Genomic DNA, 72,089 nt, shown 5'->3' on the forward strand with positions numbered 1-72,089 from the left:
AACTGTCCCTAAGAAAAAATAAAAAAAATGTTATATATATATATTTTTTGTATTAACTAGAAAAAAAAACTGGCGCTCTCTAAAATGTAGGAGCGGGATGGAACTGACCGTATCACTGCGTAAAACTGTCACTGTATGTGGCACGGCAACAGTAAATGGTGGCGATCTGTGTGGCTCGTATGGAAACTGACACGGCTCAATGTTCTCTCACTGGGCAGAGAGGGCGGCGATCTGGGGGTATTTAGGCTATTTCCTAAAGTAATATGGCGCAGTAATTTCACTGGGGTAATGGGTGGGCGATTTGGGGGCTATTCTCTAATTACTGGGACAGGACAGATCTGGGAGGATCTGGGGAGATCTAGAAGAGATCTTTATTCACTTTTCTTTAACTTTTACTTTCTGACAGGGCTTCACACACACCGACTCTCACAAGCTCTCTGACAGAAATGAGCTCGTCAGAGCCGGTGATAAGAATCCTGCGTCTTTTGTTTTCATATGCTGTGATTGGTTATTCAGTTTTGAATGACTAATCACAGCCATTGATGTCACAGGATCACTCTGATTGGCCCTGTGCCGGCGAGCGTCTGTTGTCACTCGCCGCCGCGATCTGCCTGTTGTCGCCAGGTTATGTGACATGGTGACAGGTTAATGTCGTCACGTAACTGTACGTGAGAAGGCGGGAAAACACCGCAGATTTTCACATAGTTACGTGATTGGACGGGAAGGGGTTAAAGAGCCATAATAGTTTTATCTTCACGCCGATGCAGCTGTATGAGGGCTTGCTTTTATTGGTACCATTTTGGAGTACATGTGAATTTTTTATCACTTTATCGCATTTTTTTGAAGGCAGAATGAACAGAAAACAGCAATTTTGGCAATGGTTTTCATTTATCTTTTTACGTCGTTCACCGTGCGGGTTAAGTAACAATCGCTTTATAGATGGGGCCGTTACGGACACGGCAATACCAAATATGTGTAATGGTTGTTTTTTTTAAAAAAAAAGAAAATTTTCGTTTTTTCTTATTGATCTAAGGGAAAAAGTGGGTTTTTCATTTTTTATTTGGGACTTTTATTTATTAACTTTAACTATTTGTTAACTTTATTTTTAGCCCCACTAGGGGACTTCACTACGCGATCTTCTGATCGCTTTTATAATACACTGCAATACTTCTGTATTGCAGCGTATTATTGCCTGTCAGTGTAAAACTGACAGGCACCTGCTAGGTCATGCCTCAGGCATGGCTTAGCAGGCATCCACCACAGGCAGACCAGGGGGCCTTTGTTAGGCCCCCGGCAGCCATAGGCACCCTGCGATTGCAGGGTGCCGATGGGGTGAGAGAGGGAGCACCCTCCCTCCAAAACCACTTGGATGCGGTGCTCGCAATTGAGCGCAGCATCTAAGGGACTAAACGGGGGAGGTGGATGTTGAAATCGTTTGCAGGCTTCAGAGCTGAAATAATGTAGCATTCTTTGCTGAATCAGTATCTTCAGAGCATACCTGGCGAATTGGATAATGGGAGCTGTATTCTTTTCACTGGGACTGCACAGAAAAACTAACTTTCCCACTGCTTCATAGGAGCTTATTAAAGCGGTTTTTGCTGACAGCTTCCAATAAGGCCTCGTTTACACAAGCGTAATATACGTCCGTGCGACGCGCGTGCTTTTCACGCGTGTCGTACGGACCTATGTAAGTCTATGGGGGCATGCAGACAGTCCGTGAGTTTTGCGCAGCGTGAGTCCGCTGGAAAAAACTCACGACATGTCCTATATTTGTGCGTATTTCGCGCATCATGCACCCATTGAAGTCAATGGGTGCGTGAAAATCACGCAGGTCACACGGAAGCTCTTCCGTGCGAACAGCGTGATTCCCGCAACAGCTGTCAAACTCTGAATGTAAACAGAAAAGCACCACGTGCTTTTCTGTTTACAAACATCCAAACGGAGTGTCATAATGATGGCGGATGCACGAAAATCTCGAAGCCGCGCATCATACGCTGACACACGGTGCTGTTAAGTGCCTTTTGTGCACGCAAAACGCCGCGTTTTTTTGTGTGCGCAAAACGCACACGCTCGTGTAAACCAGGCCTAACATACAGAAAATCCAAATGGCTACCTGCCAATAACCTGCTCACATACATAATATACACACACATTAGTCCATCTCAATGAATTAGAATATCAAAAGGATTATTTATTTCAGTAATTCAATTCAAAAAGTGAAACTCGTATATTATATAGATTCATTGCACACAGAGTGATCTATTTCCAGCATTTTTTTCTTTAAATGTTGATTTTTATGGCTAACCGTTAATGAAAACCCAAAATTTAGTCTCTCAGAAAATTAGAATATTATATAAGCCCAATTTAAAAAATGATTTTTAATACCGAAATGTTGGCCTACTGAAAAGTATGTCCAGTATATGCCCTCAATACTTGGTCAGGGCTCCTTTTGCATGAATTACTGCATCAATGCGGCGTGGCATGGGGGCGATCAGCCTGTGGCACTGCTGAGGTATTATCAATGCGGCGTGGCATGGAGGCGATCAGCCTGTGGCACTGCTGAGCTGTTATCAATGCGGCGTGGCATGGAGGCGATCAGCCTGTGGCACTGCTGAGGTGTTATAAATGCGGCGTGGCATGGAGGCGATCAGCCTGTGACACTGCTGAGGTGTTATCAATGCTGCGTGGCATGGAGGCGATCAGCTTGTGGCACTGCTGAGGTGTTATCAATGCGGCGTGGCATGGAGGCGATCAGCTTGTAGCACTGATGAGGTGTTATCAATGCGGCGTGGCATGGAGGTGATCAGCCTGTGACACTGCTGAGGTGTTATCAATGCTGCGTGGCATGGAGGCGATCAGCTTGTAGCACTGATGAGGTGTTATCAATGCGGCGTGGCATGGAGGCGATCAGCTTGTAGCACTGCTGAGGTGGTATGGAAGCCCAGGTTGCTTTGATAGCGGCCCTCAGCTCGTCTGCATTGTTGGGTCTGGTGTCTCATCTTCCTCTTAACAATATCCCATTGATTCTCTGGGGTTTAGGTCAGGCGAGTTTGCTGGCCAGTCAAGCGCAGTGATACTGTGGTTATTACACCAGGTATTGGTACTTTTGGCCGTGTGGGCAGGTGCCAAGTCCTGCTGGAAAATGAAATCAGCATCTCCATAAAGCTTGTCAGCAGAGGGAAGCATGAAGTGCTCGAAAATTTCCTGGTAGACGGCTGCGCTGACTCTGGACTTGATATAACACAGTGGACCAACACTGCTGCTCAATAGTCCAAAGTCCTGTTTTCAGTCAATTTTGCATTTCATTTGGAAATCTCGGTCCCAGAGTCTGGAGGAAGAGTGGAGAGACATCAATCCACGTTGCTTGCGGTCCAGTGTGAAGTTTCCGCAGTCAGCGATGGTTTGGGGAGTCATGTCATCTGCTGGGGTTGGTCCACTGTGTTATATCAAGTCCAGAGTCAATCTCATACGTCAGGTGCAAAAAAGTATTGGCAATACAAAAAATAAAAAAAAGGGAAACAATAGCTGCGTTGCTTTCTATCCCACCGTTTAACACAGACGTAGAAATCTTTAGGAAAAACAAACTTCTTCAAAGTTCATTTCTGGGAAAGAGCAGTTAACACTTTTCTTGTAAAATCCTCAGGAACTTTCCAATGTTTCAAAACATTTCCAATCCACATGAATCAGTTTCCTGATGGAAGGCAAGAGATACAGACCCACAGCCAAAAAGCAGAGGGCTTACATTACACATAGCAACCAATCAGAACCCAGCTGTAGGATTAAAAAAAACAAAAAACCAACATCTGACTGGTCAGAACTAGTATTCAGCCTCACACAGTTAAGTCTTAATGCAGGTTTTTACATGCAGTCTTAGGCTGGGTTCACACGAGCACATTAACGTCCGTAATGGACGGACGTATTTCGGCCGGAAGTCCCGGACCGAACTCAGTGCAGGGAGCCGGGCTCCTAGCATCGTAGTTATGTACGACGCTAGGAGTCCCTGCCTCTCCGTGGAACTACTGTCCCGTACTGAAAACATGATTACAGTACGGGACAGTTGTCCTGCAGAGAGGCAGGGACTCCTAGCGTCGTACATAACTATGATGCTAGGAGCCCGGCTCCCTGCACTGAGTTCGGTCCGGGACTTCCGGCCGAAATACATCCGTCCATTACGGACGTTAATGTGCTCGTGTGAACCCAGCCTAAGTCTAATACAGGATTACAAAAACATGGCTGCTTTCTTCCAGGAACAGTGCCACACCTGTCCATGGGCTGTGTCTGGTATTGCAGAATGGGGCGGAGATCAAATACTGCACACAACCTGTAGCAAGCCAAGTTCTTCAATTGTTATACATCACCTTTAGGCTAGATTCACATGCAGAAATCTTCTGGCAATTTAAACTGCATCAAAAACCGTAAAACCACTAGCTATTAAAATGTACCGTGATTTTTTATAGCATTTTTCATTTAGGGTCATTTTGTACAAGCTTTCTTTCTGCTGTTTTTGAAGTCCTATAGAGAAGCCCATGGGGGGAAAAAAAACCCCCACAAAAGAGCATGCTGCATTCGGAAAAACACCATTGACCACAAAATTGCCTTAAAAACTTCACAAACCAAAGAGCCCTTCGTTCTGGAAATCTCATGAATGTGATCTTCTCACATATATCAATGACAGATCAGAAGATCCTTTTGACTTATAATGTGGTGACAGAGCCTCTTTAAGTGCCCTTTCTCCTATATAAGAAAATCGGCGCTATAATGTAGGTGACAGTAATGTTTTTTATTTAGAAAAACAATCTTAAACCACTTTGAGCGATTTTTTGCTTTATGCTAATGAGTTTCTTAATGCCCAAGTGGGCGGGTTTTACTTTAGACCAAGTGGGCGTTGTACAGAGGAGTGCATGACGCTGACCAATCAGTGACCAATCAGCGTCATACACTTCTCCCCATTCATTTACACTGCACTAGCGATATAGTTATATTGTTATGTGCAGCTACATACACAAACACTAACATTACTGTAGTGTCCTGATAATGACTATACAGTACATCACTACCAGCCAGGACGTGATGTTTATTCAGAATCCTGACATGTCTGTAGCGTCTGAGATTTACAGCAAGGCAAACGTAATCTCACGAGATTACGATGTAACCTGTCATTTCAAACAAGATTACGTTTGCCTTGCTGGAATCTCACAGAAAAGATTCAGAAGTGTCAGGATTCTGAGTACACATGACGTCCAGGCTGGAGGTAATGTATATTCATTATCAGGACACTACAGTAATGTTAGTGTTTGTGTATGTAGCTGCACATAACAATATAACTATATCGCTAGTGCAGTGTAAATGAATGGAGAGAAGTGTATGACGCTGATTGGTCACTGATTGGTCAGCGTGATACACTCCTCTGTACAACGCCCACTTGGGCATTAAGAAACTCATTAGCATAAAGCTAAAAATCTCTAAGTGGTTTAAAGTAGATAGTTTTTCTAAATAAAAAGCATTACTGTCACCTACATTACAGCGCCGATCTCCTTATATAGGAGATAGGGCACTTATAATCTGGTGGCAGCGCCTCTTTAAGTAACATAACATCTTTTTCTATTTCTAAGAAACCAGAAGCATAAATAATGTGGAGCATTGTCCTATTGTGCTGGATTAGGAGGGCTACCATGCTCGGCTTCTTTAGTACAGAGAACCATACCTGTTAGGCCGAATTCAGACGACCCCAGTATACATCTGTGTGCCGGCCGTTAAAACAACAGCACTCAAACATGTATTTCAATGTGGCTGTTCACAAGGCAGTTGTTTCAACAGACCGTGTGAAGGGTCCTTTGAAAAATAGAACATGTCCTATTTTCTTCCGTTTTCACGAAACCCTCGATAGGGGATCTATGGGGATCCGTGATACCGGGACACGCACAGGTGCAACTCTGACGTGAAAAAAAACAGCCAATTTTGACGTCAGAGTTTGCACTCGTTTGTGAGAATCTGGCCTTACTGTAGACATCTACCTGTAAACATCTAACCTGTCTGTTACCCTTTTCAGCTCAATAGAAGGCATGGGAAATTGTATTCTTATCAGACCTTCTAGGGGGTGGAAATGGGCAACCAAGATTATTAGAAGTGTGAAAACCGTGGTTCTGTAATAAAAAATAATGGAGCACAAAAGAATCAGAGTATATTAGTATAAAGTTTCAAAATTATTTTGGATTATTTCTTAGAAACAAGTTGTAACGGTTGGTGCACAATCTACAGCGGCAAAACCTCAAGGGTTAATAGCAGAAAAGAGCCATTAGATCCTGGCATAGGTCGGCCATGACACCTATGTTTCTTGCATACAGGAAGCCAGTCCGTTGTGAAATAACAGTTTAAGATCTAGTATTTAGACATGATAAATAAATTCTACCTTTTTATTTCATTTCAAGTAAAGGTCAGTGCAAAATACTCTTTTCTATGGAAATTATCGAAGTATTACAAACGAAGTATAAAGTGAAGTCATTTCTATCCCAACAATTGCAGCTCATTTTATGTGTGGCCATATACATTGTGATCCAGTGGTGGCTTGTCGCTCTCCTGTAGGATACGGCCATTAAGTGGACCCTACGCACACAGTGATGTGGCTCAACAGTAACCCTGTGGACAAAAGAATAGAACTTACAATGATATAAAATACAAAAGGTTAGAACATTTATAGAAAGCCTCAAAAGTAGATCCTTTAGATTGTACCTTAAAAGGGGGTATTCTAGCCTACAACATTTTTCACCTATTCACTGTTTAGGTGACAAATGCTAGATCAGTTAAGGTCCGACCAATGGAGCCATGTGTGGTACTGCTCCGTTCAATATCTATGGCACTGACAAACACATGGGCAGATTTTTTGTGCGGAATACGCAGAAGTTTGCATTAAAATCGCATAAGTATGTTTGCAGAGTTTTTCTGTGAATTTTTGCGCAATAAACGTAATTGTGAACATAGCCTATAGAGTATTAAGCCAATATAACCCCTTTATTTTACCCAAAATCTGTGTTGGGAGATTTGTCAGGGATCTCCGGCGCTCTTGCCGGCAATGGTAGCGCAGGATGGAACCCTGACGGACCCAAGACAATAGGATGCAGTTTGGATCCGTCGTGAGACAGATCCGGAACAGCGGCACTGCTTGTATTCAGACAGCAGTACATTTTGCATCAGTGTTTGGAAGCCAAAACCAGAAGTGGGTCCAATATACGGAAAGCGGTACAAATCTGTCCATTGTACTTTTCTCCATCTATGTTCCACACCTGGTTTTGGCTTCCAAATACTTATGAGAAATATTGAATGAAATACTGCCATGTAAAAATGGCCTTAATGGAAGCCGTGCCACCATTGAGAACAGGGCCTTAGTCTCATACATACCTCAGGTAAGAAAGGTTCACCCTACAGCACTAGTCAAATCTTGGTAACCGGGAGAATCCCTCTAAGCATTATAAACAAGAAGGGAACCTTAAAGCGGCTCGGTCACCAGTTTATTAATTCCCTATCTCCTAACTAATCGAATAGGCGCTATGATGCTGATAACTACAGTGTGATTTGTTTTCAAAAACATTTGTTATTTGCAAAGTTATGAGCATTTTTGTAAATATGGTAATGTGGCTCTAATAGCCAAATGGGAGGTGACTTTTTCACTCTGGGTGGTCTAATGTTTTCTGTATGACGCTGTCCAATCAGCATACAGCTTCTCCCCCTTCCCTGCCCAGTAACCCAGCCTGATCATATAGTATACAGCTTCCATTCCCAACTGTGTATTCAACTGGTGATCTCTCCGGTTGTGCCACAGCTAGAACTGTGATCCCAGTGCCACATGAAAGATCAGAATCTCATCTTTCATATGACACTAGAACCACTGTAGTCCACAGCCTGGGATATGGCAGTTTTAAGTGATCCCCCTTCCCTCCAGTCTCACCCTCTCACACTGTGTGAAGCAGATTCATACTGATAGGACAGTGTCAGAGGCTGTGAGACGGCTCCACCTCAGGAGAATCATTGGTGCTGACACCCAGTTCTCAAGTATAGCCTCATTTGCATATTTAGAAAAACAGCTCAACTTAAACTTTTTGGGACACAATTTTCACTAGCATTATCAGTGTGACAGCGCCTATTAGATTAGCTAGGAGATGGGACATTACTAAACTAGGGCCAGATCCTCTTTAAAAGCTCAGTTTTTATCAAACAAAGATTCAGTTTTCAAAATAGATTGCAAAGATCTATTTCCAAAGGATACACCAATGCGCACACACGGCCAGCGACAACCATATGACCAAGTCATAGTACAGATAATGCAAGTGTAACCCATTGAAATGCCAATGCCGAATAAGTACTTCCTGGCCGCAGATGTACTTTACAACCCATCTTAATAAAAACGTATTTTGTTTATTTTTTAACTTTGGAGGACAAACTCCAAAAATATTAATTATTTGTAGTTACACAAATACACAGACATTCAGGAAAGTTATCAATGTTTAAAATAAAGTAAAATCGTCTTCGCGAAGGCATGTCCCGCTTCGCAGGATCGCCAGACCTTACCAATCCATTTGGGCAGAGCCGTGATAAAGTGACTGTGCTGATTAGCTCTGTCTGAGAGAAGCAGTGCTCAGTTACTGCTGTTAAATCATTACAAGTTCCATAACCAGAATAGATGGAGTAAAAAACCAAAAACGTATTTAGAAAAAAAAAAAAAAAAAAAATGGTCATGGAGGAAGCAGGCGCGGAAACCAAAATGAGAATGTGAATGCAACGTTCATCTTCTCCAAGGCTCCTTTAGTTCCTTTGAGTATTTACTTCAGAAGTCATTGTGGAATAGCTGAGCCGAAGACAAGGAGCTTGTTATATAATCAAAGACAATTAAAAAAAATCCTCCATCAGTCACTAGAGATTAGTGGGTCAGAAGTCACTGAGGATGCTAATATCAGCAAACTCTTTCCTGTAACGGTACGAGTAGAGGCCCAGCAGGAAGGACCACTTCATGGACATGAAACTCCATACACAGGACAAGTAGAAGCTCTTTGGATCAGTGAAAGCTGGAAAAAAAAAAAAAGAGAAAGTAAAGATGACATTAATCATTAAACATCCTCAAAGCTGCCGCCTATACAATTAGTAATAACAGCTCCAATTAATTTTGCGCAAAGACAAAATAAAATCCACATTATGGTCAGAAACGATCAACATCACAGTATATAATTTATATTTTCGGTATTTTCCTCCCACTATGCCTCGGTGTAGCACAGATTGCACATTGTTCTCATTCAGGGAGGTGCAGTCTCGTGTGCAGGGTCACCTGATGCTGGGTATTGCACTTTGTACGCCCTGTCAAAAGGAACGAGGGAAGACCATGCAAGACTGACGCATATGGCCTATTCCTGTTGACATATGTAAGGCCTCATGCACACGACCGTATTTTTGTCCACCCGTACATACTGGCGTAAATACGGGTAATTGGTCACACGTATTCGACCCGTATTGCACCCGTATTTACGGGTCCGGTGTCACCCGTATTCCACCCGTACTTACGGGCACGTTTTTGGCTGCAAAATTGCACTGCACTAATCGGCAGCCCCTTCTCTCCCTCAGTGCAGGATAAAGAGAAGGGGCAGCCGTTTCCGTAATAAAAGTAAAAGAAATTCATACTTACCCGGCCGTTGTCTTGGTAACGTGTCCCTCTCTTGACATCCAGTCCGACCTCCCTGGATGACGCGGCAGTCCATGTGATTGGCCTGCGATGGGCTGTAACGTCATCCCAGGAGGCCGGACTGGAGGAAGAAGCAGGGAGTTCTGGGTAAGTATGAACGTCTTTTTATATTTTTTTTTACAGCTTTATCGGGAGGTACCCGTGGCCAATAGAAGTCTATGGGCCCGTAATTAAGGGAGTTTTTACGGTCGTGTGCATGGGGCCTTAGCAGTTGTATACATGTTTGTTACCACATTAACCCCTTAAAGAGGCTCTGTCACCACATTATAAGTGCCCTATCTCCTACATAATGTGATCGGCGCTGTAATGTAGATAACAAATGGTTTTTATTTTAAAAAAACGATCATTTTTGAGCAAGCTATGAACACTTTTATATTTATGCAAATTCGTTTCTTAATGCCCAACTGGGCGTTTAACTTTTGACCAAGTGGGCATTGTAAAGAGAAAAGTGTTTAACGCTCACCAAACAGCGTCATACACTTCTCCTCATTCCAGCCCAGCTTCTTTCACTGCACAGCATGATCTCGCGAGATCACACTGTGCTGTCATTTACTCATACATTAATTTTACCGAAGTGTCTTAAGAGTGAATAGACATCACCTCCAGCCAGGATGCGATGTCTATTCACACTCCCAACACTTTGGTAACGTTTCTGTGGTACGGTGGTAATATTTAGTCACTGTATTTATTATTTAGGGGTAGGGTAATCTATGTATACAGATTGCATATTCTGGTACAGCATAGTCTGCCCTGTATTTCCTAATAGAGCACATGAGTGTTGGAAAACACAGTCCACACAACAGAACACCAGGACCTGGCTGTGCGCTGGGCAGCAATGCTGTGTAAATGTCACAGCGCCATGTACATTTATCAATCATGCCACCAGTAACAATTATGTTTACCGGATCAGAATTGATGAATAACAAACAATAGTTTTATTGATTAACACTGACCAACTATAACTCCAATTGCTGAAACGAGCGAATCAGGATAATTGGCGAGTGAAAAATGGGCCTTTAATAGGGGCGTATTTAAGCTTAGTGCCTAGGGCAGCGTGAGCTGTAAATATGGCCCTGCCTGGGATACCCATGTGCCGCTGGGCAGACAATATGGAAGGAATGGGACAATTTCCAAAGTATTGCATTCTTTTTAAATGTGGAGTTAGTTTGCCTTGCGCTTTACTTTGAGCACATATATACTAGTGACCTTGTTTTGCTGGCCACCTGATCTGCTCGTATCATCCACGTACTCAGATAAATATCTGGACATTGCCTTGTTTACATGTAGAGGTATTTTGCAAGGATGGAGTAGGAGATAAAAGCAGTCAGTCGTGCAAATAAAGCCCTGCGAATCCCAATAACCGGTATTCCATACCAATCCCCATACGCTGCGGCGACTGAATTACAAAGCTTTATGCAGGCCAGATAATGAGTTTGATTAAGACCAGCCACACATCATAGCAGAGGTCGCAATAACGTCTCTACAGGCATTTTAACGCTTTAAAATTAGCCTCAAGCGTATTTCTACACATTAGACTGAATGCTGAGATAATGAGAGGGAGACACCCGCCACGGCACTGTGCTGTGCTTGGAAGTTCCAGCCAATGAAAGAGCCCTTTACGTGCAACCGCTTGCCTTAGCTTAGGTTATGAGTAGAGAAGAAGCGCATTGACTGTTGTGAGCAGGTCGGGGGAATGAACTTCTCGGTGCCACAAGCATCTTTTCCTCTGTGCAGCAGCCTCCAGTTAATAGGCTGAGAGCGTCACTGTGCGATTCCTCTCTTGTGGTCCCTGGCAGACGGCTGGGGCAGGGGCCCAAATAGCTGAGGGAGCAGAGGAAAGTCAGGAGGATCATCACCATCAGTATTTGGTGAGAGACCGAATCATTTCCTCTACTGTCACATACATACATACATACATGTAGTGTCATGGATATATGTATGTATATACACACATATACATACTGCATTTGTGTGCATTTAATATAGGGTATATACATATACACGAATATGTTGCTATGGGCAACTACGTCATGTTTGCCTTGCACTTCTCAAAACGCCCGAATTACGTCTGAAAATAGGTCGTGTGCACATACCCTTATAGTACGGTTTCCCTGCAGAAGTAAGGAGCTTATAACATCACATACACCTATGTAATATTAAACTGAATTGCCGCAAATTATTTACTCCTCCTTGGCTAAAAATACTCATTTAAAAGACTAGGAGGACCCTCTGGCTGTGGGAACGGATTAAATGGGTTTGAGTGCTGGCAGCAGCTGGGATTACGTTGTGCATCTCACCTTATACCTGGGACTGATATTAAGCCGTTTTCCAAATTTCTTCTAATCATTAGAGGCAAGATATTCTTTAATTGCAGACATCACTTCAAAGCCCATACAAGTCTCCACTAATTCGGCAATGGTAATGATCGGCCGCTCTCTCTCCTCCTCAGGTGTAATCTCACTTTTGTATCGCCATCTATTGGATACGTTTTTGTGAAAATTCCCAAATTTAAGGGAAAAATGGGAGGGAGACTTGGGACTAGAGGTTATCCCCAGGTTGTCCCTTAGCTACCCAGTTCATAGAGTATACCGCACCCCAGATTTTTTTTTTTTCTTTAAAAATCGGAGCTCGAGACTCACCGCTCCGTAAACGCTGCAGTGAGCAGAGCTGATCTTATACATAGGATGTGGCGATGTACAAAACTCTTCCATTATTGGACAGAGGTTCTAAACCTTATCAATGCAAGTCATCATATTTTCCTGCCGCAAAATCCTCTCTCATGTGTCCTGGGATAAGTAAAAGATGTCCCATTCACTGAAGGCCCTAAGCTAGCTGTTAGTCTATGGCGATGCTATACATGGTCAGGAAACTGATTGCCCATTAGATGAATCGCCACCATCGGTCTCAGAGTTTATTTCTGAAATAAATTGGCTGAACACCCCTGAGAAGTGGATTTATATTTAAAGGGGCACGGTTTGCAAATTTGAGGATATGTGGGCTGGATGGTTGGACACACCAGGACTGGCTCCGCATTCACTATCAGGATACACATTATTATGAATGTTAATATGGTCTACATTTTGGGATTGCGGAGTTATCCTCATCTGCGTATAATTTGCAGTATACGTTTGGAAGAACAGGATAATCAGTTCTCCCGCTATCTAGTTCTCAGGATGCTTTTTGCTTTTCTCTTATTAAACTGTGTGATAATTTATTAGAAATGTTAATGTTATATTAGAGCTGGGCGATTTTGCCCAAAAATAAAATCTAGAATTTTTTCAACACTTTGGGCGATTTTCGATTTGAATCTAGAGTTTCTCATTTTTTTTCCGCTAGCGCCGAGCGGGTACTCTAGGACGAGATTAGATTAGTGTCTGAAGTGTGAGCAGGACACTGTGCATTACCGGCGGGGCAGTTAGGGAGCAGGATAAGTCTCCATCAATGGTGGGCGTTCTGATGACCAAAAGTAATACACCCAGTAATATAGCGACTAAATAAGAGAAGAAAACTTATTTTAAATGACTTTTTTTAAATACTATAATATTACAAGTACAGCAGTAAAATAGACCGTTATAAACACCAATTATAGGCATCCATGAAATAATCCCTCATTACACCACTGTCCCTGAAGATAGCGCCACAGACGCCCCCCTGTAGATAGCGCCACACAGACGCCCCCCCCCCCCCCTGTAGATAGCGCCACACAGCCACCCTTCTAGGTAGCACCCCCCAGTCCCTTGTAAGTAGCACCGCACAGCCTCCCCCCTCCCTTGTAGTTCGTGCAAACAGAGCAGAGAGCTGTAGCCTACCGCTACAACTCTCCGCTCTGCCTGACACGACTCCCCATCAGGACTCAGGAGGTGGTTATGCGGTGAAGATCGGATCACTTTTGTCTGGGGTCTGTGACGGCACAGGACTAGACCAGTTCAGTCACCTGACCTCACATCAGGTGACTGGATTGGTCCACTCCTGGCACCGACCTCACTTGACAGCGGACAGCCTGCATGCCGTCCTTGATACTCTGCGCTATCTCCTCCCTCTCTCATCTTCCAGGAGTTCTCATTGGGTGGCCGCTCCGTGAAGGTGAGAGAGGGAAGAGATTGAGGTACTTCCGCCCGTGGCACTGACAGTGCGCAGGCTTTAAAGTTCAGTGAGCGGGGGGAGTCGTGGAAGGTGCACCTTATAGTGAACGCTGGTCACACGATAGTAAAGAAAAAAAATGTCCATTAAAAACTGATCAAATATCAGTTTTTCATGTGCATTTTGCATCAGCGTCTCCAAAATCTCATCCATTTCCAGTCCGTCTGTCCGTTTTTCATGGCTGTTGGAAAAAAATAAAAAGAGATTTCATTTGTCAGGGTTTTTGTATTAACCCCTTAATGACGGCCGGGAGTCACGTTGTCTAGCGTCACGGATGCGGTGGGCTGGTGCGATTGGCTGTTACGTAGTATGCTGCCGAGGCCAGTGGGAGGAGTATACAGTTCATAGTTACTGAGAGTTCCGTAGTGAAGCATGCCGCTGACATCTATGCGTGCATGCTTCCGTGTTGTGCAGTAGAATATCTGCTGCTGAAGAAATATCGCTGGCATCCTGGCCAGACTGACAGACCCCTGATAAGTATCGAAACGCGTAGGGTCGGGTGAAGTGAGGGAATCTTGCGTAGGGGGCAGTGGCATTGTTGTGTACCCATACATTGTGTGATCTGGGTGCGGTTGACGCAGGCTCCGGTGTGTATTAGGGCCATTACTACTGTTATACCAATGTTCAAACGCTGATTCCATATTTTGATGTCGTTGATATATATCCAGTCATAAAGGGTTTGCAAACGAATCAGGACTTGGAGTATCTTGTTTAATACGTTTTTAAATACACGGTTGGGCTTTCCACAGTGGTGATTGTACCCCTGTTTTTAGATAGCTATGAAATAAAAATTATACATTTTACTCATTTATCACTTCAGTGAATTTGCAACTTTTCCTATTTGTGGGAGCACAATATATACCGTTCAAATACAGTGAATTATTGGGAAATAGAAAAAAACCTGAAATTTCGCCACTCTTTTTCGCGTCTTAAATCTACGCCGTTTACCGTGTGATATAAATAACACAATAACTTTATTCAGAGGGTTGTTACGATTGCAACGATACCAAATGTGTATAGTTTTTGTATGTTTTACTACTTTTACACAGTAAAAACGCTTTTTTTTCAAAATTATTTGTTTTTGTGTCTCCATATATGAAGAGCCGTAACGTTTTTATTTTTTCGCCGATGCAGTTGTATGAGGGCTTTTTTTTTGTGGGAAGACTTGTAGTTTTTATTGGTACCATTTTGGAGTAGATGCGACTTTTTGATCACTTTTTTTTAAAGTCAGTATTCACAGAAAACAGCAATTTTTCCATAGTTTTTTATTACATTTTTTACGGCGTTCACCGTGCGGGTTAAATAATGTAATAGATTTATAGTCGGGGTCGTTACGGACGCGGCGATACCAAATATGTGTAACTTTTTAACTTTATTTTGTTTTTTTAATAGTAAAGCATTTTGTAAGGGGAAAAGCTGGGTTTTTCATTTTTTCTCACATTCTTTTTTTAAATTAACTTTATTAAACTTTTTTACTAGTCCCACTAGGGGACTATAATATGCAATTCTGCGATCGCATTTATAATACACTGCAATACTTTTGTAGAAACACGATGGGCCGGTCACTAACGGGTTAATCCCCTGAAAACAGCAGTAAACATGTAGATTGTGCCATAATGTCCCTGTAGATAGTTCCCACATAGTGCCACAGTGCCCACATATAGTGACAGTGCCACAGTGCCCACATATAGTATGTGCCCACATAGTGCCGCCAATATAGTGCCACATACCACATACCCTTACAGATAGCACCCCCACATCTAGATCGCAAACTGCAAGGGGGGGTGGTGGCGCGATCTGCAAGGGGGGGTGGCATCGCTATATACAAGGAGTCTCTGCTTCCCCGAGAAACTGCAGTTCCGTACGGTATCAGGTTGTTCAGAACAGCAGTTCCGTGGGGAAGAAGAGGCAGAACAGGGCGGACCAGGCAGTGACGTGGCGGAGCTTCCTCCTGCAGCACGCTGCCACTAAAGACTAGATTCAACAAACACAGAATCGTGGGAGTCCTTGGGGGCGAATTAATTTGATTAATCGCCCAGCCCTACGCTATATGTTCACTGATTTTGCCACATCTTAAAAGGTACTTTCTGCATGACTCCACTGTATCACGGTGATATGAGGTTGTGGTGGGTTGGGAGGCATACGGAATCCTTTGTTCGTACAAGTTGGAAAAATTGTAATAAAAATTTACTTTATTAAAAAAAAAAAAAAAAAACAGTATTTTCACTCTGCTGTAAATGATTTAGGGCGCCCTCTGCATAGCAGAGTTTTCACTACAACCCAACATACATGGTCAGATGGTAGCATCAACCGCTAGATGTAAGCCTTGTATATTACAATGGAGTTTGGATACTTACAGTGATGATTAGATATGGCTATAGCAAGGAATGTGATGAATGCTATCACAGAAAGGATAAAGAAGAAAATCCCAATACAGAGGAAGAAGCGCAGTCCCTTCAGCCATGTTCTCCAGAAGTCCTGGACATACATGATGTGTGTGATGAGAGCCCACAGCGCCAACACACCTACAAGAACAAAGAAAAAGACTCTAGATTACACGGTCATATAATGAGAAAGTGAATTCAAACCTTTGAAGACTTTACGTTTATATACATTGTTTTAGTAAAAAGAATAGTGCAACTTTGTAATTGTTTTTTTTTTTTTTGAGCTATAGCTTCTATGTGCGGCATTGAACGGGAGCGTCAGTGTTGGAGCGGTAGGTCTTTGAAAGGGTGGGAATCTGTTAGCTTATAGTTTTATACCTTCCCTATAGGACTTCAAAATTGTAAAACTGCCGATTAACCTCTCTAAAGTTCCAAGTTAGGAAATTAGATGTGATCGATCACAGGTGGACCCTGCATGTCACTGAAGCAGTCAGCCCCGCTGACCAGCTGACGGATTCGGCTTTTAGCACAAGATACCACTTCTATGTATACATTATACATAGAAACGGTATCTCAAAGTAAACATAAAATATTTTTTTTTATAAAAAACAAAAACTACAAAGTTGCACAAAACACTAGAATACATTTTTTTTTTCTTTTACCAAAACAAAGTCTTCAAAAGGCTGCGAAAACCTTTGATTTTTTTCCCCCATTATGTAATGTATGTGTTTTTGCATAATAATTATTTTTCTAATATAGTTTTACGTAAAACTTGGTTTTGTTTTAGCGCTGCAGTTTCTACTTATGCACTATACATGGAAGCTCCATAACGCCGCTGTAAGCCAAATCCATCAGACATCCAGACCGACATCTTGGCTGACAGCAGATCCTGTGTGCCTCCGACACCTCATCCGACCCGAACACCATTCAAATCTTCGTTGATAAAAAAAAAAATATATGAATCAAAAAAGTTTTTCCTAGCCTTTAAGGGGGTTTCCCCACAAAAACATTTATAGCACATTGATAGAGTGTACCATAAAAGTGTGATCAGTGGGGATCCTACTTTTCCTGTATACCTCTAACTGTGAGAGGGATCGTGTATGTGGCCACCCCTCCTGTCTAGTGAGAAAACCCTTTTAAAGGGGTTAATCAGAAGTTTTAAAATTTTGAAATCGGGCTTGGAAGTTATAAAACAATAAACTAAGATACTCACCCTTTCAAACTCCTCCCGCTCCAGCACTGACATACTAGTTGGTCGCCGCTTCGGTCAAATGCTGTTCATCGGTCACGTGCCGCTGCAGCCATTCGCTGGTCTCAACGCTAATACTGCCATGAACGGCACTTGACTGCTGCCGCAGCTTCCTTGTTCGGAACGGCGTCGTACAGGTGTGTCATCGCTGGAGCAGGGGTCGTCTGAAAGTGTGAGTACCTGTTTATTATCTTATCAGGAAGACTTGAAGTGAATAGGGACTGTAGACCGCTGTGGCATTGTTCTTGTAAAAAAAAAAAAAAAAAAAAAAAAAAAAAAAAAAAAAGCAGCCATGTTTTTCTAATCCTGCACAACCCCTTTAATGCCTTTAGCACTACAATTAGTGAAGTGTCAGCTGTAACATACAGCCGACACCTGCAGAGTATGGAGCAGGTGCAGCCTGGGAGCTCGCTCCATACTCCCCCCTATGACGTACAGTCAATAAATGGATAGTGACACCAGGGGCTTCTCCAGTAGCGGAATCCTCAGTACAGAGCGATCTGACACCGGGGATTCCGCTCCTAGAGAGATGGACAGTGACGTCAGGGGCTCTGTCGAAAAGTGGAAAACCCCCGGCCAGTGCGATCTGACACAGGGGATTCTGCTCCTACAGTGGGGGGTGCAATGCCATCTACAGCGGGGAAGGGGCTGCTATCTGCAGGGGGGGGGGGGTGACACTATCTGCAGCGGGGATGGAAAGACGGCGGGGGCTCCCTCTAGGGGGGGAATCATCAGCCAGAGCGCTGGCTGGGGTTTCCGATGCTGGAGGGAGCTTAGGTGGCGCTATCTAGAGGGCTTTGCGCTGCCTACAGGGGGTTGTGGGTGTTACTATCTACAGTGGGGGTGCATTCCAGGGCTCTCAAAGCACCGACCGCCATGAGAGTGCAGCGCTGCTCACACTGAAGCAGCGCTGCACTCATTAAACCCGTTCCAGGCGGTCAACGTTTATACACGTGCTAACTGCACGGGGCATTGGCAGTTAGAACATATATAGCCGTATGGCAGTCGTGAAGGGGTTAAAAAGAAACCCTACACACAGAACACAATTTTACACAAAAAAAAAAAAAATACACAGGATGCCTGTCTCCATTTTTAATACAGAACACCAGTAGTTTAGTCTTTGTAAACCGGTTTGTGAACAGAGAAACAAGAGTGACATAATATGCAGGTGACTGTGCACTTTCACAATTCACATAGAATAGTCAAAACCGATGACTTGGCAGAGAAGTGTCACAAGTCTTCCCGAGTCAAAAAAAAATAGATGTAGCAGAGCTGAATTTGTCATTTAACCTTGTTTTTGTGTACCATTAATTTTGGTTTAAAATTATTCCGATTCATCTGCACGTTAAAAGCATACCAGACAGTTCAGAAGACCCCACATACAGACAGATCTCTTGCCAAGTAGAATCGTTTGTTTCCCTTTTTAATATCACAGGTGATACAAGATCATAACGCCTCAACCGGCTCCTGAACGCTTTGAGGTCAGTGTATTCTCTGGTCGAAATGAGACCATTCATAGGCCTAGGCAATCAGCGCATTTAGTTTTTTTCAGTTTTTTCCCGGTTTCAACTGTATCTGCGTCCATAGGATGCAGATACATTTGAATCCTATGGTAGAGCAGTGAGCCATCAGTTCTACACTATTAACACGGGTCACTCACGGCTCAGAGCAGACAAGCGCGACAACGTCACTGCCTTATCGCACCTGTCTGCACTGAGCCACACAGACCAGAGGAATCTCCGAACGGTGTTAGGTATTTATTTTATTATTTTTATTAGGCACTATTGGGGCTGTGTGGGTTGCCGCTGTGGGGCCATTCTACTGCGGCGGGGGGCAGCTATGGGGGAGTTATACTTTGTGGAGGCAGCTGTGGGGCACTATATTCATGAAGCAGTGTCAGGGGGTATATTACATACAGAAGTATACAGCAGGCACAGGGGATATATATTAATTCAATGGTGTGGAATTCAAATAGGTGGCGTGCAAAACGGGGTGTGGTCTAAATAATAGTTGTAATAACTAATCGTAATCAAGGTTACATGTTCAATTTGACATTTTGATTTAGGTCATAACCGCCTAACCCTAACCACACTTGTCACAACACGTCATCGCTGGAGGCCGTCTTAAACCACTGACCGGTGAGAATAACAGATTATCTGGTCACAATAACATGCGTCAAAGGGCCAATATACAGTATTAGGCCTTATTTACACGAGCGTAGCTCACGTCCGTGATAGGCGCGTGAAAATCACGCACGTCACACGGACCTATGTAACTCAATGGGGCCGTTCAGACAGTCCGTGATTTCGCCTTAGGCCTGATTCACACGAACGTGTCCTTTTTGCACGTATAAAAACAGTAGCGTTTTTCCTGCGTTGCAGTTCCGTGTGCCATCAGTTTTTTAGGCCAGTGTTGGGCACTTTTAAAAAAAAATTCTCTGCATTTCTTTAGCAACTGGTGCGTGAATCACGGACAGCACACGGAAGACAAAAATGCATCAGAATCGGTCATGCGGTAAGTTTCACGCAACGGACACTCGCTGCGTGAAAACTCACGCATGTCTGAATAGCCCCATAGAGTTGCATAGGTCCGTGTGCGGTCGGTTGTTTTCACGCACAACCCACGAACGTATACAACGTTCGTGTGAATCAGGTCTTAGGCAGCAAGTGAACAGTCAGATCTTGAAGATGATATTTTGGAAGCAGGAAAAATGGGCCAGCAGAAGGCTAAATTCACAGTGGGACAGAAATGCAGCAAAGTTTCTATGCAGAAAATCTGCAGCGGATTACAGTCCCGGACACAAGGATGAGATTTCAACAAATTCCAAGCAGAAATCCGTGGCATGCGCCTCCTTTTCTGGGTGTACACTGTGGCTTTCATCCTTTTCAATGTAGAAGGGGTGAAATCCGCCGCAGAATCCACATGTAACATGTGCAAATCTTGCTTCAGCAAAACCACAGCATCTTCATCCCGGGGTGAATCTAGTCTAAGGTTCTGAGTGACTGACAATGGCCAAATTGAGATGGCTAGACGACTAGTCAGAGGATCCCCAAAATGCCAGACCTTGTGGGGTGTTGGCTGTATGCAGTAGTTCGTACCTACCAAAAGTGGTAAAAGGAAGGAGTGAACCGGTAAACTGGCAACAGGGTCATGGGCGTCAAAGGCTCTTGCTGGGCATGGGGAGCGAAGGCACAGAAGAACTGCTGTAGCACAAATTGCTCAAAAATGTAAAGGGGTTTTACCATAATAAATATTAATCACCTATCCACAGAATAGGTGATAAATATCTGATCGGAGGGGTCAGACTGTAGGGACATCCACCGATCCCGAGAACGCGCTTACCTTGCTGTCCCTGTTTGCCCCATATGAATGGAGCAATACTGTGCCAGTCACATGGGGCTCACAGGGACGGCAAAATAAGCCCATTCTCGTGTTGGGTGGGGTTCCCAGCAGTCGCCGCCCCCCGATAAGATATTTATCAGTCTTGTGATTCAGGACCCGCTATCAGTGAACCAGTCAGTCCCGCGGACCTGACAGATACAGGATTCAGCGAACGATACAGCGGCTCTGTGTACAGGATACAGTGAAGCTGTATTTCAAAAAGTAAAAATTATTTTTTATAAAAACTAAATTATAAAAGTTGCACCAAATAAATAAAATAAAAAAAAATCAGGTCTGGCAAGTGGGCACACATATTTGACAAATTCTTATTTTCCGGTACCACTCTCTTTGCTTTGACTCCGTCCGTGTGGTTTTCCGCCCTGGTCCTTGAGTAACAGGTTTCGTGCTTCAATAAAAGTATTGTTCACACTCCTGTTCAGCGTGTAATATAAAAGTACGTTTAGAATTACCTAAACTCGCTATTTATGCATAAAAGATTTGTTACAAGTCATAGTAATATGTCCGTGCAGAAATAGCGAGTTTTTAACACCACATATCCCAATGTATTGTTAATCTGAATTACTGCAAATTTCGTACTCCTCCTCGGCTTAAAATACTCCTCAAAAATGCCAAGAGGAGTATTTTAATGTAGTGCAACTGGTTAGATCTCAACGGTTCTCAGAATATAATGGAAAGATCTGTATGTATCACTGGAGTGAACAAGTAAGGGCCTGTTCACATCACCATTCACTTTCCGTTGAGGGGTTCCGTCTGAGGTTTCCGTCGTGGAACCCTGCAACGGAAAGTCAAACGGAAACCAAGTCAAGTCGACTGCGCTATTGATTCCGTCGGAAAAACGGAAACCTGCTGCAACCTCTGACAGAAACCTCAGACGGAACCCCGGTACAGAAAGCTCAACGCTGATGTGAACAGGCCCTTATTTCATGTGTTGAAATTGGAATTAGACACCATGTGGATGAAAGCCTGAAACAAAAATTTTGCATACTTCGTACTTTGACCATGCTGACGCTAGTTAAAAAAGGGAACTCGCAAAATACATCTGTAGTAGTATTTTTTAAGTAAAACTTTACAGCGTGATTCAGCAGTTTTCTAGAAAGTCTGAAAGTGCAATGTCATGGTGAAACTATTTACATTCCATGTGAACATATTTTATCGGATTTCACTTCCTAAAGGCTCTAGAAACCTTTTTATTATTACAGTCAACTGATTTAGGAGTACAAATTATTTTTCCAATAGATATTTATAAAAAACGGTAAGGCTATGTTCACACGCAGTGACCAAAAACGTCTGAAAATACGGAGCTGTTTTCAGGCAAAAACAGCTCCTGATTTTGAGACGTTTTTGTAGCAACTCGCGTTTTTTACGGCCGTTTTTCAATGGAGTCAATGAAAAACGCCTCCAAAAAAGTCCCAAGTAGTGTCCTGCACTTCTTTTGACGAGCCGTCATTATATGAGCCGTATTTTGACAGTGACGCGTAAAATAAAGGCTCGTGGGAACAGAACATCGTAATTCCCATTGAAAGCAATGGGCAGATGTTTGTAGGCGTAATGGAGCCGTTTTTTTCAGGCGTAATTCAAGGCGTAAAACGCCAGAATTACATCTGAACATACCCTTAGGTTTTGTTTGTGCAGCCGACATTGTAGTATGCTCAGTCCCGTTCCCACTCAATACCGTCAGTGTAGTGCACTGACGGCTCGCTCTTCAGCCCGTCTGTCTCCTCTCCTGGGAGCTCATTAGAGCAGAATTAAACAATGTTTAATTCCCTTTACCCTCCTAAATCAATGGGTTATGTGTTCAATTAATGAACATGCCGAATCCTCAAGAGTGAAATACACTCTTTAACCCCTTGCCGCTGTGACCATTTTACCGTTCTTGTTTTTCTCTCTCCACATTCCAAAAGTCATAACCAGTCATAAAAGTCCGTCAGGGCAGCGGGACTGACTGGTTTAGAGTCAGCGGGTCGATCGAGCGGTTAACGATCACATCGAAGTTCATAACTTAGATGTGATCGATAACAGGTGGTTCCTGTGTGTCAGAGATGGATTCAGGTCTCTGCGCAAGATACAGTATACAGGATATAAAGCAGCTCTATTAAAATTATTTTTTAATAAAAAATAATTAGAAAGTTGCATCAAAACACAATATTTTAATTTTTTTTTTAAATAAAAATGTGTACGTTTTCAAAATGGTGTACATGGCCTTTAACGGCTCAAGCATTAAGGAAACAGTCGTAGGCCCCCATGCACACGACCGTAGACTTCGTCCGTAATTATGGACCAATTCTTTTCTATGGCCGACGGACACACGTTCCTGTATATTTACGGAAAGGTGCCCGTGCCGTTGAAAGGCTCCGCCAAAGATGGGACATGTCCTATTTTTTGCTTTTTATGGACCGTGATCCCATACTTCAAACGTGGGTGGCTGTAATCACAGATTGTAATTACGGGCACGGTCATGTGCATGGGGCCCTAGACGTGGCAAATTAAACTTGACAACATTGTCCAGTATGAACCCAGCCTTCGAGGCAATCAAGCGCTCCTTCCCGAGTCAAAAGATCCCCTTTGCCATAAAGCAAAAGTTATTTTATGGGACCTTGAAAATCATTTTATGGGTCTTAGAACTCTGTTGTGCCATTCCTGGTATTCCTCCTATAAACGAATGAATAAATTGACAACTGGGCGTTTCCATCCCTCTTTTCAAAGGAGCGTCTCCCTACACAGTAATCCCATTAGTACCGATTGGAAAGATACTAGAAAATGTGTTAGTTTATGGAGAATATAATTATTTACTAACATGAGAGCTGACAGGACCCCTTTAACCCCTTGAAGTCCAAGCCATTTTTTGGTTTTTAATTTCTGTTTCACATTTTTCCATCAATGGAGTGGTGTGAAGCTTGTTTTTTTTTTTTTGCAGGAGGAGTTGTGGATTCAATTGGCACCATTTAAAGTACCACATTATGTACTGGGAAACGAAAAAAATAAAAAAAATCTTGTGGGGGTAGAATTGGGAAAAACTGAGATTCCTCCATTATTTTATTTTTTTTGGGGGGGGGGGTGTTTTTACATCTTTCACTGCGTGGCAAAAAGGTCAAATTAACTTTATTCTACTGGTCAATACGATTACGGCAATACCAAACTTATATAGGTTGTTTTTTTATGGTTTTACTCCTTTTACAAAGAAAAAACTATTTGTGTTGCCACATTCTGAAAGCCATAACTTTTTTTATTTTTTCATTGATTGAGCGGTGTGAGGGCTTAGTTTTTGTGGTACGAGCTGTGGTTTTTATTGGTACGTATGACTTTTTGATTACTTATAAAAAATTAAAAAAAAAACAGCGATTCTGGCGTTTTTATATTTTACAGCATTCACCGTGCGAGTTAAATAATACTATAATGTAATAATTCTGACTTTTACAGACACAGCGTTACCAATTTTGTTTATTTTTTAACATTACTCTACAACAAAAAAAAAGGGAAAATGTACAATATATATATATGATTTTTTCATGACCCGTTTTTTTTTTTTTGTTCTTTTTTAAACTTATTATTCCACGCTTCATACTTCTTCCCCTGCACCACGACGTACCGGCATTTTGGTGTCAAAGGGGTTTTCCCACAAAACACATGTATCCCCTATCCACAAAATATGGGATACATATGTGATCACTGGGAGTCCGACCACTGGGACCCCCAGCGATGAGGAGAACGGGGGACCAGAAGCCCCCCAAAGTGATCCATAAGGATGGAGTGCTGTTGCGAATGCTCGATCGGTGCTCCATTCATTTCTATGGAGCTGCCGGAGACCGCGTTTATGACGTGGATTACACGATCGTTTTCCAGGAGATCCTCAAAGAGCTTGCAATTCTCAAAGTAAGTTTTACAAGAAGTTCTTCTCCCTCCCAGGCTCAGGAATGCCGTCATTTGGAAAGCATTATGTGTGGGAGGCAAGAAATATTAGGCAATAAGTTACGGTAAGTGAGATCTTCACATGCAGAATCTGAAGCAAGAAATTACATTATCAGATTCACATTCCGATATTTAGCAATCACTAGAGTGGAGCTTTTTGGGGTCCGTCTGAGCCCATCGCCCTTGTATCACAGCAGCCGCCTGCACAATCTTCACTGCGGAGATGATAAACCAAAAGTGAACAGAGATGCAGTAATGGTCTTATTCTCTTCCATCTGCCGGCTCTTTCTAAACCCAGCGATACACATGAGATAGCCATTTCTGCCGACTCTACCATAAACTGAGAGATGTCTGGCAGCGGTTTATTTCCCTCTACATATTGAAATAAACAAGCAAGCCCAGCCGAGCTCTTCTCCTGTGGGAACAAAGGCGCGGGCATGCGGACGTCCAACAAGCCTGATCCCATTTCTTCCCCAACATCTGCCGCTTGGGGAGAGGTCAGAAGACCCCAGTCACATAATGGTTGTCCTATCCCGCCGGTGGGTTTGGCAACTAATCTTATGTGCATGGTCACTTTAACTCACTGCCTGTGGTGGCACAGCAGGGGAACTGGACATTTGAGGTCAGGTTCCTCTGCAGATTACAGCTGACCACTGAAGGTACCAGCAGCAGTACCCATCAGCTTATATTTAAAGGGGCTCTACTAGGCTATTTTCAGAAGACACATGGTTGCCCCCATTATAGTCAATTGCTGAGCATGCAGCCTCCAAATAAGCAGAGCAGAGCCGACAGGAGTAAGGCGCTTTCCTGGTGCTGCTGCCACTTCATACTAGCAAAATCGGCTGTGAACGGGGGTGAACTGCAATACCCGAGACATACCATAGACAAGAGTGGCGCCGTATCTGAACAAAAATAAAATTAAAGGGAACCTGTCACCAGCATTTCACCTATTGAACTTTACTTATCCCTCACTGGCCGCTGTTATCAAAAGTTCATTGCCGTTACCCCCTCTCCTACACTCCTCCTCCGACTGTAAATAACGCTCTGCAAACATTTTGCACCTTTTATCGTAATAATCCGGTGTCCCTTTGTGCGCACACACCAGAAGAGGACATTAATACACAAGCGCGGGATTGTGTGTGCTGGGGAAGGCGAGGAGCTGTCAATCAAAAGTAAGGAGACGGGGCAAACTCGGAACGACTTGAGGAATGAAGATCTGACTCTTTTAAAATGAAGATCTGACTCTTTTCTGCTCATTAGCATACGGTGTGGGAACACTAAAAAGCTGAATAGTAAAGCTACAGAGCCGACTAAGAAGACAATTATAGGTTATATAGAAATGATTTTTCACCCACTACCACCAGGTATTGCTGGTTTAATAGGTGAAATGCTGGTGACAGGTTCCCTTTAACTGAACAAAAAAGCAGCTTCCTGTTCAACCCTTTTAGGATATGGCTGACATTTCTGGGGCGGTAAGAAAATGTGTCATAATAACAGCGAAGAGTTGCTACAACGTAGAAACCATACTGTACAGCAATGGCTAAACTAGGACTGCACGGTTTACAGCAGCGGCTGGTAGCAAGGCCGAAACCGCATAATGTGTCAGTTGCATAATTTTAGAACGTCTTTAATCCCTTGGCGACATCGGACGTAGTTACGTAATATGTGCGCCATCACAATGGCGTAGGCTTAGTAGCTGAGCCCACACTATATGTGGCAGGTGCCATCTGTTTCAGACATCAGACACCTGCCTGCTACGGCCGGGATCAAAGATAACTACAATCCTGGGCGTTTAACCCCCTAGCTGACAGTGTCAATAGTGACAGCAGTATCCGAGTATTTAGACAGATAAAGGGGGTGTCTGGGTGGCCACACAGACACATATAGTATAGACACTTGTGACAGAGTATCACAAAAAAAAATTTTTTTTCCCCAAAGCTGGTCATCTCAGGATATGTTGAGATAGGAGGAAAGGTAAGGAAAGGCATAGCAGTACGGGTCAGCACACAGGTTGCATAAATACTGCGGTTTTTCTGCAACAGAATTTGTTGCGGAAAATCCGCAGCAAATACAGTAACAGCAGAGTGGATGAGATAGAACAAATCTCATCCCCACGCTGCGGAAATACGGAGCGGAAAAAAACGCTCAGAAATGGACCGGTGGTGTGGCGTTTTATTCCGCAGCATGTCAATTGTATTTGGGTAAACGCTGTTTATATGTTGAGGGTTTTCCCCATTGAACTCAATGGGGAGTTAAAACCCGCAACAAATAGCAGTTGTTGCATTTTTTTTGCGGCGGGTCCACAGCGATTCCGCCGCAAAAAAAACACAACTCAGGAAAAAAAAAATCTTATACTTACCCACAAGTCTGTGTTTCTCCCTCATAAAAGTCATCCCAGGAGGCCGGCCTGGATGACATCATGGGGCTGAAGTTTTTCACAGCGGACATTCCGGCTGAAAAACTGCACCACGGTTTGGTGCGGTTTTTCACCTGGAATTCCCTGCGGCGCACAGGACGGCTACGTGGCGTCTTTACGCAGCGTTTCCGCCCCATGTGAACTCAGCCTACATCTCCACGTTGCCTCTGCAGTGCCACATTCATCCTCTCAGATGAGGAGGGATGTTGTGCCACAAAGAAGAGGAAATGTTGCATCAACATCGCTTGCTTAGGCCTCATGCACACGACCGTAAAAACACCCGTTATTGCGGGTCGTTATTACGACCCGCAATAACGGGCTCATAGGCTTCTGTTAGCCACGGGTACCTTCCCGTTTGCTCACGGGAAGGTACCCGTGCCGTTAAAAAAGATAGAACATGCCCTATTTCATGCCGTAATAACGGCACGGGCATCCCATAGAAGTCTATGGGGCTCCCGTAATCATGGGTGGCTGCGTGTGTTCACCCGTGATTACGGGAGCGTTGCGAGGTGAGGCGAGGTCAGGGAACTACCCGGTCTGCAGGCCACAGCCCAGTGGCGTAACTACCGCCGGGACTACAATGAAAACTATGGCAGAGCGGGGAGGTATCTCCCCGCTCTGCCATAAACAAGACATGTATCCCCTATCCTGTAAAAAATAAAAATAAAAGACGTTCATACTTACCGACAACTTCCTGCTTCCTCCAGTCCGGTCTCCCGCCCGTTGCCTTGGTGACGCGTCCCTCTCGACATCCGGGCCGACGTCCTGGATGACGTTTCAGGCCATGTGACCGCTGCAGCCAATCACAGGTCAATCACAGGCTGCAGCGGTCACATGGACTGCCGCGTCATCCAGGGATGTCGGGCTGGATGTGAAGAGAGGGACGCGTCACCAAGACAACGGCCGGGTAAGTATGAATTTCTTTAACTTTTATTACAGAAAAGGCTGTCCCTTCTCTCTATCCTGCACTGATAGAGAGAAGGGGCTGCCGATTAGTGCAGTGCTATTTTGCTGCCAAAAACGTGCTCGTAAATACGGGTGGAATACGTGTGACACCGGACCCATATTTACGAGCACGGGTTCGTAAATACTGGTGCAAAACGGGTGGAATACGTGTGACACCGGACCCGTATTTACGCCAGTATTTACGGGTGGGAAAAAATACGGTCGTGTGCATGAGGCCTTAGGTGGCGTTCTGTCCATTAGGGCTTCTCTTTCCACCATTCCCAAGATGAAGCTCCCGCATAGTAGAACCTTGGGGTTCAGAGGAACCAGATTGGAGCACCACTGTGTTAAGCTAAATGCACATGACCGTGCAGCATTTACGGTCAGTAAATACTACACGAAGGGGCCAAGGAGTGTCATCCGCAAACGTAGAACATGCTCACAGTAATAAGTATAGGAACACGGTCTGTAAATGCGAAAATAGGTCACGTCCTATTTTTTGTGGCTTATTTCTACAGCCTGGACACACAACCGTAAATACACAGGAAGGTCTCCGTGGCCGAGAGAAATTAATGGGTCAACATTGTATTACGGATCCGTAATTGCGGATAAAAACTACGGTGGTGCGCACGAGGCCTCAGCCAATTCTTTATTTTTGACTGGAGCCCACCTTCTAACTTTAAGACAACCGAGTCCTCAGAGAAAAATCACGGGGGTATCTTAGATGCCTAAACCTCCCGCTTTCTGTTAGTCCGAGGAGCAGATGTTTGCAATGATCCTGTATTGCTACTAGTACAGACCCTGCATATTCTGGGACCACCAGAACACAAAGCTAATTGAAAATGTTAACTACCGGCAAGGAACTTCACTGGAGTTCTAGCCTGCTAGGTACAGACTTATTGGCAGCAGATTTGCCTTATCTTTCAATAGGCAGCTGTCTTTAGCGGAGCCAAGCAGAAAATATTCTATCCAGAAAAAGTACATCACCTTCCAAGAACGCTGGGAGGGAATTACTAGAGAAGGAGATCAGTCTTACAATCGTACGGCCACAAAACAAACAATAACTAGAATAACAGCAACAAAATATATGTTACCCCAAGTATTGGTACCGGACGTCTAGATTCTCATGACGGCATCACTCTGCCCCCTGGGACTCGACTAGAAAATATAAAGCTTGTTCTATGCTGGGTTACTATGTTATTCTACGTACAAGAGGGATGGACAAAATATTATCAATTTTTTTCCAATTCAGGAGTCAGATTTGCTGATCCAGTAGCCCATGCAAAGGGACCTTTCATAGATCTTAAAGGGGTTGTCTCAATCATGTTTGATCACCTACCCACTGGATAGGTGATAAATGTCTGATCGGTGGGGTCCGGCCGCTGGGACTCCCTCACCGATCAAGAATGGGGGTTCCCGAGTGCTATATTTGAATGGAGCGGTACTATACATGCTCGGCCACCACTCCATTCACTTTCTATGGGGCTGCCGGAGATGGTGCTCCATTCACATAGGGCGCTTGAGGTTACCGTTCTCAGGATCAATGTGGGTACCAGTGGCCAGAACCCCACCGACTAGACATTTATCACCTATCCACGGGATAAATAATCATAATGTTTTAGGTTGTCTCTTATATTTTCTCCACTTTAATATAAAAAACATAAGGGCATGTTCACACAGGTCAAGTTTGCCAAATATAGAGATATTCAGAAATGTGGAGATCGCTGATGGAAGAGCCCAGTACGCACGGGCACGCTGCTGAACTTTCATTCTAGCCATCTGTGGGGTCTCCGCTCATGGCCCTACTGGTGGTGAATACTTTTACATGTCTCTACGATGTGACGGAAGTTTTCAGAAACAGGAGGGAACAATGTGTTGACATGACATTTATGGTGACACAGATCTTTCAAATAATGAGGGAGTAAAATAAATGGGGGAAAAAAAAAAGGGAACTAGAAAAAGCAGAGCAGGGACTTGTCAAACAACATCACTCTCCTCATACACGTCGCGACATTTCTGTGAATGCGACGCATGGTCGGTCCAAACAAATCTGCTTCATCTGACCAAGTCCTAACAGACAAAATTACCCCCAGTGTGCGAGTCATTCCGGCTTCAGGTGCGGACTTTGGTCACATGATCTCAGGTGCTGGCTGATTATATTAATTTATTATTATCTGCATCAGGTCACGTGACTGTCTTTGTCTCCATTCACATTCTTATTACAGTTGTAACTTTGGCGTGATGTGGTGCGTTCCCATATTCGTGGGGGAAAACACGCGTTTTATGTGATTGAGGTACAATTTCCACAGCGGAAACCATATTGAGTGGTGCGATCATCTGCAGGGCGGACATCAAGTCTTATTTTTATGAACTATTCTTAAAGGGGCACATCATGCCTTGCAATATGCAACCAACACTGGACTCCTATCCAATACATACTGTCCCCATTGCCAGCAACCCTATATGAAGATTTCCCTTCCCCCGGTGCATAGCAACTGATGACATACATTTATCACATTTTTTTTTTCGTCCAAAACCACAAGATGACATCATTCATGCTTCACCTGCAGCTCCTACCTGACAGGCCCCCCATGGCCGCAGTCCAGGGCTGCCCAAAGGCCACATTCCAAGCCAGGAAAGCTGACACACCAATTACGGTGCCTACTGTGGCGTAAATAATCCGGATCCAGAGCTGCTTCGTGACCGCCATGGAGACACAGGGGTGCACTCCGACAACACAGGCAGAAACCTCAGTCCAGACCCGGGCTGCGCAAACAAGAGCACTCGCCTCACTCTCAGGACGGATTGGCTAGCACAGCTGTCAGCTAAACTGATAGTAACCAATGGCGGCACGCAAAATGGGAGGGTTTACAAAGTCATAGCCAATGAATAAACGCAAACCTGTTAACCAATAGGAGAAGCACTAATATATTACGTTACTAGGCAGAGGTTGTGGCTCGCCCGTAGTCGGTGCCCGTTCTTATTACCATTATATGTGTGTGGATGAGAAGCAGTGACGTCACACGTGTGCCGGTCTTCAGTGACACGCGGGGCTGGCGTGTGGAGGGGGCCTCATGTTTACATGAAATATGTGCACAGGTGTTTCAGGGGACACAATGGAGGCGGACATAGGAGGGGGAGCGTTGTCTATTGGAGCGTTGTTAGATGTTCTTCAAAAACTTTTGTTTTTGCTCTATGACCTCTATTTTTAAAATGTTGCACAGAATACAGTCTATTGTGGCACGTCTGTTGAGAAATGTTACAGTGGGGCAGTGGTGCTAATGCTGTGTAAGGGTATGTTCACATGGCCTATTTACGGACGTAATTCGGGCGCATTAACCCCCGAATTACGTCCGAAAATGTGCCTCGATAGCGTTGACAAACATCTGCCCATTGAAAGCAATGGGCTCACGTTTGTCTGTTCACACGAGGCGTGTATTTACGCGTCGCTGTCAAAAGACGGCGCGTAAATAGACGCCCGCGCCAAAGAAGTGACCTGTCACTTCTTGGGGCGTAATTGGAGCCGTTATTCATTGACTCCAATGAAAATCAGCGCCAATTACGTCCGTAATGGACGCGGCATTCAAGCGCCTGCACATGCCGGTACGGCTGAAATTACGGGGATGTTTTCTCCTGAAAACATCCCCGTAATTTCAGGTGTTACGGACGCTGCCGTGTGAACATACCCTAACAGTTATACAGTATAGCCTTACACCAGGCGGTGAGAAGATGCGCCAAATTTATCACAGTGGCGCATGCTGTATGAAAAATCTTGCACGTTGGCACACTTGAAAAGTGTCTAGGGTGGCACAAACATCTGTTATTTGCGGCACATTCTAGACATGTCTAAAATGAAATGCGACATCGTGTGCCAAAAATGTGCCACCTTTTGGCGCAAAATACGACAACTCTGGCAGAGCCTCAATAGTAAGTGCCTGTGCACATCACGTTTTTGCCCAATGTTTAGCGTGTACATTTGAAAAGCTTCCAACGTACAAGGAAAACCTGTCTATAGGGCTCATAAGTCAGACGGAGGCCAAAAGTGTAACCTATTGGCCTCTGCTTTGCCAAACAGAACTACTACCAAGCTAAATCTGTGCTCCAAATGTCGCTCCCTCCTTTCTGAGCCCTACAGCGTGCCCAAACAGCAGTTTACGTCCACATATACGGCATCACCATACCCGGGAGAACCCGGTTAATATTTGATGAGGTATTTGTCTTCAGTGGCACAAACTGGGCATAACATATAGTGCACTAAAATGGCATACCAGTGGAAAATTTTAATTTTCACTCTGCACTATCCGCTGCGCATTAACCCCTTCGCGCACCACCACTTAATATGTCATGGTGTGGGGGGTGATGTATAGAGCAGGCTCACGCACTAATCCCGCCCCATAAGCTGCGGGTGGCAGCTGTGTATTAGAGCTGACACCCAGGACTAACGGACAGGAACAGCGATCGCGCTGTTAGGGTATGTGCACACTACCTATTTTCAGACGTAATTCAGGCGTTTTATGCCTCGAATTACGCCTGAAAAGACGGCTCCATTTCGCCAGCAAACATCTGCCCATTGCTTGCAATGGGTTTTACGATGTTCTGTTCAGACGAGTTGTAATTTTACACGTCGCTGTCAAAAGACGGTGCGTAAAAATACGCCCGCGTCAAAGAAGTGCAGGACACTACTTGGGACTTTTTTGGAGCCGTTTTTAATTGACTCCAATGAAAACCAGCTTTAATTACGTCCGTAAAAGACGCCGCGAAAAACGCGAGTACGTGCAAAAACGTCTGAATTTCAGGAGCTGTTTTCGCCTGAAAACAGCTCCGTAATTTCAGACGTATTTTGCGTTTGCGTGTGAACAAACCCTTACAAGAGCCTGTAAAAATGACAATATACTGCAATACATTACTATCTACTGACTGCTGGTTCAAGTCCCCTAGGGGGACTAATAAAATGTGTAAAAGTAAATAGTTATTATTGGTGAAAAAAATTAAAAAGATATTTAAAGTCCAAAAAAAAAACCTTTTCACATTTTTTCTCTAAGGCTGGGTTCACACGACCTATTTTCAGACGTAAACGAGGCGTATTATGCCTCGTTTTACGTCTGAAAATAGGGCTAAAATACGTCGGCAAACATCTGCCCATTCATTTGAATGGGTTTGCCGACGTACTGTGCAGACAACTTGTCATTTACGCATCGTCGTTTGACAGTTGTCAAACGACGACGCGTAAAATACTGCCTCGTCAAAAGAAGTGCAGGACACTTCTTTCAGACGTAATTTGAGCCGTTCTTCATTGAACTCAATGAAGAGCAGCTCAAAATTTACGGCTGTCAGAGAAGCCTCGCAAATGCGAGGAGGAGGAATTACGGCTGAAACGAGGCAGCTGTCATCTCCTGAAAACAGTCTGTCATTTCAGCCGTTAAAGCCTCTCATCGTGTGCACATACCCTTAAGTAAAAAAATACACAAAATTGGTATCGCTGCGTCTGTAAAAGTTCAAACTATTACAATATACCATTATTTAACTCGCATGGTAAACGCTGTGAAAAAGAAAGAATTAAAAAACGGCCAAATCCCTGTTTTTTGGTCAGCTTGGCTCTACTAAAAAATGTAATAAAAAGTGCTCAAAAAGTTCTATGTACCAAAAAATGTTACCAATAAAAACTACAGCTCATCCCGCAAAAAAATAAGTCCTCATACCGCTCTATTGATGGAAAAATAAAACAGTTATGGCTCTTGGAAAGCGGGGAGGGAAAAACGAAAGAGAAAAAGCAAAAATTGGGTCCGTCAGGAAAGGGTTAATTACTTTCTAATGAAAAACATTTATGACCACATATGGGGTATAGCCGTACTCGGGAGAAATTGCTTTACAAATGTTGTGCAGCTTTTTCCTCCTTTATCCTTTGTGATATTGAAAAAATTCAAAATTTTAGTGGAAATAATGTTGATATTCATTTTCACGGCCTAACTCTAAGGCCTCATTCACACGGCAGGGTTTCCCGGCCGGGTGCCGGCCGTTCATAAATCGGCCGGCACCCGGCTGCATTAGGAATAATAGACCCCTAATGGGGCTATTCACACGGCCGATTTTTTGACGGCCGGGAAAACCGCCCGTCAAAAAATAGGACATGCTCTATTTTCGCCCGGGTACCCGGCCGCCCGGCTCCCATAGAAGTCTATGGGGCCGGGTAATACCCGGCCATCACCGGGATGTGTCCCGAGTGACGGCCGGGTTTTCCGGCTCTTGCGCTCTATCTCCTCCTCCTCACAGCGCAGAGTGCATGTGAGGAGGAGGAGTTGATGCCATTCTGACGAATGGCATCGCTGTACACGGTGTGGCAGGGCCGGGGTGTACAGCAGGTGGAAGGGAGCGCTGCGCTGGCTCCCTTCCCCTGCTTGTTAAAAGCGCCCTGGCCCGGCGACACCTTTGATGGCGCCGCTAGCAGCTGCAGCAGCTGCTACTGCTGCTACTACTGTAGCAACGCCACTATAGCAGAGCAGGGAGGTATCTCCCCGCTCTGCTATGTGCTAGCCGCACTTTAGCTCCTTGAAGGAGCGGAATCCCCGTGTGTTCGGGGATTCCGCTCCTGGACAGAGCGCTTGATGTCTCTGTCCATATCTGGGCAGTGACATCAGGGGAAACTCCTGAAGCGGAATCCCCGAACACATGGGGATTCCCCTTCAGGAGTTGCCGATGATGTCACTGTCCGGATCTGCCCGGCCCGGCACGGATGCATAACTTTATGCAAACCGGCCGGGCAGAATGGCCGATTTTACCGGCCGGCACTCGGGCTCGGACGCGACCCGGTCGTGTGAATCCCGCCTAAGGCCTCATTCACACGGCAGGGTTTCCCGGCCGGGTGCCGGCCGTTCATAAATCGGCCGGCACCCGGCTGCATTAGGAATAATAGACCCCTAATGGGGCTATTCACACGGCCGATTTTTTGACGGCCGGGAAAACCGCCCGTCAAAAAATAGGACATGCTCTATTTTCGCCCGGGTACCCGGCCGCCCGGCTCCCATAGAAGTCTATGGGGCCGGGTAATACCCGGCCATCACCGGGATGTGTCCCGAGTGACGGCCGGGTTTTCCGGCTCTTGCGCTCTATCTCCTCCTCCTCACAGCGCAGAGTGCATGTGAGGAGGAGGAGTTGATGCCATTCTGACGAATGGCATCGCTGTACACGGTGTGGCAGGGCCGGGGTGTACAGCAGGTGGAAGGGAGCGCTGCGCTGGCTCCCTTCCCCTGCTTGTTAAAAGCGCCCTGGCCCGGCGACACCTTTGATGGCGCCGCTAGCAGCTGCAGCAGCTGCTACTGCTGCTACTACTGTAGCGACGCCACTATAGCAGAGCAGGGAGGTATCTCCCCGCTCTGCTATGTGCTAGCCGCACTTTAGCTCCTTGAAGGAGCGGAATCCCCATGTGTTCGGGGATTCCGCTCCTGGACAGAGCGCTTGATGTCTCTGTCCATATCTGGGCAGTGACATCAGGGGAAACTCCTGAAGCGGAATCCCCGAACACATGGGGATTCCCCTTCAGGAGTTGCCGATGATGTCACTGTCCGGATCTGCCCGGCCCGGCACGGATGCATAACTTTATGCAAACCGGCCGGGCAGAATGGCCGATTTTACCGGCCGGCACTCGGGCTCGGACGCGACCCGGTCGTGTGAATCCCTCCTAATAAATGCTGCAAAAGACCTGTGGGGTCTAAATGCCCACTATACCCCTAAATAGATTTCTTAAGGGGTGTAGTTTCCCAAATGGGGTAACTTTCGTGTGGTTTCCACTGTTTTGGCCTCTCAGGGGCTTTGCAAATTCGACAAGGCACTCGAGAACCATTTCATCTAAATTTGAGCTCCAAAAGCCAAATAGCGCTCCTTCCCTTCTAAGCCCTGCTGTGGGTCCAAACAACAGTTTATTACCACATATGGCGTATTTACATAATCGGGAGAAATTGCTTTACAAATGTTGGGGTGTTTTTTCTCCTTTATTCCTTGTAAAAATGTCTACGTTTTTTCAGAAAAAAAAGTAGATTTTCATTTTCAGAGACTAATTCAAAGAAATTTATCAAAAAAACTGGGTTCAAAATGCTAACTATACCCCTACATAAATTTTTTGAGGGGTGTAGTTTCCAAAACAGAGTCACTTTTGGGGGATTTCCACTGTTTTGACACCACAAGACCTCTTCAAACCTGACATGGTGCCTAAAATATAGTCTAAAAAAAAAAGGAGGCCCCAAAATCCACTAGGTGCTCCTTTGCTTCTGAGGCCGGGGTTTCAGTTCATTCGCACACTAGGGCCAAATGTGGGATGTTTATAAAAACTGCAGAATCTGGCCAATAAATATTGAGTTGCATTTCTTGTGTAAAACCTTCTGTGTTACAATTTTTTTTTATTACAAATGAATTTTGGCAAAAAAACTACTTTGCTTTAATTCCTGTGAAACGCCTAAAGGGTTAAAACACTTTCTAAATGCTGTTTTAAATACTTTGAGGGGTGCAGTTTTCAAAATGGGGTGATTTATGGGGACTTTGTAATATATAAGGCCCTTAAAGCCACTTCAGAACTGAACTGGACCCTGAAAAAATAGCCTTTTGAAATTTTCCTGAAAATATGAGAAATCGCTGCTAAAGTTCTAAGCCTTGTAACATCCTAGAAAAATAAAAGAATATTCAAAAAATTATGCAAACATAAAGTAGACATATGGGAAATGTTAACTAGTAACTATTTTGTGTGGTATTACTGTCTTCCTTACAAGCAGATACATTTAAATTTAGAAAAATGCAAATTTTTGCAAATTTTCTCCAAATCTTGGTGGTTTTTTTACAAATAAATATTGAATTTATGGACCAAATTTTTACACCAACATAAAGTACAATATGTCACAAACAGTCTCAGAATCACTTGGATAGGTAAAAGTATTCCAGAGTTATTACCACATAAAGGGACACATGTCAGATTTGAAAAATCGGCTTCGTCCTGAAAGCCAAAACAGGCTCAGTCCTGAAGGGATTTATTAGGCCCCCAGGCTGCCATGACAACCACTGGCACCTCGCGATCGCGTCGTTGAGAGCTGATGGCATGTCGGAGGGGGCCTCCCCCCTGATTCTAACGATTTAAATGCCATGGTCACGATCAGGGGTTAAACGAGCGGAATCAAAGTGATCTTTGATTACACCCATTGCAGTGAGGTGTCGGCTGTATTGCACAGCTGTCATCCGCTAAGTATGGAGCGAGCTCAGCCCATAAGCCCGCTCCATACTTCCTCTTAACGGCTTCCGTGTACATGTACATGGTATGTTGTTAAGGGGTTAATGTTATTACTGGAATTGCTCAATACTTTGAAATTACTCAAAAACCTAGCCACCCTTGCAGTATACCGGTGCTGTTTATGGCGGCCTGTATTCGGCTACTGACAAAATGTGCTGATGAGCATAGCCACTATGAGAACTCCATTCACTGAATACCAGCTGCCTGCAGGAAGTGGTAGAGAATGGGTTAGTGATGAAGATGTTACAGTTTCCCTTGTCATAAAAAAGAACTAGAAAGAAATAGCTGTATGTCTTTATAAATAAAATGTAAAGTACATTGACTAAATGTAAACATGGGACACACCCAGAATATCTCTCATCTCATTGGATGTTCTACTATGACATTATTAACACTTACGACATCATGAAGCTATATAAACATGGAACGCACCCACAACATCTCTGACTCCGTATTGGATATTGTCCCAGGAGTGCATGTTTTTACAAATATTTTGATGGGTTTTGGTGAATATGGTACCTGAAAAAGAGAGGTAGAGGAAGCAGTGACGATGGCAGAATATCTGGCCATATCAAAGAGATGCCCCCTGCAGGGAGCAAGGGGATGACAAGCCTGGCAAGAAGAGGAAAGGTGAGAGTGTAGATAATGATCGAGAAAGACCTAAAAAGAGAAGCAATGAAAGGAGCGAAGAAATTCAGTACAGCTCCAGAAAGTGTTAACAAGAGAGAGATGCTTAGGATGAGATCAAAAGGAAGCTTCAAAGATCCAGACACACTAGAGTCCTGTATAGCCAAGGGAATAGGAAAATAGAAAAAGAGAAGGAGAGCAAAAAGAAAATAAAGTGGGATTAGAACGGAGCAGCCTAGTCAATCAGTGTCATTGCACCCTTTGGAGTTTCCACCAGGAACTTGGTCGATGGGCTTTTGGAACAGTTGTCTCGGCATCTCTTGAAAATAAACCGTGGCTATGAAAGCCATTGTGAAAATAAAGATGCAGAGTGTACTGAGAGAGACGAGAGTACTGCAGTGGACCTCTGGAAAACCATACCTTTGCCATTCTAATGCTGGATTCCATCAGAAGCACATGCTTCCTTGTCACTTTTGGCAACCTGGAGGGAATGCTGGATGTTACGGCAATAATTCTCTGCACTGCGGAAATTATCTGTGGCATTCAGCACCCACACAAGTTGGGGGTAATCCACACTGATTTAAGAACAGATAATGCCCTCATTGACTGCCAGGGCCACATAAGAACATGTGACTTCAGGTTGGCTGCAGAGAACGTCTTTGGCGACAAAACTATCTTTGGATTTGGTGGAACACTTTACTATATGACATCAGAAATACTAAACAGCGACCCCTATGGCTCGTCCGTGGACTGGTGAGCGTTAGGAGTGATCTGTTTTCGCCTTTTAACTAAAGCATATCTATTCTTCGGGGGCGAAATTTACCATGAATTTATACAGTTAGTCCTTTGGGATGTGCCCACCTACCCTGAAGAACTTACCAAAGAGGCAAAAAACATCCTGCCTACGTTTCTATGCAAGGATCGGCACGGGCGTCTGGGATGGTCTAGAAATGTTCTGCAGCATCCCTTTTATGGCGGAATTGCTTTAGCAGAAGATTGAAAATAAGACCATGGATCCGCCTTTTTAGCCAAGGTTGGAACAAACCAACTACTCCGTCTTAAGCCAGCCCTTAGCCTTGCCTTTCCTGCACGCCCCAGAAGGTTATCAAACCAAACTTTATTTGTTCACACTGAGTGGCCCTAGCTGGTCAGTACTAACATCAGTCTGCTCTCTCTTCCTGACCATCGTACCATCTTTATCTCCTGTCACCAGCATTGTCCCCTCTTCCCGGTATTATCATTACATTCATGATCTGAAACTGCACCACAACCAGCACCATGATCAACCATAAAGATTGATTGTTGTCAGTTCTACCTTGACATTTCAATGTACACGTTGTCATTGTAATCACCCTAATCAATTCATCATCATCTTCACCACCATCATCATCTTCACTACTACCACCAACATCAACATTACGATAAAGGTACTGTGCTGCATAGTTTGTAGTACTCTTTTGCTTTACCCAATTACATTTTTGTGTGCTGCTATTTCTCCTATTCGAGCAGTTGGCAATAGCAACCAATCAGATTCCATTTTAAAAATGAAGGCATTGTTTCTTATTGGTTGCCATGGGAAACTGTCATATACATCAGGCCCAGAATGTTCTTCCAGTGTTGGATCCATGATTACTTGGTTGCTACGACGTAACTCTATAGTGTGTGTTTTCTTTTTTAGGACAACCACTTCTGTCTGTGGCAACTCCCGTTGCAGGGGAGCGGATACCCCTGGTAGTGTCATGTTAAAGTGGTTGTTTTATTAAGAACAAACACAGAGTAAACACTGCTGATTTTCCGCAATGGATTTCATTGCGGAAAATCTGCAGCGTTTACGCAGCAATCCTTGGCCAAGTATTTGTTGAGATTCCTATTGCATAAGTTGTTTTTGTTCTGCGGAATGCAGTGCGTGTTTTCCGCAGCGGTTTTTGATGCGGAAATGAGTGTTGGTTCAAAAAAGTGAAATTCCAATGAAATTAATTAAACTCTTCCCCTTTTAATTAACCCCAAAAATAGATGATTGGGCACTTATTATTAGCAGCCATTTTCAATTATCTTGCAAAAGAAAGATTTACTTTATTTTGTTCTGCTCTGGTATTTTAGGAATGGAAGAAAGTTCTATTTGTCCTCTACGCCTAAGGAGACCATATCTGAAATTGTTCCTCCTACTGGTTTTGCGGGTATTGAGACATTGCCGTGTCCGCCAATACATTTTATATAAATTTATATTGCGTTATTTTGGTTTTCAGTAATCTGTAACTTGTGAATATATATAAATTGTTGAATGTTATGTTTATTTGTACACAGGAGCAAGCTAGAAGACGAAGATTGTGGGTTCACGCCCTTCATCAAGAAAATACAGAGAAGGGACATTTCTCAAATCTGTCTGTGACCTCGAGGAGGTAATTGTTATGTTTGGGTGTCATTAATGATTTTAAAAATTTTATAGTTCTTTAACGTGGATTTCCATTTTTTTTTGGTATCTGAAGTTCCTAAATTTCTGCCGCCTTCCAAATAAAGATTTTGATCGTCTATTAGAAATGTTGCGGTCGGATTTGACCAATTCTGATACAAGAATGAGGAAGGCGATATCTCCTGAAGGAAGGATGCTCATCACTTTGCAGTGAGTAAATCAAATGTTTGGATTGTTTTGTTGCAAATGTGGTGTTTTTGTTTGTTGACTAATGATAAACTTACACTATATAATTTTATATTTTCATATTTTTTTTTAAAACATTAATGTAGAAGCCTTTACATATTATAACAATGTAAACTTGTCTTAACAATACAATTCCTTTGTTTGTTTTATATGCTTTTAAAAATGTTGGACTGAGTGTTATTATATATATATATATATCGTTAATATATTGGAACTTTATTTTATCTTTTTAGAGTTTTGGCCAATGAAGAAGGCTATGCATCACTGCACCTCCAAAATGGTGGTTTAAAACAACCATTTGTAAAATTGTGAGGTGCACATGCAACGTAATCTGGCAGAAGTTGCAGCACATAGTCATGCCTTGCCCAACCGAGGAGACAGCTACAGGTTGCAGCAGACTTTCATTCTGTAGCCAACTTCCCCAACTGTCTAGGCGCCGTCAATGGTAGAAAAGTTAGGTTGCAGCAGCCACTGCACTAATTGTCATGCTTCTATAATTATTAGAAGTATTTTTCTGTGGTCCTGATGGCAGTGGCTGATGTACATTACAAATTTATTGCCATTGATGTTGGTGCCTATGGCAGTACTTGGGACTCTCAGGTGCTGCAAACATATCAGGTTGGAATGCAAATTCTCCAAGATTGTGTTACACTTCCAGCCGCCAGACCTCTTCCGGGTCCACACATCAAGTCCCCTTTGTGATGGAATCAGTTGAGGTGTTCCCACTGAAGCCCAACCTGCGACGCCCATATCCACGAAGGGGACTGAATGCTCATAAGCGGATTTTTAATTTTTGCCTCTGCCAGGCACGAAGAGTCATGGAGTGTACCTTTGGAATAATGGTTAGTCAGTGGAGGGTCTTAAACACGACAATCTAGTTGGAGCCATCCACAGTTAATTCTGTGATCAAGGCTTGCTGAACTCGTATTTTCCATAATTATGGTCGGGATTACAATCCCAATGTAGATGTGGAGACCCTGCAGCCTGCCTTTGATACAGCCATCAACTCGGGTCTTGGGCCTCCAACTTCTTCCGGTGTCCATTTGCGAGATACCTTTGCTGACAGTTTCATGACTTCCGTAGGAGCTGTGCCCAGGCAATATTCCTGTGTTGGTGTTGCGCAGCCCGTACAGCTGGGATCGTCTTCCTAGATGCAATGTTTTTTCATGGTTCTCTTCTTTTTTTGTATTCAATAGGGTTTATAAGTCCTTTTAAATTTCTTTGTTAGTGTTTTGGTGGGAATTCATGATTTGGAAAAATTTATTAATTTAATATGTTTTTACCAATTTTGCTGTAAAATATTAAATAAGTAAAAATAATGTGTAAGGAAAAAAATTGTGTTTTTTCTTTTAAATAAAAATTTCTATAGTTTGCAAATTATTTTTATTTTGGTTTTCCCTTAGCCTTAATAAGTAAGTGTTACTGTAATGTAATGTACATATGTCATAGTAACGTTTCATAATGTTTTTATTTTTGTGGTTCCGGGTGTTAAAACCCCCAACAACGATAGTTGAAAAGAAGCCAAACAATCGCTTAGCAATGTGCTGTGCCCCTTGCCATCATTTTTGGCGGTTTTGCCTATTCTCAGAGAGGCGGGGTTCATATAACTCTATGACCGCGTTTTCACGTTACTCCATCTATCAGAGAGTACTCAGTGATTGCGTTGCAGCTGAAGGGTCACAGTGCTGTAATCAGCGCTTGTGCCCCTAAGTTGCTGAAAAAGATTGCCCTTCACAGCTCCCGGACACCCTCCTAAACAAAATTCTGAGATGTGACTAGGACATGTTATTTTCATTACAAAATGACAATTACTGTTCAACAACAGCAAGGACTAGCTATAAGCCCGAAAAAATGTAGTAAGCATTGTTTATTTTCATGCATGCTAAAGTTTTTCTTGCTTCTAGATACCGCTGAATTTGTTAGACCTTTTTGAAGTTAATTAAATATTTTATGGTAATTCTGATAATTAGAATAAAGAAACCAACATTATTTTGAGAAATGAAATGTTTTACTCACATATTGTTTTCATAAATTGTAAAGTACAATTTCAAGTCTCTTGAAAAATTAAAACCCATACCACCCACAACAACAACCACACCCACCCCAATAACATTTTAATTAGCCGACCCTGCCCGCCCTTGGAATTTGTACATTTTCAAAATTAAATAAAACGTGAAAATAAAATATTTCTTTGTAAATTAAAAAAATGTGTAAAAACGGGAAGGGGGAGACAATGTAGCTTGAGTATTAGAAGTGGTGGCGGTAGAGCTTGACATGGTGGCAGTGGTGGTTTGGGTAGATTTAAAAGTGTTTGGGTTATAAGAAGAAGGAGGAGGAGCAGATTGAAGAAAATAAATGAAGCAGAAGAGGAAGTTGAAGGCAAAGAGGAAGGAAAAAAAGATGTTTCACTGTAAGGAGCAAAGTGGTTAGAGGTATAGTATTGTCCTGAATAGTCGTAGTCATAAGTTATTTGCAATGGTGGTAGATGAGGTGGTAGAGGAGGAGTAGGAGCAATGGAACCAGCCTAGGAGATATGGCCAGGCTCCCGTCTCTGCTAGTGGTTGGGGGAGACCTGAATATTTCCATGACTGCGAAGACCACTGGAACACATGCCCACTGTCTGTTTGTTGGCAGATGACATAGAAATGCTGCCATGGAATGGCCAATGTGGCCCCAGCGGTCCTGGTATTCAACCCTCCGGATCATAGACAGTTTCTTTCTCCACATTCTCCTCTTTGTCTCTGGTCCAGAGGGTTCTTCGGGTCCCCCATCAGGGAGAAGCTGTGTGTGGGGGAGGGCTGCAGGTTTTGGGCTGGGGTGGATGTTGACCCCAGATGAAGATGGCTCCGCCTGTTCTTCAGCCCCTTCTGGTTCGGTCAGAAGAGGAAATTCCTGTGGGTCACTGTCCCCAGGCTGCAGTTCCTCTTGGGGAAGGCAAGAGCTCCGGGTTGTGAGGCGGTACATTGTCTTGAGACCTGTCAATACAAATTCATCATATTTCTATTGTTTTGTAACCACTAAAAAACAGTAATTTTTGTTTTGATTTTGAAAAAACATACATTTGTAATTGTTTGGACATTAACATTACATACATTACGTATTTCCCACAAGAGGACTTAAAGGGTTGTCTGGGCACGGGACAGTTTTTCATACTGATGACCTATCCACAGGATATGATCGTGGGGGTCCGACAACCAGACCCCACACTGATCAGCTGTTCCGGCTGCATCTGGGCACTGGATATCCGTGCCGGAAGCAGATGGCTCTGGTCATAGTATAGAGGCCATACTGCAGTTCTGCTCCTATGCAGTGTACGGAGCCATAGACCGACACCAGTCACTGCATAACATTCGGTGTCCGGAAAAAAGCCGGAACAGCTGATCGGTGCACGGTCCGGGTGTCGGGCCCCACCGATGAAAAAACATCCTGTGCCCGGACAACCCATTTAACCCCTTAATGACCGGGCCTGAAAAGACCTTAATGACCAGCTAAATTTTTCTGTTTTTGCCTCTCTGCCTTTCAGCAGCCATAACTTTTTTATTTTTCACTGATGTGGCTGTATGAGGCCTTGTTTTATGCAAGAGAAATAGTATTTTTTTTTCCATGCAGTTTGGGTTTTTTTTACGGCGTGAATATAGAATAAAGCGATTCTCTGCATTTTTTATCCCGTTCACATTTCACGATAAATAACTTGTTAAATAAATTTGTCAGGTTATTACGGTCGTGTAGATACATAATATATGTAGGTTTTTGGTTTTTATGTAATGTGGGGGCATTAAATTATATTTTATGCAAAATAATGACTTTTTTTGAGACTTTTAAAAAAAAAAAAAATTTTTATTACTTTTTTTTTTAAATCCCATTAAGGGATAACTTTATTTATAACTTTATTTTTTACTTATAATGTATTAGCATACTCCTGTATGCTAATACATTACACTGTGTCACTATAACACAGGCTGCTTTTAGGGCAGCACATAGTGTGCCCGAACAGCAGGCAAACGGAACAGACAGCCCTGCGGTCCTTTGTAGGTCCCCAGGGCTGACTGCAGATGGATTCCCCGGTGTTAGATAGCATCACCAGAATCCTGGTGATGCAGTCAAAGAGGGGAATTCCCTTTGATCATGCCACGGACCGCGGCGATCAAAGGGTTAAACAGCAGGGGTCCAAATGTTTTCCGACCCCAGCTGTGTTCAGGAGGCTGCTCTGAGATCAGGAGCTGTTCATTGCAGCTCCTGCTTAGAGGATGAGCGCTCAGATCAGCGCTAATCAGCCTGATCTACAGCGACGCCAAAAGACGTAGTTGTAGACTGGGGACCTGCACCGCCTGACGTCAAAAGACAGTGGGCGCTCTGGAAGTAGTTAAACAAGCAATTTTAAATAATATTGATTGCTCATTCATTGGCTCATCGTTGCCCTGTTTACAGAGGGCAATGATCGGGAACAAGCGTTCTGTGAATGTTCGCTTGCCCGATAATTGGCCGGTGTAAAACGGCCTTTATTCCTGGGCCAAATACTTTGTGTCATGCTTTTCCCTTTTACCAAGTGTGGTATATTATAAGGCTCCAGTCATGGTGCTGACCTCTTTAATAAAGGATATTGTATAATCCAAATAAAACTATTTTTATAAAAAGATAGAAAATAAATTCAGATTATTTATAGGCAATTGTTTTTAGTGAAATGATTGCAGAATATCTGTTAATATAAATACTCAGGGATACGTTTTATGAACAAAATGGGACTGTAAAATAATTTCAGAAGTTATAATGGACTACTACAATCATACCTAACATATTTCAACAATCAGAAAGAGGGACAAATCATGCGGCGCAAGTCTCTAACTCGCCCAATCCCTGTACATACACACCCAGTTCTTATTGTGCCTCCACACAGTATCATGACTCACTGGTGCCCCCACACAGTATCATATCCCAGTAGTGTCCCCACACAGTATCATGCCCCAGTAGTACCTCCACACAGTATCATTCCCTTATATTGTCCCCCAGACTGTATGCTGCCTTCATAGTGCTCCCACACAGTATTGTGCCCCCCACACAATATCATGCCTCCAATAATGCCTTCACAAAATAATCATGCCCCCAGAGTCTACCACACAATATCATGCCCCTATAGTGCCCCCCCCCCACACAATATCATGCCCTCATAGTGCTACCAGACAGGAACATGCCCCTATAGGGTCCCCCACACAGTATACTGCCCCCAAAGTGCCACCACACAGGATCATGCCCCCATAGTGTCCCCCACACAATATTATGCCCCGTAGTGCCTTTACACAATATCATGTCCTCATAGTCCCTCAAACAATATCATGCCCCCAAAGCGCCCCCACATAATATCACACAGTATAATGCCCTCAAATTGCCTGCCCACACACAGTATAATGCCCCCATAATGCCTTTACACAGTATAATGCCCCCATATTGTCCTCACACATGCCCTCATAATGCCTGCCCACACTGTATAATGTCCCTATAGGGTCTTCACAGAATATAATGCACCATAGTGCATTCCTACACAGTATAATGCCCCCATTGTGCCCCCACAAACAGTATAATGCACCTATAGTGTCTCCCCACATATTATAATGACCCCCATAGTGCCTCCCTACACAGTATAATGCCCCCACACAGTATTATTCCCCCATACTGCCCCCCACACACAGTATAATTTCCCCATAGTGCACCCCCAAACAGTATAATGTTCCCATAGTCCCCCCAACACAGTATAATGTCCCCATAGTGCCCCCCCCCATGCACAGTATAATTCCCCCATAGTGCCTCCTAAAAATAAATAAATACCTAACCCTGTTCCCACGACGAATGGAAGAGATCCCTCTGCAGGTCTCTATCGGTCTGTGCTGTGTGTGGCTCAGGGAAGGCAGGTGTGATGACATCATTGCATCACGCCTATTTGCACCAAGCTGCTCACACCAGGCATCACATAGTAAATGGTGGAGCAGGGAGCTCACGGCTCCCTGCTCCACCATTGTATTCAACTGCATCTTGAGGACGCAGATACAGTTGAAACCAGGACATGCCGCCGGAATCCCGGGACAGCTTCCGGAATCTGGAACTGTTCCACTGGATTTGGGATTGTTAGGGAGCTTGGGTATATTACAAATGTAAATGTAATTTTCTCCAAATCTCAGAAAACTCCTTAAATAAATGAGTCACACTAAGGATTTGTTCACATGCAATAGTTTTTGCTTATGGTGTTAATGATTTATAGTGTACAGAGCATCTTTGGCGTGTACCAATATTTGCAACTTTCCAACGCAACAAAAGTGGCTTAAAGCCGATAATAACATTTGTCTAAAACATAGGCGCTTATTCTGATTTGTTGTGGGTGTTATATTGAAGGCTTGGGTGTATTTGTATCACATGAAGAAAAAGAAATGGAAGTTGAAGATGCTGGAATAAAAAAAACACTAGATACAAAAGAGAAGTTGCATGGCAGATGGGGCCCATTATGCCTGGGTTGCATGGACTCTAAAAGAGTTGTCATGCCATTATGTAGCATTGACCTGGATCTCACTGTTTGTCCCTATGTTAGTTTTGTGCAACCTGCCGCCCACTAGCTGTTAAGAATCTACAGGTCCCAGCATTTCCTAAACTTGCATTTTCTTAGGGCATGCTTAGGAGTTGTAGTTTAAAAACAGCTGTGGGAGCAAAGGTTGCTCATCACTGCTCTATGTGCTCTTATACATGATCATATCAAGTAATTTCAGTGTTCAGATATGCAAAATATTGTACTTTATGCTATTTCCAAAGCTTTTTTCTCTTTTATCTTACATTGTAATTGTCCTGTAGAGGGCAGCATTGCACATAGCATGTAAAGTTTCACTGACCAAAGGTTGCTGACAGTGAATGTTGTGGCCAATTATACCTTTGACTGATACGATGCTTACAGGAATAAGACACTTAGTGTAACTAATTATTTGTAGGATTTTAATTGTACAACACACTTTGTCATTTCTTTTCTCAGTATTGGTCTCTTATATTATATAATGATCTGGTTTGTGCATAAAGCTCTCTAGTTTCCAATGAAGTTTAACTGCCCATTAAGCTTTAAAGGGATATTCCTATTTTAGACAATTAGGGCATATCCACAGGATATACTATAAATGTCTGTTAGATGCAGGTCCCACCTCTGGGACCCGCACCTATACCCAGAACGGTCACCTTATCCTGCGTTGTGAGGCGACTGCTGGCCACCACATCCCCACAGGGCATCAGTGTATATGTGGCCGACAGTGGCGGATCCCCATAGGTCTTTTATAGGCGGCGGCCCAAGGCTCCCGAGGTGCCCATGGCCGCCCAAAGACCACACCACATTTTTTCCACGAATTGCGGAAAAAAACGCGACAAAACTGAGGGACTCAGTCCTTTGGACGAGGATACAATTGACATCGCAGGCAAGGAAAGGGAACCATTGGTTCCCTTCCAAGCTGTTCAGCCTTATTTTGTGATGCCGCCACTTGGGTCACTCCGCTGGATGAGGCCTGGTCAGGGGAGACCAGGCCTGCATCTTCCGCAGAGGATGGCGCTGGAACGGGGACAGGTAAGTGTGGCACTAACTGCAGGGGGTGGCGCATTCTACAGGGGGGCTGTGTGTGTATCGTATCTACGGTGGGGCTGTGTGGCACTTTCTACAGGGGGCTGTGTGGCACTATCTACAAGGGGAGAAGTGCTATCTACAGGTGGGTGGCGCTATGTACAGGGGGGGTGTGGCACTATCTACAAGGGATGTTGTACTGTCTACAGGAGGATGGCGCTATCTACAGGAGATGTGTGTGTGTGGCACTATCTCCAGGGGGGTCTTTGTTGCGCTAACTACAAGGGGGACTGTGTGTGTGATAGCAACCAAAGGGTGGGGCTGTTTGTGGGATACTATCTTCAGGGGATGTGTGTGATTCTATCTACATGAGGGGCTGTGTGTGTGTGATACTAGCTACAGAGGGTGTGTGTGTGTGTGTGTGTGTGTGTGTGTGTGTGTGTGATGCTATCTACAAGCGGCTGTGTGTAGTATAAGTACTAGTAGTATTGTTAATAATTATAATAATAGTATTAGTTATATTTTATTTAGGCTATGTTCACACGGAGTATTTTGGGGGAGGAATATCTGCCTCAAAATTCCATTTGGAACTTTGAGGCAGATATTCCTCTCCCTGCACGCCGTTTTTCGCCCGCGGCCATTGAGCGCCGCGGGCATAAAACAGCGAGAAATACGCTTTCTCCTGCCCCCCATTGAAGTCAATGGGAGGTCAGAGGCGGAAGCGCCCGAAGATAGGGCATGTCGCTTCTTTTTCCCACGAGGCAGTTTTACTGCTCGCGGGAAAAAGACGCCGACGCCTCCCATTGAAATCAATGGGAGGCGTTCTCGGGCCGTTTTTGCCGAGTTTTGCGACGCGGTTTCCGCGTCAAAAAACTCGGCAAAATACCCCGTGTGAACATAGCCTTAAATAGAAGCCTGTACATAAGATCAATATAGTTTCTGTAAATGATACATGATCTAGCCTACTACCTGCACTGGTTATCCTTTCTGTGTCCAATCTTTAAAGAGACTCTGTCACCACATTATAAGTGTCCTGTCTCCTATATAAGGAGATGGGCGCTGTAATGTAGGTGACAGTAATGCTTTTTATTTAAAAAACTATCTATTTTCACAACGTTAGGAGCGATTTTAGTTTATGCTAATGAGCTTTCTTAATGCCCAAGTGGGCGTACTTTTACTTTCGACCAAGTGGGCGTTGTACAGAGGAGTGCATGACGCTGACCAATCAGCATCATGCACTCCTCTCCATTCATTTACACTGCACTAGTGATATAGATATATCGCTATGTGCAGCCTCATACACAAACCCTAACATTACTACAGTGTCCTGATAATGAATACACATGAAATCCAGCCTGGACGTCATGTGTACTCAGAATCCTGACACTTCTGAATCTTTTCTGTGAGATTTACAGCAACGGATACGAAATCTCGTTTACCTCGTAATCTCGCGAGATTTCGTATCCGTTGCCGGAATCTCACAGAAAAGATTCAGAAGTGTCAGGATTCTGAGTACACATGACGTCCAGGCTGGATGGTCATGCGTATTCATTATCAGGACACTGTAGTAATGTTAGGACTTGTGTATGAGGCTGCACATAGTGATATAACTATATCGCTAGTGCAGTGTAAATGAATGGAGAGGAGTGCAAGATGCCGATTGGTCAGCGTCATGCACTCCTCTGTACAACGCCCACTTGGGCATTAAGCAACTCATTAGCATAAACTAAAATCGCTCCTAACATTGTGAAAAAAGATCGTTTTTTAAATAAAAAGCATCACTGTCACCTACATTACAGCGCCGATCTCCTTATATAGGAGACAGGGCACTTATAATGTGGTGACAGAGTCTCTTTAACCCCTTCCTGCTCCTGGACGTACTATTAGGTCATGGCAGCTGTATCGTTCGCGCTCCATGACCTAATAGTACGTCTCGGGATTAACGGCCGTTTCGGCCGTCCTCCCGACACATACAGGAGCTGTGACAGCTACTGTCTCGTACAGCAGCTGTCACAGCTCCTACAGCGGGGACCGATCGCTGTGTCCCCGCTGATTAACCACTTAAAAGCCACGTTCTATAGAGATCGCGGCTTTTTAGGGGTTAAGCTGCCATCGCCGGCCTGCTTCACGATAGCGGCCGGCGATGGTGACTCTGGCAACCGGACACCAAACAATGGCGTCCGGCTATGCCATAGACGGAAGCCTAGTGGGTCCTGACAATGTCAGAACCCATTATGCTTGCTGTCAGTGAGTAGCTGATAGTTCTAATACACTGCACTACGCATGTAGTGCAGTGTATTAGAATAGCGATCAGAGCCTCCTGCCCTCAAGTCCCCTAGTGGGACAAAGTAATAAAGTTAAAAAAAAGTTAAAAAAAGATGTGTAAAAATAAGAAAATAAAAGTTTTAAAAGTATTAAAAGTAAAAATCCCCCTTTTTACCTTATCAGTCATTTATTATTAATAAAAATATATAATCAAACACATAAACTATACATAATTGGTATCCCCGCGTCCGTAACGGCCTGAACTACAAAATTATTTCGTTATTTATCACGCACGGTGAACGCCGTAAAAGAAAATAATAAACCGTACCACAATCACAAATGTTTGGTCCCTTCACCTCCCAAAAAATGGAATAAAAAGAGATAAAAAAGTTGCATGTACCTAAAAATGGTGCTGATCGAAACTACAGTTCGTTACGCAAAAAATAAGTCCTCGAACGGCTTTATTGATTGAAAAATAAAAAAGTTCTGGCTCTTAGAATAAGGTAACACAAAAAGTGAATGATTGTTTACAAAACGTATTTTATTGTGCAAACGCCATAAGACTTAAAAAAAACCTATAAACATATGGTATCCCTGTAATCGTATCGCCCCGCAGAATAAAGTTAATATATCATTTATAGCGCACGGTGAACGCTGTAAAAAATATTGAATAAAAAAACAATAGTAGAATTGCTGTTTTTTAGTTACCATGCCACCTAAAAATAGAATAAAAACTGATCAAAAAGCCACATGCACCCCAAGAAAACTACAATGGATTCCTCAAGTGGTCTAGTTTCCAAATTGGGGTCACTTTTGTGGGTTTTCCACTGTTTTGGCACCACAACACCTCTTCAAACCGGACATAGTGCCTAATAAAAAGGAGGGCTCAAAATCCACTAGGTGCTCCTTTGCTTCGGAGGCCGGTGCTTCAGTCCATTACCGCCCGAGGGCCACATGTGGGATATTTCTCAAAACTGAAGAATCTGGGCAATAAATATTAAGTTGCGTTTCTCTGATAAAACCTTTTGTGTTATAAAAAAAATGGTATAAAAAGGATTTTCTGACAAAAAAAAAATGTACATTTCACCTCTACTTTGCTCTAAATTTCTGTGAAACACCTAAAGGGTTCATAAACTTTCTAAATGCTGTTGTGAATACTTTGAGGGGTCTAGTTTATAAAATGGGGTGTTTCATAGGGGTTTCTAATATATGGGCCTCTCAAAGCAACTTCAGAACTGAACTGTAACCTAAAAAAATAAATAAATGAGGCAATACTTCGCTTCTTACATTATACTGATAATGAGCCGTGCCCACCCCGAGATGACCCCAGTTTTGACCGTTTGTATAAACGGAGACCCCTATTAGACCGTTTCAGTGCCCGGTTTTCCCAAGCATACACCCCCTAGAAGTGTATTTCTATTGATGAGTCCCTGGTACATTTTAAAGGGAGGGTTCAATTCCACCAGTACCTGCCGGGTAAGAGGGCAAGGTATGGCGTGAAGATGTATAAGCTGTGCGAGAGTGCATCCGGGTATACCTACAGGTTTAGGATATATGAAGGAAAGGCCACCCCCAAACCAGACTGCATCCTGGACTACAATAGGTACATGGGAGGGATGGACTTATCAGATCAAATCCTGAAGCCCTACAGCGCTATGCGGTGTGGTATAAGAAGCTGGCCGGGCACATCATACAGATGGCATTGTACAATGCGTACATGCTACATCGATGTGCAGGCCAGACGGGAACTTTCCTGGAATTTCAAGAGGTGATTATCAAGAACCTAATCTTTAGGGACCAAGAAAGGGGGGCACCCAGTACTTCTGGAAGCGGGGCCACACGCATCGTACCAGGGTGGCAACACTTTCCAGGAGATGTTCCCCAAACTGGCAAGAAGGGAAAAAGTCAAAAGAGGTGCAAAGTCTGCTATAAGAGGGCGATAAGGGATGACACAATATATCAATGTGACACGTGTCCCGAAAAACCAGAGCTCTGTATGAAAGAGTGTGGTAAAATTTGTCATACATCCCTTGGTTTATAATTTACCCCAATTTTACTTACCCTGATGCACTCCGCACAGCTTATCCCCCCTCGTCTTTCCCCTCTGGGCCCTGCTGTGTGCCCAGGCAGCTGATAACAGCCACATTGAGTGTATTGCCATACCCGGGAGAACCCACATTACAGTTTATGGGGTGTAGGTCTCCGGTCAAAATGCTCACTACACCTTTAGATGAATGCCTTAAGGGTGTAGTTTTGAAAACGGGGTCACTTCTTGCGGGTTTCAACTGTACTGGTACCTCAGGGGCTTCTGCATACATGACTTTGCACTAGATAATCCCCAGTAGGCCAAATGGTGGTCCTTTCCTTCTGAGCCCTCCCATGGGCCCAAACGGAAGTTTATCACCACAAATGGGGTACTGCCGCACTCAGGACAAATTGGGCAACAGAATGGGGTATTTTCTTTCTTGTGAAAATAAGAATTTTCAGCCAAAACGACATATTATTTGAAAAAAATAATTTTGTTTTCATTCCCAGCCCAATTCAAATAAGTTCTGTGAAAAAACTATGGGGTCAAAATGGTCACAACACCCATAAATGAATTCCTTGAGGGGTTTAGTTTCCAAAATGGGGTCATTTGTGGTTGGTTTCTATTGCTTTGATATCTCTGGGGCTCTGCAAATGCGACATGGCACCCGAAAACCAATCTAGCAAAATCTGGACTTCAAAGAACACATAGCGCTGCTTTCCTTCTGAGGCCTCCCATGGGCCAAACGGCAGTTTATCACCACAAATGGGGTATTGCCGCACTCAGGACAAATTGGGCAACAAAATTGAGTATTTTATTTCTTGTATAAAATAAGAATTTTTGAGCTAAAATTACATATTATTGGAAAAAATATTTTTTTTAAAAATTCCCAGCCCAATTCAAATAAGTTCTGTGAAGAAACTATGGAGTCTAAATGGTCACATTACCCATAAATAAATTTCTTGAGGGGTGTAGTTTCCAAAATGGGGTCACTTCTGGTGGGTTTCCATTGCTTTGATACCTCTGGGGCTCTGCAAATGCGACATGGCACCCGAAAACCAAACCAGCAAAATCTGTACTCCAAAGAACACACAGCGCTCCTTCCCTTCTGAGGCCTCCCATGGGCCCAAACGGCAGTTTATCGCCACAAATGGGGTATTGCTGCACTCAGGAGAAATTGGGCAACAAAATGGAGTATTTTGTTCCCTGTGAAAATAAGAAATTTTGATCAAAAATTACATCTTATTGGAATAAATGGCATTTTTTTAATGTCACAGCCCAATTGAAATAGGTGCTGTGAAAAAACTGTGTGGTCAAAATGCTAACAACAACCATAAATGAATTCCATGAGGGGTGTAGTTTCCAAAATGGGGTCACTTCTGGTGGGTTTCCATTGCTTTGATACCTCTGAGGCTCTGCAAATGCGACATGGCACCCGAAAACCAATCCAGCAAAATCTAGACTCCAACAAACACATAGCGCTCCTTTCCTTCTGAGCCCTCCCATGGGCCCAAATGGCAGTCTATCACCACAAATGGGGTATTGCCACACTAAGGACAAATTGGGCAACAAAATGGGGTATTTTGTTTCCTGTGAAAATAAGAAATTTTGATCACAAATGACATTTTGTTGGAAAAAATGTCATTTTTTTCATTTCACAGCCCAATTCAAATATGTGCTGTGAAAAAACTGTGCAGTCAAAATGGTAACAACAACCATAAATGAATTCCTTGAGGGGTGTAGTTTCCAAAATGGGGTCACTATTGGGGGATTCCTACTGTTTTGGCACCTCAACACCTCTTCAAACCTGGCATGCTGCCTAAAATATATTCTAATAAAAAAGAGGACTCAAAATGCACTAGGTACTTCTTTGCTTCTAGGGCTTGTGTTTTATTCCATGAGCGCACTAGAGCCACATGTGGGACATTTCTAAAAACTGCAGAATACATATTTAGTAGTGTTTCTCTGGTAAAACCTTCTGTGTTACAGAAAAAAAATTAATAAAATTGAAATTCAGCAAGAAAAATGAAATTTGCAAATTTCACCTCCACTTTGCTTTAATTCCTGTGAAATGCCTGAAGGGTTAAAAAACTTTCTAAATGCTGTTTTGAATACTTTGAGGGGTCTAGTTTTTAAAATGGGGTGTTTTATCAGGGTTTCTAATACATAGGCCCCTCAAAGCCACTTCAGAACTCAAGAGGTACCTTGAAAAAAGGCTTTTGAAATTTTCTTAAAAATATGAGAAATTGCTGTTTATGTTCTAAGCCTTGTAACGTCCAAGAAAAATAAAAGAATGTTCAAAAAACGATGCCAATCTAAAGTAGACATATGGGAAATGTGAACTAGTAACTATTTTGGGTGGTATAACCGTCTGTTTTACAAGCAGATGCATTTAAATTCTGAAAAATTCTATTTTTTCAAAATTTTCTCTAAATTTTGCAATTTTTCACCAATAAACACTGAATATATCGACCAAATTTTACCACGATCATGAAGCCCAATGTGTCACAAGAAAACAATCTCAGAATCGTATGGGTAGGTTTAAGCATTCCGACGTCATTACCACATAAAGTGAAATATGTCAGATTTGAAAAATGGGCTCTGAGCCTTAAGGCCAAAACTAGGCTGCGTCCTTAAGGGGTTAATATTCATATTAACCATTGGTGTTTCAACATATGTTTTAAATACAAATTATTTTTTTTTATCAGTAAATTATATGCTAGAGAAGAATTCTCTGAATAATGCTTGTCTTTGTTACCCAAGGATAGCATTAAAATATGCATCAATTGTATATCCCTAATATAGGGAAAATATGTTTGTTTTTTTAACTTCTTATCAATTCTTGTAATTCCTGGTAACCATTATCCTGGATGTTAGATACTTTTTGTCCACTTTTTTTCTTTCTTTTATTCCCCTCACAATCCAAATGCTGCATCATTGGAGTCCAAAAATCAGCCATACTTAGGGTATGTTCACACGGGCTATTTTCAGCCGTTTTTCGGGCCATAAATGTCCTGAAAAACGGCTGGAAAATCGGAAGCAGAACGCCTACAAACATCTGCGCATTGATTTCAATTGGAAATACGGTGTTCTGTTCCGACTGGGCATTTTTTTACGCCTCATTTTCGTTTTGCATTGACTCCTCAGAAAAACAGCTCAAAAAACGCTAGTTTGATTAAAAAACGGCTGAAAATCAAGAGCTGTTTTCCCTTGAAAACGGCTCCGTATTTTCAGCTGTATTTTGTTAACCGTGTGAACACACCCTTACTCATAAGGGCAAGTACACACACCACGTCCCAGCAGGAAGCAAACAAACAACAATACTACATGGAGGGAGATTGCTCAGGTGCAATATACTGATAAATACCCACTCACACGCCTACTATTCATGAGGGAGGGAGGGGCTGCTTAGTATTATCATTGCACACAGATATGGCTTTTATAAGAGTGGCAGTCACACGGTTACATGTAGTGCACCATGCTGGAATACAGCCTATTAGTCATGCCCATAATATTAGACAAGCCGGGCTGCCCAGCAACTTATAATATACTGACACACCATTCTCCCCCAGCACAAGAAGGCCTGGCAGTATCCTGAAAAGATATCCATGATACACATTGGAGTCCAGCATTAAATAGCAGCTAACATAGAAAACCCATATAAACCTAATCAAGCCTATCCTTATTATTTATAGTGTTTAGGTGCCATTGGTGTTCTCAGAGTGCTGTCTCCATTTTCTTGTGTTCTGTATTGTTTTGCAGTCACAGGCGATCTTGCACATGTATACACGTTTTGTTTCATTTTGCTGGAATGTGCTGATCAAATTCTCTTGTCTCTTATGTATTACATATATGTGGGGTTAGTGACTGCCACAATTTTTTGATCTTGAACCCCTCCCATTCTGCATTGGGTGATTTTAATTAGTTTAATGCTGGTTCCTACCTTCCCCAGATATATGTAGGCTTAGTACCAGTTTTTGGTCTATGAGCAGCATTAGGGACCCACCTTATAGAGGTCGCCTTGTCGTGGCAGATGGGCTCACAGAATTTGATCAAAATGTGCACTAAGAACCTCACTATTGAAAGTAGATTCCGCAGCAATGCATATTTATTTATATATAGTGATTGGGTGCCATTGGTGTTCGCAGAGTGCTTTCGCCATTTTCTGGTGTACTAGATAGATAGATAGATAGACGGTTCTCTGTTCAGGATTCTCATCTATTGAACAGAGTGGTGAGCGGCTACAAAGACCATATTTTGTTCTGAAGGACCTGTTCTTTTTTACTTTTTACAGACAACTCATTGATTTGAAAGGCACTGTGTAATGCTTAATTTTCCCTGTGTTGGCGCTGCAGGGAAATAAAACACTTACTGCCAGGTTTCCCCACAGATCCCAGCAGAGGGGTACTTTGTGATCAGCTTATTGTTAAGGAACCCTTCTAACAATTAGGGATTGTATGATACACATAAGAATGACATATCAATCAACAGCATCTTGTTGATGGTTTCCAATCAGCAACAGAAGACTTGTGACAGTTTTTACATTGTACCCAATGTACGCTATGATATTATTGATAAATCTTCTTCTTTATTTACTAATGGTAACTATATATACTACTAGATATTCATGCATAGATCATAGGGATTAAATCTAAAGGAAAATTTCAGCTGTCTGAAAGCGCAGGACTGAGTACATTATATTTCATAGTTCTGCTGCCAGCAATCAATGCCCAATGCCATAACTTCTTTGTTAGCTGGCATACTTCAGTGGTTGCAGCAGCTTCTATAGGATGCTCTTAAAGTGGCTGCTAATAATCTTACTAGTTTGTATAAAAGAGACGGAGCAGTGGTGATGCCTTGAACGGATAAAGAGCGCTGCACTGAAATCCATCTTGAAACTTTTAAGGAAGGAAGCACTGATTACAGAGCCGCTAATTAGGAAATGAATGAACATGGGGAGACGGCCTTGTGTTTACTTCTTTTGCCATTAAAAATGTTAACTCCTTTGCTGCCAAAGTAGCTGTAGGCTAATTCAATAGCAGCATTTTTGCTGTAATTTTTGCCAGTTTTGTCATTTTATAAAACCCTGTAAGGCTGGATTCACACAGTTTTCGTGGCATTTTCGTTGGCTTTTTTTACAGCTTTTTTTTTTAGCTCCGCTGCGGCCAGATGTTACTATTAAGTCTATAGTTAAATATAGAAAACTCTACATACAAAGACATTTGGTTTGTAGCGTTTTTGGGATCAGTGGCTGAATGGTGTTTTTTTTGTTCTGGTGTTTTTCCCATAGGCTTCTCTATAGGACTTCTAAAACATCAGAAAAAAAAAGTTCAAAATAAAAACTTCTACCAAAAACACTTACAAAAGAATGTCATGAAAAACGCTATAAATTCATGGCGTTTTTACAAGCGTTGAAAAACACTGAAAAAATGTGAAGGAGGCCTAAAACCATGTGAAGGAAGCCTAAGGGCACATTCACACGTGGCGGAATTGCTGTTGAATTCTGCTGTGGACAGTGCGCAGTGGAATTCTGCAGCAGCCATTTTTTACATTTGTTTTTATACATTTTTAGGAAAGTTAGTTCAGACGTTGCAGAAAATAACTGTGCGGAAATTAGGCTGCGGTGCAGGATTTCCCCTCCGCAGCACGCTCATGACGTTGCGGAGAAGAAGCGGAATTTCACTGCGTATTTCAGCCTTTGCAATGCAAAAACTGAAATCTGTGGCAAGTCCGCTATGATATCTGCAACGTCTGAATTACCTGTCAAATATGCAAATGTTGGTGCAGATTCGTTGCGTAATTGCCCCAAATCTGCACCAACATTTGCAGCGGAAAAATTCTGCCACCTCTGAACGTGCCCTACGGATATGTGCACACACAAACTCAAAAACGTCTGAAAATACGGAGAGGTTTTCAAGGGAAAACAGCTCCTGATTTTCAGAAGTTTTTTAAGCCACTCACAATTTTCGCTGTGTTTTTCGTGGCGTCTTTTACGGCCGTTTTTGGAGCTGTTTGTCTATAGAGTATGAAAACCAACTACAAAAATGGCTGAAGAAGTGACGTGCACTTCTTTTTCGTGGTCGTTTTGTTTACGTGGCTGTTTTGAAAAACAGAACGCCGTTTTTCCCATTGAAATCAATGGGCAGATGTTTGGAGGTGTTCTGCTTCCGATTTTTCAGCCTTTTTTCGGGACGTTCACGGCCCGCAAAAACGGCTGAAAACACTCCGTGTGAACATACCCTAAAACCTTGCTTTTCTTTGAGAAAAAAATTTGAGTCCTGCATTTTTCCCGCACATATGGGCATACCATTATCTGCTTTTCTTTGCTGTCTCTTCCTTCTGTTGTCCATTGTGCGTTTTTTTTCACGCCCGCATAGACTTCAAAAGGGGCCAGAATAGGGTATGCTGTGAGTTTCTCGCAACGGACACACACTTCGTGAAAAATAAATGGATGTGTAAGTAGCCCCATTCACTTGTATCGGTCAATGTTAACACAAAAAGTACATTGCCAAGAAATGTTTGTGTGAATAAGGCCTAAGGACATATTCAGGCAAGCGTTTAAAAACTTGTGTGTGTTTCATTAGGGATACGGACAATTTTCCAGCAGATTTGAAACAACATTGTGTCCTAGCGAGTTCAGTTTGTTAGTTTTTTATGTCTGTTAGGCATCAGTTGTCACATACGTAAAAAAACAACTGATGCTGCTTGGGCAGTACTTTCTGCTTTCTTTTCAGTGTCTGGCAGAAATCCATCAGTGAAAAACTGACTGCACTTGGATAGCATCATGTTCTGTCAAATTTTTTTTCACTGACCCATTGACTTGAATGGACGAGTCCAGTACAAGAATCGGACCACAGTAGGACATGGTGCAATTTTGTCTGCACAAAGCAACGGTCCGCATGGAAAATCATACATGTGAATTGGCCCATTGACTTTAATGTGTCAGTGTTCAGTCAGTGTGTTGTCCGTTCTACATCAGGAGAGCAAACGGACCGCAACAACACTCGTCTGAATAGGCCCAAATGGTATGTATAGGGTAAGGCCACATGATGCGTTGTTGATGCGGTTTTGTTGCGTTTGAAAACCGCATGCGGTCAACTGCATGCGTTTTTTTGTCTCTGTAATGCTGCAGTTCTGTTGCGTTTTTTTACGCACATAGTTTATGGACATAATTTTCACCCGTGTTGAACTTTGTTAGGTGCTGCCTGTATATAGTTCATTACATTGCATTGCAGAACTGTTAGCAAAAACGCAAGCAGTTCAGCAACAACTTTGGCAGCGCGGTCATTAACTGCATGCGGTCGGACATTATGAAGATGCGTTCAACCGCACAAAAAACACATTGTAATATAATAGCAGCCGTCTGTCAATAACACAAATGTCACCATTGACTTCTATTCAAAAATGACTTGCTGCAGTTTAAAAACGCAACATAAACCCAACGTGGCCGCACCGTGTGGCCTTACCCTTATATGTGGAAGATTAGTTGCAGAAATTTCTGTGACTGTCCCATTCATCTGAATAATGCTTGCCGAAATCCACAACCCTATTCACATGTATAGAATGGATTTTTACCTGTAGAAATGTCTTCAATAAATCCGCCATGTGTCAATATGCCCTAACTTATTCCACCCTATATTTGTTCACACAGTACAGATTTGATGCAGCATTTTCATTCCGTATGCAGAGGGCCTATTGGTTAATTCACATAGTGTGATCAATTTGCAATTTCACGAAAACCAAGGCAAAATCTGCATCATGTGAATAAACTCTAAAGGCGTTTTCACAAATTGCAATCATTTTGTATTTTGTTCCGCAATTTATGCAAAATCACATCAATTTAGAGCTGTTTCGTGAAACTTGCAGCAAAAACGACCATCATGGTGGTGTGTTGTGTGGTTAAAAATGTGCAGCAAAAGTGAACGTACGGTGTTTAAAAGCTAAAACACCCCCGGATCACTACCACTAGGTGTACAGGAGTGCTAAAGATAAGGGTCCAAAGCAATAAGTAAGCAGAAACAGGTTGCTTCCCCAGACCGATTGTTCAGCCAACAACTATCACCTCCCTTCTCCCAAAACATGTTCATTTAGCTTGGTGAAATGGGCATATTATTTCCGTGGAGGTAGATAAGGCACATCTGCCAGGCACATCTAGGAAAAATACAGAATAAGACAGGTTAAAAATTTGAGCCGTTTGGTACCTGTTTTCCCCCACAGGAGACTTAGGGGAGGGGGGATTGGCTGTCCCCATAGACATTACATTTAACATCTGGTCACTGTGGTTTTTCTTCAGCAAAAAAATGCCAAACGTGCAAACCATGAATGTAGTCATAACCATGAATTATTTGCAAATGAATCTCATATCCATGGTTTTTGAGGTTTTCTGCAGCAAAGTGGTATCATTTGTTAACATAGAGTAGTGGTTGCCCTACCCGGCCGCAAAATCTAAACCTGGACTTCTGGTGGTGGCAAATGGACGTTTCACACAGATCATTTTCTCCGTTTTTTTACATGAATACCTTAGGGCTTATACCCTTGAAAAATATCGCATAGTTATGCCCCTTCTGGCAAGTTATTGGGATCCCCACTGATGTCCGGAATAAAAAGGAGCCGGGAATGCGGCCCTTCAACAGTTTGCTGTAACTTGAAATCTCCAGCGCAGCAGTGGATCAGAAGAAACACATTGATTTTGATGCAGCACATGTGTCTAATAGCTATCCATGTGGGTGAGGAGAATATATTTTACACAACTGCATTCTGTTCAATATAATAAATGATAAGCCCAGACACCCTTTTTTATAGTACATTGGCGCTTTAATTTAAACACTGTGGAACATGTTCGCCTTGTGATCATTTTGCTATTCCACCATTTATTAAAAATACATATTTAGGCTATGTTCACACGGAGTATTTTGCCGAGTTTTTTGACGCGGAAACCGCGTCGCAAAACTCGGCAAAAACGGCCCGAAAACGCCTGATTTCAATGGGAGGCGTCGGCGTCTTTTTCCCGCGAGCAGTAAAACGTTTACGCCTCTGACCTCCCATTGACTTCAATGGGAGGCAGAAAAAGTGTATTTCACTGTGTTTTATGCCCGCGGCGCTCATTGGCCGCAGGCGAAAAACGGCGCGAAAATCGGCCTGCAGGGAGAGGAAAATCTGCCTCAAAGTTCCAAATGGAATTTTGAGGCAGATATTCCTCCTGCAAAATACTCCGTGTGAACATAGCCTTAATGTAAACTTGTTTTCTTTGTATGGAGAAAACTTTACACACTTTATAAAAATACCTCCCTAATATAATCAATAAATAAATATTTTTTTGAGGGAGTATTTCCAGTTGGACATTTAACGGACAGAAATGAGAGCATGCTGCGTTTATTCAAAATAGCAGCAAAATATGCACATGAAACGTAGTATTTTGCTGCAGAATGTTTCGGAAATGCTGCAGATTTTTCCGTCCCGTGTTAATCCAGCCTTGCGATATTTCTATGGGAGAATACCTCAATAGAGTACCTTTGTGTCCACAAATTTTTTTTGTTGTTGCATTCATATGAAATCTGACAGAAAAAAAACTCTGTGTGCATCAGAGGTTGTGGAGCTGTAATACGGCCATGTGCATGATTATTTTTTTTAGGTGAAAATCAGTTCCATTCATCTGAATGTGGCTGTTTCTGCAGCAGGTGTATGGAGTTTTACAAGTTACATATAGATGAATGGAACTGATTTTCAGTCGTAGAAAATTTCTGCAACTGTATCCTCAGTCATTAGTACGTTTTAGAATATTATTATATATATATATATATATATATATATATATATATATTATTTTTTTTTACTTCTCTGCATTTTTGAAATATACAGTTACTGTGCTATTATTAATATCTGTAATAAAATCAAACTATGTGCTATTTGTTATAGTGGATTTTTACTTTGTAAATGTTTGAGTGTTAGGCCTCATGCACACGACTGTTGTGGTGTGCACGGGCCCTGATTTACGGCTCAAACGGCCTGCGGGGTGCCACCAGTGGCCACCCGCAAATCACGGGCCGTGCAAATTTCCGTGTGCATTCATTTCAACGAGCCTGGACCGCAAAATGCGGCCGTAATAAGACATGTCCTATCTTTTTGCGGTCCAGGCTCCCGGGCAATGCACAGACCGTAGAAACCAAACTGTGCATGGGCCCATTGAAATGAATGGGGCCGCAATTCACCTGCGGGTGAATTGGGGCTGCAAAAATACGTTCATGTGCATGGGGCCTAAGTCCTTTTGAAAACCATTTTTTATTTTGTTACTGCGTGTACAACGGCTACATTAATTTTTCTTAAAGGGGTATTCCAGTTTAAGCAAGTAAAGCATAACCATTGTATAATTTTCAAAAATACTTTGTGTATCGATTCCCCACAGTTTTCAAGATCTCTGTTTGTAATCATTGAGTGGGAATTCCTTCATTGTTTACTTCCAGAGGCTGAAAATGTGTCCTAGTCATGTGATGATCTATCACACAGCGCGATACAAGACACAGCTCTGATAACTGTAACAAGCCATGCACCTGTGTGACTACCACATGACCAGCACAGATAACTGTAACAAGCCATGCACCTGTGTGACTACCACATGACCAGCACAGATAACTGTAACAAGCCATGCACCTGTGTGACTACCACATGACCAGCACAGATAACTGTAACAAGCCATGCACCTGTGTGACTACCACATGACCAGCACAGATAACTGTAACAAGCCATGCACCTGTGTGACTACCACATGACCAGCACAGATAACTGTAACAAGCCATGCACCTGTGTGACTACCACATGACCAGCACAGATAACTGTAACAAGCCATGCACCTGTGTGACTACCACATGACCAGCACAGATAACTGTAACAAGCCATGCACCTGTGTGACTACCACATGACCAGCACAGATAACTGTAACAAGCCAAGGCACCGGTGTGACTACCACATGACCAGCACAGATAACTGTAACAAGCCAAGGCACCGGTGTGACTACCACATGACCAGCACAGATAACTGTAACAAGCCATGCACCTGTGTGACTACCACATGACCAGCACAGATAACTGTAACAAGCCATGCACCTGTGTGACTACCACATGACCAGCACAGATAACTGTAACAAGCCATGCACCTGTGTGACTACCACATGACCAGCACTGATAACTGTAACAAGCCATGCACCTGTGTGACTACCACATGACCAGCACAGATAACTGTAACAAGCCATGCACCTGTGTGACTACCACATGACCAGCACAGATAACTGTAACAAGCCATGCACCTGTGTGACTACCACATGACCAGCACAGATAACTGTAACAAGCCATGCACCTGGGTGACTACCACATGACCAGCACAGATAACTGTAACAAGCCATGCACCTGTGTGACTACCACATGACCAGCACTGATAACTGTAACAAGCCATGCACCTGGGTGACTACCACATGACCAGCACAGATAACTGTAACAAGCCATGCACCTGTGTGACTACCACATGACCAGCACAGATAACTGTAACAAGCCATGCACCTGTGTGACTACCACATGACCAGCACAGATAACTGTAACAAGCCATGCACCTGTGTGACTACCACATGACCAGCACAGATAACTGTAACAAGCCATGCACCTGTGTGACTACCACATGACCAGCACTGATAACTGTAACAAGCCATGCACCTGTGTGACTACCACATGACCAGCACAGATAACTGTAACAAGCCATGCACCTGTGTGACTACCACATGACCAGCACAGATAACTGTAACAAGCCATGCACCTGTGTGACTACCACATGACCAGCACAGATAACTGTAACAAGCCATGCACCTGTGTGACTACCACATGACCAGCACAGATAACTGTAACAAGCCATGCACCTGTGTGACTACCACATGACCAGCGCAGATGTTTAGCCTCTGGATGCAAAAAAAGAACGCTTCCCTTCATTGGTGATACACCGAAAAACTGTGAAGAATTGATACACAAAATATTTCAGAAAATTATACAATGTGAACTTTTAGTGATAGATTCAATAATTACGTAAATAGTAATTTGCTAACAAATAAATATAACCAGAATTGCTTAAAAAAACGTATCGCTTCCCTGTGGGTGGATTCACACAAGCCTTAATTTTACGCCACAGCTTTGGTCGCAATGAATTCGCTGAATAATCCGCATATTTTACATGCGGATTTTGATGAAGATTTGCTTCGAATTTTAATGCAAAGGGTGAAATCCGCAGCAGTCCATGACATAGCTGCCTCCAAAACTGCATGAAAATCCACACAGCATAAACGCTGCAGAATTTACACAATGGAATTCTGTGCAGAAATTTTGCAGCAATTACAGCAGCAGCAGCAGCAGCAAGGTGAATGAGATTTTACAAATCTCAGCCACACGCTGCAAAAAAAACCCAGATAATCTGTGCGGAAAGTGTTTTGCAATGTCAATTTATACTGCGTATTCTGTGCGGAGATCCAGGACTTCAGTGGGAGCATAAATCCTGCACTGCACTGAGTTTTGTACAGCCCTTACACAGCGGAAACGCAGTAAAAACCGCTGGAAATCCGCAGGTGCACATATAGATTTCTAAAATCAAGGCTTGACACTAAGGCTATGTTCACACGGAGTATTTTGCCGAGTTTTTTGATGCGGAAACCGCGTCGCAAAACTCGGCAAAGACGGCCCGAAAACGCCTCCCTTTGATTTCAATGGGAGGCGTCGGCGTCTGTTTCCCACGAGCAGTAAAACTGCCTCGCGGGAAAAAGAAGCGACATACCCTATCTTCGGGCGTTTACGCCTCTGACCTCCCATTGACTTCAATGGGAGGCAGGGAAAGCGTATTTCACAGTGTTTTATGCCCGCGGCGCTCAATAGCCGCGGGCGAAAAACGGCGCGAAAATCGGCGTGCAGGGAGAGGAAAATCACTAGTACTGTCAAACACAAAACACTAATTACTACTTACCAACCAATCAGTATGTAATACAGGTCTTTTTCAAAATACATAACAACACTAAAATACATCAGTACACCCATCTAAGCAGACCTAACAATAGGCTTACAATTCACTGCTTCTGTACAATTTGGACAAAAACACAATTTTCCTCTCCTCTTATATGTGTCATCATTAGTTGGACACTATTGCCAGTATTCCAATTGCTACCACTGTCCTTAAATGTACATATACATTTATACAGTCAATCTTAGTAGCCCTACTACACGTAGACAAAATCCAAACGTAAAAATAAAGGTATCTTACCAGACGTGGATAAAACCTATGACTGGCTGACAGCGTACAGAATGTCCCAACATGCTGCGTCTTACGTAATCGCAGCATCACTCGTCGATGACAGCGGTCTAAATTCTAAAACCCCACTATCTGACTTACCTAAGGCATTCATGCGCCAAAATTGATATCTAACCTTTAACCCCTTAGTGTCTAAGCCTGTTTTGGCCTTCAGGACCAGCCCCATTTTTGCAAATCTGACATGTGTCACTTTATGTGCAGAATGCTTTTACCTATCCAAGCGATTCTGGGATTGTTTTCTCGTGACATGTTGTACTTTATGATACTGAAAAAATGTTGTCATTAAATTCAATATTTATTTGTAAGAAACGCCAAGATTTAGAGAAAATTAGCAAAAATTAGCATTTTTCTAAATTTTAATTTATTTACTTGTAAAACAGATAGTAATACCACACAAAATACATACTAGTTTATATTTCCCATATGTCTACTTTATGTTTGCGTCGTTTTTTGAACATTCTTTTATTTTTCTAGGACGTTACAAGGCTTAGAACTTTAGCAGCAATTTCTCATATTTTCAAGAAAATTTCAAAAGGCTATTTTTTCAGGGACCAGTTCATTTCTGAAATGGCTTTGAGGGCCTTATATATTAGAAAGTCCCCATAAATCACCCCATTTTGAAAACTGCACCCATCAAAGTATTCAAAACAGCATTCAGAAAGTATTTTAGCCCTTTAGGCGTTTCACAGGAATTAAAGCAAAGTAGAGGTGAAATTTACAAATTTAATTTTTTTTCTTCAAAAATTCATTTGTAATAAATTTTTTCTGTACCACAGAAGGTTTTACCCAAGAAATGCAACTCAATATTTATTGCCCAGATTCTGCAGTTTTTAGAAATACCCCACATGTGGCCCTAGCACGGTCATGGACTGAAACACCGGCCTCAGAAGCAAAGGAGCACCTGGTGGATTTTGGGCCTCTATTTTATTAGAATATATTTTAGGTACCATGTCAGGTGTGAGGAGGCCTTGTGCTGCCAAAACAGTGGAAACACCCCAAAAGTGACCCCATTTTGGAAACTATACCCCTCAAGGAATTTATCTATGGGTATAGTTAGCATTTTGAACCCACAGTTTTTTTGCTAAATTTATTTGAATTAGTATGTGAAGGTGAAAATCTACTTTTTTTGTGAAAAAATTAGGAAATTTTAAATTTTTACAAGGAATAAAGTAGAAAAAACACCCCAGCATATGTAAAGCAATGTCTTCCGATTATAGCAATACCCCATATGTGGTAATAAATTGCTGTTTGGACCCACAGCAGGCCTCAGAAGAGAAGGAGCACCATTTGGATTTTGGATTTCTGATTTTGCTGGAATAGTTTTCAGTGCCGTGTCGCGTTTGCAATGCACTGGAGGGAAGAAAACCGTGGAAACCCCCCAAAAGTGACCCCATTTTGGAAACTATACCCCTCAAGGAATTTATCTATGGGTATAGTTAGCATTTTGAACCCACAGTTTTTTTGCTAAATTTATTTGAATTAGTATGTGAAGATGAAAATCTACTTTTTTTCTGAAAAAAGGTAGCCATTTTTAATTTTTACAAGGAATAAAGGAGAAAAAGCACCCCAACATTTGTAAAACAATTTCTCCTGATTACGTAAATACCCCATATGTGGTAATAAACTGCTGTTTGGACCCACACCGGGGCTTAGAAGGGAAGGAGCGCTATTTGGCTTTTGGAGCTCAAATTTAGCTGGAATGTTTTTGGGTGTCATGTCGAATTTGCAAAGCCCCTGAGAGACCGAAACAGTGGAAGCCCCCCAAAAGTAACCCCATTTGGGAAACTACACCACTTAAGGAATCTATCTAGGGGTATAGTGAGCATTTAGGCCCCACACGTCTTTTGCAGAATTTATAAGAATTAGGCCGTGAAAATTAATATCAACATTATTTCCACTAAAATGTTGAATTTTTTCAATTTCACAAAGGATAAACGAGAAAATGCACCCCAACGTTTGTAAAGCAATTTCTCCCGAGTACGGCAATACCCCACATGTGGTCATAAATGTTTTTTCATTAGAAAGTAATTAACCCTTTACGAACTGATTCATGTTTTGCTTTTTAGTTTTTCCTCCCCGCTTTCCAAGAGCCACTACTTTTTTATTTTTCTGTCAATAGAGCGGTGTGGGGGCTTATTTTTTGCGGGACGAGCTGTCGTTTTTATTGGTACCATTTTTTGGTACGATGCCATATCGGTGGACATAAACGGCTGTTTGGGCACGCTGTAGGGCTCAGAAGGGAGGGACGCCATTTGGCTTTTGGAGCGCATATTTTGCTTGGTAGTAGCTCTGGCGTTTTGCTGGTATTTCAGTTTATAATGTTGGGGCACATGTAGGCTGGGCAGAGTACATCAGGGGCATAATAAGAGGGTATAATAATGGGGTAAATAAATAATAATCCACAGATCTGTGGCCGGTGTCGCACTGATAAATGGTGCCCGATCTTATCCGCTTTTGGAACACTGCACATTTTGCATCGCCATAATCTGGGAGCCGGAACTTTTTTTATTTTTTCACCACCGGAGCCGTGTGAGGGCTTATTTATTGCGGGACAATCTGTAATTTTCATTGGTACCATTTTGGGGTACATGCGATTTTGTTGATCACTTTTTATTAAATTTTTCGGCAAGCCAGGTGACCAAAAACCATCAATTCTGACAATGATTTTTATTTATTTTTGACGGCGTTTACCCTGGGCTATAAATGACTATTATACTTTATTCTGCGGGTTGGTACGATTACAGCGATACCATGTATATAGGTTTTTTATGTTTTGCAGCGTTTGAGCAATAAAATCACTTATTTAGAAAATAATGTATTTTCTGTGTCACCATATTCTGAGAGCCATAACTTTTTTATTTTTCAGTCAAAAAAGCTGTGTAAGGGCTTGTTTTTTGCGGGACGGGTTGTAGTTTGTATCTGTACTATTTTGGCGTACATGCGACTTTTTGATCACTTTTTATTACATATTTTGTGAGGGGTGGTGACCAAAAAATAGTGATTCTGGCATTGTTTTTAGTTTATTTTTTTTGCGGCGTTCACTGTGCGGGAAAAATAATATTATAGTTTTATAGTTGGGATCGTTACGAACGCGGTGATACCAAATATGTGTACTTTTTTTTTACGTGTTCATTTTTTTTCCTATAATGAAAGACTTATTATAGGAAAAAAAGCAGTTCTTGTTTGTCACTTATAACTTTTATTTTTACACTTTTTTTAAAACATTTTTATTCTTTTTTTTACTTTTTTCACTTGTCCCACTAGGGGACACTTAGACTTGCAGCATTGATCGCTGCTGGAATACATTACACTACACACGTAGTGTAATGCATTTCAACTGTCATTGTGACGTGACAGTCACACTGACAGGAAGCCTACGACGACCACCCTCGGGGTGGTCCTCATAGGCTTCTGTACATGGCAACCCGGAAGCCATTGTCTGGCGTCCGGTTGCCATGGGTACCATCGCCAGCCCCCGTGATTTCACATGGGGGCTGCCGATCGGCGCTAAAAACCTTAATTGTGGCGTTCAAAATCGAGCGCCGCAATTAAGGGGTTAACTGCCGATATCAGCGGCGACAGGCCGCTGATCGGCAACGGGGAGAGCAGGGCTGACACCCTGCACAGTTAACCGCCGCTGCGGTGTAGCGCCGCGCGGCGGTTAACTGTCAAAGCACTGACGTAACTGTACGTCAAGGTGCGCGAACTTACTGCTCACCATGACGTACAGTTACGTCATGGTGCGTTAAGGGGTTAAAACTACTTTCTTCATAACAACATCCTAATACGGCCACACGTAATTGGTTATCCTACCATTAGTGAATGGAACTAAGACGCAGCTGTCAATACCTAATGCGCCAGTACACACAGCGCATCTCTCAGCCCCTGTCACGTTTTCTAATGAAGACAGCGGTCCCTTAGAAATTCTTTCATCCAATGTGATCATGATACGCATGCGCCAAGAACGACCTCTGATTGGCTAACGGCCATCTCATCGTACAGGCCGATCTCAGTGTCAGTCTAACATTGTGAAGGCTTGTCCCCTTCCACAATTTCCATTGGCCACTCACCGGGGATGACACACCACGGTAGGTGTGTCCCCCAACTATATCAGGAAGAGGAATCTGCACGCGCGAGTAATAGCCCTATAATTATCCCCTGAGGACGCTGCTGCTGCAGCGAAACATGTCGGGGGGGGCTAGCGCTTTTTTAATCATTGCCGGTCTAACAAATGAACTTCACTACCGTGTGACATTAGAGGCTGTTCGAGCAGTCTGCAGCTGCCGCCCATGCCTGCCACACTTCACTCTTGAGATCTAATACACACCAGATCTCAAATGTTAGATTAACGTCTTTGACAATTTTAATTCAATCTACTATTGTACAATTATTTACTTTATCTGCTACAACCTGTTTCTAAACTAAACAATAAAAGTTATATTTTAATTAATACAATATTTCTATAGCAGCTGGGAAATTGGGGACTTCTTTGTGCTCTGCACATTTATCTGTTTGTCTATTCCAATCATCCCTGCCAGTTGCTTGGGTCTTTGTTAGGCTATGTTCACACGGAGTATTTTGGGGGAGGAATATCTGCCTCAAAATTCCGTTTGGAACTTTGAGGCAGATATTCCTCTCCCTGCACGCCGATTTTCGCGGCGATTATCGCGCCGTTTTTCGCCCGCGGCCATTGAGCGCCGCGGGAATAAAACAGCGAGAAATACACTTTCTCCTGCCTCCCATTGAAGTCAATGGGAGGTCAGAGGCGGAAGCGCCCGAAGATAGGGCATGTCGCTTCTTTTTCCCGCGAGGCAGTTTTACTGCTCGCGGGAAAAAGACGCCGACGCCTCCCATTGAAATCAATGGGAGGCGTTCTCGGGCCGTTTTTGCAGAGTTTAGCGACGCGGTTTCCGCGTCAAAAAACTCGGCAAAATACCCCGTGTGAACATAGCCTTAATTTTTCTGGGAGAGGAAAATCTGCCTCAAAGTTCCAAACGGAATTTTGAGGCAGATATTCCTCCTGCAAAATACTCAGTGTGAACATAGCCTTAAGGGTTTGTTCACACGAGGGCGTCCGTAACGGCTGAAATTACGGGGATGTTTCAACCTGAAAACATCCCCGTAATTTCAGCCGTAACGGCATGTGCAGGCGCTTGAACGCCGCGTCCATTACGGACGTAATTGGCGCTGCTATTCATTGGAGTCAATGAATAACGGCTCCAATTACGGCCAAAGAAGTGACAGGTCACTTCTTTGACGCGGGCGTCTATTTACGCGCCGTCATTTGACAGCGGCGCGTAAATTACGCCTCGTGTGAACAGACAAACGTCTGCCCATTGCTTTCAATGGGCAGATGTTTGTCAGCGCTATTGAGGCGCTATTTTTGGACGTAATTCGGGGAAAAAACGCCCGAATTACGTCCGTAATTAGTGCGTGTGAACATACCCTAAATCTGCAGGTGAAACTGCAGCGTTTCCACAGCAATATGGGCAGCAAAAACACAATATTTGCTGCAGATTTCTGTGCCTAATTTACCAGTGGCTTTTTTTTTTATATTCCGCTGCAGATTTTCTGTTGCAGAAATTCTGCACCATATCTTGTGCGTGGGACCATCCCCTTAACTTGCGGATTTTGCGGCGTATTTGCGTCAGACAAATCTATGGCGTAAAATTACACCCCGTGTGAATTCACCATTAGGGTATGTGCACACGGCAGCGTCCGATACGGCTGAAAATACGGAGCTGTTTTCAGGAGAAAACAGCTCCGTAATTTCAGACGTAATTGCTCGTCCTCTAATTTTGCGAGGCGTCATTGACGGCCGTAATTTAGAGCTGTTCTTCATTGAATTCAATGAAAAACGGCTCAAATTACGTCCAAAGAAGTGTCCTGCACTTCTTTGACGAGGCTGTCATTTTATGCGTCGTCGTTTGACAGCTGTCAAACGACGACGCGTAAATTACAGGTCGTCGGCACAGTACGTCGGCAAACCCATTCAAATGAATGGGCAGATGTTTGCCGACGTATTGTAGCCGTATTTGCAGGCGTAATTCGAGGCATAATATGCCTCGATTATGCCTGAAAATAGGTAGTGTGAACCCAGCCTAAGGCTGAAGTTGTTTTTCAATGGAGTCAATGAAAAACAGCTCCAATTACGTCCCAAGAAGTGACATGCACTT

General features: G+C 43.1%; 1 protein-coding gene and 1 long non-coding RNA gene across 3 annotated transcripts; one reads left to right on the forward strand and one right to left on the reverse strand.

Annotated features, from left to right (window-relative positions):
• Positions 1 to 8,389: 8,389 nt before the first annotated feature.
• Positions 8,390 to 30,899, reverse strand: SLC48A1 (solute carrier family 48 member 1). 2 transcript variants are annotated; one of them, XM_075851894.1, is made up of 3 exons: positions 30,744 to 30,899; positions 16,222 to 16,389; positions 8,390 to 9,056 (listed from the first exon to the last, which is right to left on the reverse strand). In XM_075851894.1, exons 1-3 carry the CDS (start codon positions 30,874 to 30,876, stop codon positions 8,920 to 8,922), a joined length of 438 nt encoding a protein of 145 aa, XP_075708009.1. In that variant the 5' UTR covers positions 30,877 to 30,899; the 3' UTR covers positions 8,390 to 8,919. The 2 variants fall into 2 exon arrangements, with proteins under 2 accessions (XP_075708009.1, XP_075708008.1); XM_075851893.1 differs by having other exon boundaries at positions 30,731 to 30,877.
• A 9,472-nt stretch (positions 30,900 to 40,371) lies between these two features.
• Positions 40,372 to 41,949, forward strand: LOC142740710 (uncharacterized). Its single transcript, XR_012880859.1, has 3 exons — positions 40,372 to 40,460; positions 40,548 to 40,681; positions 40,951 to 41,949. It is a non-coding gene; the product is annotated as an uncharacterized LOC142740710 (long non-coding RNA).
• The last annotated feature ends 30,140 nt before the right edge of the window (positions 41,950 to 72,089 follow it).

This window comes from Rhinoderma darwinii, chromosome 2, assembly GCF_050947455.1.
Source record: "Rhinoderma darwinii isolate aRhiDar2 chromosome 2, aRhiDar2.hap1, whole genome shotgun sequence".
In the NCBI taxonomy this organism is placed as follows: domain Eukaryota; kingdom Metazoa; phylum Chordata; class Amphibia; order Anura; family Rhinodermatidae; genus Rhinoderma; species Rhinoderma darwinii.

What these genes read in the sequence shown, in the direction of transcription:
- SLC48A1 (XM_075851894.1), bottom strand. Translation starts at nt 30,876, where the DNA reads ATGGCGGTCACGAAGCAGCTCTGGATCCGGATTATTTACGCCACAGTA. An exon ending in GGCCATGGGGGGCCTGTCAG is followed by an intron (nt 16,390 to 30,743) that starts GTAGGAGCTGCA and finishes TTGTTCTTGTAG; the next exon opens with GTGTGTTGGCGCTGTGGGCT. An exon ending in AGCCATATCTAATCATCACT is followed by an intron (nt 9,057 to 16,221) that starts GTAAGTATCCAA and finishes TTTTTTTTCCAG; the next exon opens with CTTTCACTGATCCAAAGAGC.